The 72089-nt window shown below is 39.2% G+C and overlaps 1 protein-coding gene across 1 annotated transcript; it reads right to left on the reverse strand.

Moving 5' to 3' along the window:
• Positions 1-534: 534 nt before the first annotated feature.
• On the reverse strand, positions 535-57641 carry LOC111148527 (RNA binding motif protein 25). The gene is made up of 20 exons (XM_022505155.1): positions 57443-57641; positions 56994-57182; positions 48032-48152; positions 41683-41732; positions 38676-38843; positions 31693-31750; positions 27386-27546; positions 21203-21388; positions 19150-19203; positions 18838-18921; positions 15069-15355; positions 13571-13793; positions 12965-13054; positions 10309-10382; positions 8913-9063; positions 7163-7487; positions 6513-6787; positions 6055-6153; positions 4954-5001; positions 535-976 (listed from the first exon to the last, which is right to left on the reverse strand). Exons 3-20 carry the CDS (start codon positions 48135-48137, stop codon positions 884-886), a joined length of 2532 nt encoding a protein of 843 aa, XP_022360863.1. The 5' UTR covers positions 48138-48152; positions 56994-57182; positions 57443-57641; the 3' UTR covers positions 535-883.
• Between the last annotated feature and the right edge of the window lie 14448 nt (positions 57642-72089).

Consider the following 72089-nt stretch of genomic DNA (forward strand, 5'->3'; position numbering starts at 1 on the left):
AGTGCAAAAATGCATCTAATAAGGCTCTCCAGAATCTAAGGATCTGCCTCATTTCTGAACAATGAAATTAAGGGGAAAATCATTATAGTTCACATTCCCTTTAAAAAGAGAGCTGAAGCAGCCAGCTATCAACAGGAAAGCCCCATTCCATTCACCACACTATTGCTTGCTGCAAGAGAATACCATGCTCTGGGAGACTAATAACCTAATTATCCCAGACATTTGGGTTGGCACAACACCACGTTTCCTTTACGATTCTACTCTTCAATAAGGAAATGTTTAAGGGAGCCCTCCAAAGAAAACTAGGGAAAAGACATTTATACATACATTCACACGAACACATTCATACAGAGATACAGTGGGAATGGATTGTCTGCTAATCTTAGCATTCTAATTTTAAATTCCATGCCTTCAAGGAGGGCTTGCCATTTTTGATCAAGGGATGGGAAGGGTAATAGGTATGATCGATATTCTTTCAATTAAAATTATTCATATAGGTTCCTATACAGTACAGTTCAACATTAAGTGCAATTCTGCAAAAGAATTGGGGAGTCATTTTAATATTTACAAGAAATAAATCAGCAGAACAAGATTATATCAGATAGGCTGTGTACAGTAGCTGCGGCTTATAAAACATACCAGTAATTTGTACCTGGTGAGTATAAAGAAAACCAAGGCAGGATTCAGATGTCTTTACAACCAAGGGAGTACACAGGGCATCAACAAATTAGAGGACAAAAAAATTCACATTTTCTACATTAAAAAAAAAAAAAAAAATTACAGATCTCACAAATGTCTTTGAAGACAAAGAAAAAGCCAAAGTCCTCTGAAGGGTGGGAAAGAAGAAGAAATCTGAAACGGAACTCTAAATGTAAAAAGAGTTTTACTTCACAAGACCAATTTTCTTGGCTTCTGTTTCATATATCAATAATCTCCACATTTTGACTATAAAAACTTCTGCTTCTTCATCAAGTACCTAGAAAAGAAAAAGAAAAAACTCAAAAAAACCAATAACACATGTAAGATAAGCAACCATCAGCATCTCCCAATAGTGACTGGTATTTTATCACATTCTGTCGTTATTCAAGATTTTATTTATTTGTCAGAGACAGAGACCAAACCCAAGCAAGGGGAGTGGCAGGCAGAGGGAGAAGCAGGATCCCCACTGAACAAGCACTGATGCGGGAGGATCATGACCTGAGCCAAAGGTTACGCTTAACCCATTGCGCCACCTAGACATCTTGTGACTGGTATTTTAAAAGGGTTTATACATTGACAATCATTTACTTTCAATAAAATGACTTGAAAGAAATCGGTCTAGTGTGAAAAATGTTATTTAGTAAATAAAAATTACAAAAAAGGATTGTGGGATGGGGGAGAATGCATTCAGCCAAATTCCATGGCTTACTAAATACTGACACCAAAGTATTTTATACAACTTTCATTCTTTTACTTTTAATTTTACAAATACATATATACATATATTGAAAAACTATTTCCTAAAGAAAGCACATGTTATAAAAAAACACACTAATTTAGGCAGAAGTAATTATACAACTGCATAATTATTTAAGAGTACCTTATCTACCCCCAAAACAGCCTTAAAGTTGTAACACTTATCAAGTCCTTATTACGTACATGACACTGAATTAATATATAAGTGAGAATATATGTAAAGCATTTAACATTGCTTCTGGGATACAGTAAAAACAGTATGTGAATACTATCATCACCAAAAAAGACATAAGGCTACTGAATAAATAAATGGTCTTCTCCCCTTGGGAAATTGGTAAATCATCTTCCTATCTACTTATGAGGTAGGGGAATTGTATCGTCCCCTACTCCCGCCCTCACACGACACGCAGATTTGGGCCTCTATTCCAGGGTTACACTGAGGTAAATGGAACAGCATGTTTCTTTCTACAGGTGCCAGCTACGAATGAGCTCCAGGGTATCGCTGCTGTGATGGAATGTGGCCTAGTGTTGCCAGGTCTCTGGAGCAGCAGATTAAGTTAGCAGGTAAGCAAATGTGGGGGGGGTCGCCTGGGTGGCTCAATCAGTTGGTTAAGCATCTGCCTTGGGCTCAGGTCATGATCCCAGGGTCCTGGGATTGAGCTCTGCATCGGGCTTGCTGTTCAGGGGGAGCCTGATTCTTCCTCTTCCTCTGCCGCAGCCCCCTACTTGTGCTCCCTCTCAAATGAATAAAATCTTAAAAAAAAAAGTTAAGCAAACCAGATCTTTAGGCAGACCACGTGGGTTCAAATGCCACTTCTACCTCTTATTAGACTTGTGTCCTTGGCTGAGTCACTTAGCCACAATGAACCTCAGTTCTCTCACCTGTAGAATGGAGGAAATATTAACTACAGGATACTGTTCTACTGTGGGAATTAAGAGTTAATAGGTACAAAGTGTTTTGGAGAGTGTCTGGTACCTAAGTGATCACTAAGTACCTAAAAGAAGCCAGAAATCTGAGGTGGTTTTGTTTTTTTTTTTTTTTTTTTGAGAAATTTCCCTATATTTCTAAACAATGACAAGTAATTACAGAACTTTTACTCAGAATTCTATGAGCCAGACTTGAGCAGCAATTTGAGAGAACTATGCTGCAACCTTGGAAATAATACAGACCTAGGCACAAAAAACCACCAGTTAATTCATGTAAAATGAGGAAACGTACAGTTTGAAAAATCAGATTTTTTTTTTTAAAAGAAAAAGTCAGATTTTTAACAAGAGCAAAGTACTACTTGAGCTAAATTTATCCAAATAAAGAAATATCTAGAGGGTGAGCTTTTGTCAGAACTGGTTGACAAAACTAGCCAAATGTCTGGTTTCTTCCCACTCTGATCAACAACGAGCCAGAAAATTAAAAGAATATAAGTAATTAACCAGTAAAGAGTCTAATTATACTCCAAATATCAAAATATTTCCACAGATCAAAATGGATTAACAATAATACATGACATCTTCACTGACAGAAATTGCAACTCAGCCAAAGCCAAATACTAAAACACTGAGGGTTTGTTTTTTGTTTTAAATTCCTTAACTCAAGCCCAACTATAAAACACTCTCTTGACCCAGGGATACTTTCCTAAAAAGAGATGAGAAGGCCAGGGAAGTGCAAATTCTACCCCCAAGGACCAGGACCTATTCATGTTTCTCCTTTCATCTGAGGCTCAGCAGTATGAAGAAGTCAACAAACTTTTCACAAATTATCAGAAATTCTAAAAAAAGAGCTGCATCAGCCCGGCTGAGCAGCAGAAAACTAATGTCACCTGGCTTTAGACATCATATAGTGCCTGGACACAAGACAGCTTGACCTTGGAGCTCCCTCTGGTTAGGCCCCTGCACTACGCCCCTCCCTGACAACTCTGCAGTGGGGAATGCAAGCTCTCCCAGGCACTTGTCATCTTATGTCATGCTTGCTGTTTCTTCTGACTCATCTGCCCTCTGCTGCCTTCCCACTCAACCCTCCATTACTCTTTTTTTTTTTTTTTTAAGATTTTATTTATTTATCTGACAGAGATCACAAGTAGGTAGAGAGGCAGGCAGAGAGAGGCCGGTGCGGTGGGGCGGGGGAAGCAGGCTGAGCGGAGAGCCCGATGAGGGGCTCCATCCCAGCACCCTGGGATCATGACCTGAGCAGAAAGCAGAAGCTTTAACCCGCTGAGCCACCCAGGCGCCCCCCTCCATTACTCTTTATACTAACCACCCTCAACTTCTTTAATCATTTTTTCATCTATTTACCTGAAAACTTGCTGTGTCCCTGAAAGACCCTGAGACACTGTAGCCTACTCAGGAAGTTCCATACTTTCAAAATCTTAATCTCACAGGAGAGGGGAAACTGCTGGATCCTTCCTATTTCTCTTTGTGAATCGTATCTTCATTAAGATTCAAGAGATCTCAGGACACTCCCCTTCCACTCCAACAGCAGCTCTCTAGCAAATACCTAGTCTTTCACCCACAATAGATGAGCACTTTGGCTGTTGGTTCCCGTATTTCTCTTCAATCCCTGTCCCAACACACAGAAGTTTCCATTTCTATGTGCACGACCCAGGCAGAAAGTTTATTATAGTCTTAATGACATCAGCTCTATCCCAGAAACTTTCTCCCATGGCCAAAGATGCATCCCACCATCATCGGGACGAATCCACCACTTGTTCTTAAACGTTCTACTCTCTCACTATAACCACTCTTTTCAACACACCTCCCACGGCGTCACTGGAACAACCAGCCCGATTCACGTAACCGCTGGCTATTCCGACCTTACTGCCTTCTTTTCCTAACTCAGAGCTCACAGTACATTCAACCACTCTCACCTCTACAGTCAGTTCTCTTCCTTCTTCCTTTCCTCACAAAATCACATTAGATAAATGCAACCACTGACACAACTCTAATATCAAATTAAATGCAAGTGGGGATTTGATGTTTACTCAATGGATACCTGTCCAAGTGACAAAGTTACACAAGTCTCTTCAAGTCTCAGTTTAGATGGTAATTCCTGTGATGCTTTTCCTAACTGCCCTCCCTACCATCAGATACTCCATCTCCTCTGCCCTCTACATTTTTTTACATATCCCCATGACTGCAAGTATATTACAATACCAGTATTAGAATATCTGCCTCCCTGCTACTTCTTTGAGAGCAGATGTTCCGCCTTTTCATGCTTCTAGAGCACTGTTCAACCCAGAAAGCACTTAATTAATGTTTTCTAAATGTATGAATAGATCCAGGATTTGTATTTATACATACAAACATCAAAGGCAGAATGAGAGTGTTCATGCAGTCTAAGGACATCCTAATGTGAGTGCTTTTAACCTCTTTTAATGCAGATTCATATCTTAATTGGGGCTTCTAAAAAGAAAGATTCTGGAACCAACACAGGTAAAAAATTAACCAAATACAGATTAGTTTGTTTACAGATATTAGAATATTAGTAACAGTAAATTTCTGACTTACCATGGCAACGTCATCTAAAATGCTCTGAGGTGAACTATGAGCCATAACCTAAAAGAAACAAGTAACTGTCATTTCCAAAATAAGTAAAAAATTAGCAATATAGCCAAGAAAGTTTAATGTACCCTCAAACTAATATGGGAACTTCTTGTGGCTGAAGAAACTTTCTGTAAATTTCTTAATCTTCAGAATCCTACTCTCTTCAATGGAAGTTTAGACAACCTGGGATCTTAATCACTATACTATGTGCTCTAATTCAAATAGAGAGTTACAAATTTCAATGCTACAATGATTACAAGTGGAAAGGGCAGACCAAATTTGCCATTCCTAATATTAAAAGAGCAGTAGTGGTGGAAAAATAAGCATTTCCTTAAAATGCAATCAGTTATTCCTTTACAGATATACAGTGCTTCTACTATTCTGTCTTATTAAAGATAAGACTTTGCCTTCAGAAGACAATGGAATGATGAGTTATACCTTAGTGATTAAGAGCACAGACTTAGCTCTTACTTATTACATAACTATGGTCAAGACCTAACCTCCCCCTAGGCCTCAATTTCTACACATGTAAATGGGGATAATAATAGTAACTTACACTTGCTATGGTTGTTGAGAGGTTTAAAGGACATAAGATTCTATAAAATGCTAAACACAGTACCTCTCAAGAACAGAGCCTGGGCCACAGCAAATTAATCAATAAAAATGACTATTATTATGCTGTGAAGCAAACTATTCTGCTCCTCTTCCAAAGGATAGATGACTGACAAATTCATGGGACAGGCTATCAGCTGTCTCCACAAAAACCCCTTCAACTGTATTTCAGCAGCATTCTAACCAGTAAGACACGGGGTGGCAACGCATTCTCAGAGGCAGGGAGAGAGCAAAATTGGCAGCAGGGAACAAATCTGTCCTCCTTGGCCCTCTGAGATGTAAGCATGTGGCATAGGGGTCTTAAAGTGGAGGAGTTAAGTAGCCATGAAATCTCTTAAAAAAGTGAGAGTAAACTACCATAGACTTGGCTTTGCAAGATTTTTTATTTTAGAAAGTGTCTAATATTTTAAAAATATAAAACAATGTTGGAAATGAAGGGAGAAAAAGACTAACCTTAGAACAAACAAAATCAACTAATGTAGCTTCTTCTTCACCTATGTATTCTATAATTTTCTTATTAATCCATGGTCTAATCCGTCGTTCCATCAATATCTGCAAAGTAATGCATGGTTATTTAATTAAGGAATTTTTATTATATTTACTACTTTTATTATATTACTACGTCTATAGCCTCATGATTTTTCTTAAAACTAAAATACAGCATGTTCTCATTCACGAGTTGAACTAACACAGGTATGTATCAAGATACAATCACTTGCTTCTAACTGATGAAGACTTCAAAGTACTTCAAAGTATCAAGAATTTCCTCAATCATCTACCTAAATTCCCTGGCAGGCCAAGACGCCAGCCACATTAGCATCTCTACTTGTCATTAACAGAATCAGCTGACTTTATCTGCTATGTTCAAAACCACTTCCAATAAAAATGATGAAATACAATTTGCTACTCACAGAATCCACAATAGACCAATCCAGGGGATAAGCGAAGAGCTCAGGTTTGGCTGTAGGAATTTTCTCAATGAGACTCTTAATGTGTTTACGCTTTTCTTCAGTGTTTACGGTGCCTTTGGCAGCATTTTTATCATCTTCACCATAATCCAAGGGAACCAGTTTCCTTTTTCGGGGTACATCATCACTGTCTTCGTCCTCAAATTTGTTAAAGACACTATCTACGGGGAGTTTCTTTCTCTTCACAGAATTAGGCTGACCAGGACTATTGGAAGCACCTATAGTAAAAATACCAAATTAGCATGATGACTTAATTTGCAAATGTTAATTACCTTTTACAACCCACCATCCCTCAAGAACAGTGCATAATATACTTCCACAAATCTCAGAGAAAGATCCCAACTGTAAAAAATGACTCACTACTCACAAGTGCTAGAAAATTTAACTTTTCACTTCTTCTCAGAACTTGAGGCAGCTGCAGATATAGGAGCACTAGTAGAACTATGAAAACAATCATGAGCTAGAAAGGCATTTTTGAGTATTTTTCTATCTACCTACCAAGCAGCACATATTTATTTTTTTCCTTAAGGCAAAATTTAAGTATATGTAGGGGATTAAAATAAAGGAAAGAAGGCAGAAAAATGCTAACGTACCCAGTTTAAGACTTAGTCCTATTTTTGGCCTATGTTCCTCAGGCTGTTGTTGATCTGGAGAATTTTCATGAGGAATAATAATACCACATGGAGACTCATCCCCAGGAGTGTTGGGGGTTGCATTGCCACTGGCAGAGGAAACGGATGGGGCAGAACTGATGGGCCTCAGAGTTGGTTTGAGACAGGGCTTTTGCTCTGGCTCTTCTTCCTCTTCCATGGGTTCCTCTCGTTTTTCTTCTTTTTCTTGCTTTTCTTCTTCTTCTTCCTCTGATTCAGGTTCTTGCTTTATTTGTGGCTGTCTGCGCCTTTCAGCCTCTTGTTCCATCTAAAACAGAAAAATAATGTGACTAACAAACCACAACCATACTCCACTCAACTAGCTTTCTGTTTTCCATTATCTTTCATAAAACCTTTATTTTTCATTAGGAATAATGAAATACTGCTTGCTTCTATAATCAGAAAGCTGAGCAGGCCTATAGAGTATCTCAGGTACTCTGCAAAATGTTTTCTTATACTTTTAACATTTACATATAAAATTCATTAAGCTCTTCAGCTATAACAAAGGCAAATATATAATAATAGTAGCTAATTTAAAAGGAAAAGGTATGTTTTTATATTTTTATTGAAGAAATTATATCCCAAAGTTTCAATTTATCTTTAAAGATAGTATTTATTTGAGAGAGAAAGAGGGAGAAAGGGAGTGCGAGCATGAGTGGGGGTAAGGGCAGAGAGAAAGGGAGAAGCAGGTTCCCCATGCCGCTGCAGGGCTCAATCCCAGAACACCGTAATCATGGCCTCAGCTGAAGGCAGATGATTGACTGAGCCACCCCGGAGCCCCCCCGAAATTTTATTTTAGAACAGCATAGACAGGGGCACCTGGGTGGCTCAGTGGGTTAAGCCTCTGCCTTCAGCTCGGGTCATGATCTCAGGGTCCTGGGATCCAGCCCCGTGTTGGGCTCTCTGCTCAGCTGGGAGCCTGCTTCCCCCTCTCTCTCTGCCTGACTCTCTGCCTACTTGTGATCTCTCTCTCTCTGTCAAATAAATAAATAAAATCTTAAAAAAAAAAAAAAAGAAAGAAAGAAAGAAAGAAAACAGATGCTTTTTAATTTCTTCACTATTGTGCTGCATATTGTCTGAATCTTCTATTTACTCATGTAAGTACTTTATCAGAAGGAAAAAGAACACAACTTCATTTTGAAAAATAAAAGGGGCATGTTAAGAAAACATGGCTTCTGTTGAAAAAATCTGTTATATCCTATTTGTCAAGTTGATATAAAGAACTTACAATATTATTAGATTCACGATATATTAAGAACTAAAAACTTTTCTAAAATGACACACTTTTTTTTTTACATACTCTTAAAAAAAGAATGGAGTATGCTATGTCCTATGCCAAAGTCCTTTCCTTTTTTAAAATGGCATGTTGCTAATGAAAACACCTTTATTTAGGAAATAAAAAAATTTAAGGAGGCCCCAAAAGTCATGAAATGTCAGAACACATTATAGGAAGGTTTCCAGGTAAGTTTGATTAGATGACATTCATTTAACATAGGTCGTATTTCACAGAAATAAAGGAATAAGACACAGAAGGATGTTTAGAATAATTAAAGCTATAAATCAAAGAACACTGATGATCTGTATAATAAAATAAAGAAAAACTACTAATATCCTCCCCCAAAACAGCAAGATCCATGGAGCATAAACTGCATTTCCCTTATGAGAACACTGTTATGGACTTGGGGTAACTCACCCTCTGGAGCTCTGCATCTGGATCCGGATGCCCTTCAGCCAGAAGGCGCTGCCTGATTTCCTCTAGCTCTTCCTTCTCTCTCTTCCTATCCCGTTCATCTGCTTCCATTTCCTTTTCCCTATCACGCAACCTTTTCTGAAGAGCGCTTCCTCTGAAAAAGTAAATCATAACAGGCCTTGATACTCAGACAACTATTACAACAGCTAGTATATCCAAAAGTACCTTCTTTCAAAACTGAAAGCTGCACATTGAGGGAATGAAAAATGTCTTACTGTTCTGTATCTGAGAACACCCAAGACAGTGTGCTCTCTACACATACATGTTTAATAAGGAAGCAAGGTCCTGTCATTTACCACCATGCCTCATTCTCAAGTCATTCTGTAAGTATCTAACACAAGGAGAAAACCGTTTTCTAATGAAAGAAAGTTCTCATTCCACAGGGAAAGCCCAACACACACACTGTGTTTTCTTGGATGTCAAGTTGTGAAAAACTACTACAAGAAGTAATAATACCACTAAGAGCAGTTCTCTATCTTCAATTCAAAGCAATTCTTTCCCTTATGGAAAAAATCCTTGAAGGAAGTATATAATCAACAGAAAGCAGAGCTGCTCTCTAGCCAGCAGTATATCTCAGAATGCTGAAATTATGTACTACTACTGATTTTATGATTCAGTAATTTTATTTTTTTTCTTTTTCATTTTCTACAAACTCAAAGCCTTGGTATGCTTTTGAAGTGGCTAATTCCAATGTTTTGATTATGTGGGAGTACAGTGTATTAAAATTATATACTAAATTCCTTCACTACATGCCCTGGTTCATGTCAGATACATAAGGTTAAAAAGAGAAATCAAAATATTGCCCATATCCTTCCAAAAATTATAGTTTGGAATGGAGGAAGCAGAACAGAGCCAACAATTTTACCAGACTGCCAAGGTGCTAGAATAAGAGTAGTTCAGAAATGCCATGGGAACAAAGACATGAGGGAAGGCAGGCTTTACAACTCTCACTTTACAATAATATATCAGTAGGGTAGAAGATGAGATGGCAATGGGTTTGCTTTGCAACATTCTTGAATGCAAAAATTTTTAGACCACCTTGAATAGTTATTAACACTAGTTACAACTTGCTACAAAAATTGGACCTTTATAAAACACATGAAAAAAATTAATTTGTTTTAATATTATTATATGGACCACCACCCCACCAAAGATAGAATTGTTGATCCCTTTCCAACAGTTCTCCCCCACACTCCCAAAACAACATACCAAATATGGAGGTAATTACAAGGTAGAATATTAAGATTTTCTTTCTTACTCCAAACTTGCACCCTTTGGTAGAGAAAATACACCTAGTAAAACACTCAAAGTATGAGCTCATGAAGCAAGGGTTCTTTACCTGTAATATTTGGGATCATCTCTATCATCATCATAATCTTCTAAGAATTCTTTCAGTCTTTTAGCTTCTTTTGCCTTTCAGGAAATAAAAGACAAAGTGTGCAAAATTAACATGAAATTCATATAGATTATCCTCTCCTTCTTGGAAATAGATGTTTCTTATCCATACTACTTGAATTTTATAATTCTCATGTGCATTGCATATTAAATAGCATTAGAGATATTTTATCTTTTACTCATAAAACAAGCCAGATTTAGAACTTATCTCTGGGGGAAAAAAAAAATAAACACATATAGTATTTCCTCTCTGGATATAATCTTCAAAGTACAGTAATGAAAACAGAGCATACCAAGAAACAAAACTGAAAGTTATTTTATTGAATTTATTAACTCAACAAAAATATTTTACATTTGTAGATAGATAATGCTAAAGAAAAGTTTTTACAAAACGCAGGACTGAAAAGTCAAGTCACAATCATGCATCAATCTAACTTTGGGTACACAAAACATGAAAGTATAGGACTCTCTCTTATTTTCGGAATTTCAAATAACTTATATTTAATACCACTTATAGCTAACAATTACATACAAATATGCAATACATAAAAATATTTATTTATACTCTTATATCCTTATCTACTCTACCAACTATTCTAGCTATTATACCTATATACAAAGGAGATAAGTTTCTGAATATAGTAAAAATTTAGACTACAGTAAGATTTTAATATATTGCAAAGTTCAATATTACCTCTCTGTAGAGACTCCCCAAATCTAACATCTCTCCGTCACCAATTCCCATCCCCAGAGCTTCCTCTGCACTCTCAAAATACTGTGAACACACCTTTTCATATCTTAAACACTCATACACTACAGTAACTACCTACCTCTCTGACAATACCATCCACTTGTTTCAAAGTTAGAAGCATTCAGTTACTCCTGTATACCCAGTACCTAGCACAACCACCAAGGCTAGGATATAACTTACACTCAAAATGTGTCAAATGAACGAGCGCAGATTTGTTAAGTAGGAATGACAAAACTTACAAATATTTAAATAAAACACTGGAAAGTCCATGAGATACATACTAAAATATAAACATAAATTACCAGTCTTGAGGAGTAGAAACCTTTACTTTTTACACCATTTACTTCTGTTACTTGAGTATTTTTATAAAATAAGCAAGTTTAACTGCTTTTGTAATGTACTTTTTCAAAACTCTCAAACACAAAATAATAGGAAAATTCAGATTTGCATGTAAAAAGCAGAATCACTTCAAATCTATCCCACGATGTTGTTCACGGCAAACAACTCTTCAAATAATCATTTTCATATTATTCTCTTCCTATTTTCTAACCTAGGGATGAAAAAGAAATTCTACAATGGGGGCACCTGGGTGGCTCAGTTGGTTGGGCGACTGCCTTCAGCTCGGGTCAGGATCCTGGAGTCCTGGGACTGAGTCCCACATCGGGCTCCCTGCTCAGCTGGGAGTCTCCTTCTCCCACTGACCTCTCCCCTCTCACTTTCTCTCAAATAAATGAATAAAATCTTTAAAAAGAAGGAGACAACAATGGGAGCTACAATTCAGGGGAGCTGAAATTACTGTCAATAATTCTGTGGCATTATAGATCTACTATACAGAAAACCCACACTATCTATCCAGCTGCTGCATGCACCCTCTTTTGGCTACTTAAAAAACTCCCTCTACGTCCTAAGTTCAAAAGCTATATGAGAAGATTTCTAACATCAGTGAAGTTTGAGGAAGAATAACCTCCAAACTGGAGATAAAGAAACTTTCATGGAATTCTGGCAAAGAGAGAACACATGGAACATACTACTCAAGCAAACACTATGCTAAAATCTTTCTGTCATTCTTCTTAGTAACAACCTGTGCCAATGGTTTCACTATTACAGTTTATCAAACAGTGTAAACGCAGAAAACAAGGTTCACTTTTATGACCGTAATGTAGTTAACAGGTAGCATAAGGAAAAACTGTAATTCATAAACGTTATATACTGAAGACAGTAACTGTGATTTATGAAAACAGTTCTTTACACTGTATGTTAAGTGGATTTAAATAAAAACATGAAAAACAAAAGAGGTCTTCTCATGACACTATTCCCATCATCCCCATGTGCCACACTAATACAGAACAGAATCTATTAATGCTTCTTCAAATTCAAAATGCTACATACAGACTCTTAACCAAAGAACGTTTTACAAATTCTCATTTTATATATTACTCTATGGCAGACTTACTTCAATGGTACGCCAAGAGATAATTTTGTTTATAGTCAGCAAAAATGTGAAAATTAAGCATAAAAAAAGATTCTGGTGTACTGGAATTGTCTGAAGATTACTTAAAATATATAAAAATTAAATTATGTAGGGTTGCCTGGGTGGCTTAGCCAGCCAGGCGTCCAGACGCTTGATTTCAACTCGAGTGGCAATCTCAGGGTCATGAGATGCAGCCTCACTGGGTGTGGAGCCTGCTTGGGATTCTCTCTCTACCCCTTCCTTTGTCCCTCTGCCAACAAATTAAATTGTCTTGAGAACTTACACATTTTAATGACAGTTACCTCTAATCTAGTTAATGGTCAAGAATTTGACCTGTTATCTAAAAAAAAATCACTGATTTAAAATCTAGAATATTACCATTTCTCTTCTTCTTTCTTCTTCTCTTTCAGCCTCTTTCTCATACTCCCGAGTTTTCTTCCGTTCTCTGATTTCCCAATTCTTAAGGCGCTAAAAAAGAAATTGTCAAATTTAATAATACAAATGTATGCAAAGGGCTCTGAAATTTTTGACTAAGCTGAGTAGCAAGCTTTAATAAAAGCATTTCCTAGGGCATCTGGGTGGCTCACTTGCCCAGCTTAGTTAAGTGCACAGCTCTTGGTTTTGGCTCAGGTCATGATCTCAGAGTTGTGAGATCGAGCCCTGTGTATTGTGCTCCATGACCAGCGGCAGCCTGCTGGACCTGCTGCACCCTCTCCCTCTACGCATACGGCTGCATGCTCTCTCAAATAAATAAAATCTTTAAAAAAAAAAATAGGGGTGCCTGGATAGTTCAGTTGGTTAGGTGACTGCCTCTAGCTCAGGTGATGATCCTGGAGTCCCAGGATCAAATCCCACATCAGGCTCCCTACTCAGCAGGAATTCTGCTTCCGACTCTCCCCTCTCTTCTGCTCTCTCTCTTGCTCTCTCAAAGAAATAAAATCTTTAAAAATAATAATAAAGAATAAAAGCATTTCCTCAATTTACCTCTTGGTAAGCAGCTTCTTTCTCTCGGAGTTTTCTTTCAAGTTTTCTTCGTTCATAAGCATCTTCTTCATCCTCTTCTCGGTCACGCTTCTTGTCTTTCTCTCTCTCTCGTTCCCGTTCTCTTTCTCGTTCTCTCTCTCGCTCTCGTTCTCTTTCTCGTTCCCGTTCTCTCTCTCTTTCTCTTTCTCGCTCCCGTTCCCTTTCACGATCTCTGCTCTTTTCTCTATATAAACAAAAGATTTTAAAAATCTGTCAGTCTTTCAGTTTTCCTTTATAAACCAAGGGAAAGGAGGGCAACATATATTACAAAATAATATGCAGAATAATATACAGAAACTCATAGGCCAGAAATTAGTACCTGATTTCTGCAGAACTGTAAACTTCTCTATATTTATCAGGATGACACAATGTAACTCTAGTCTCAAATTCTGAATTGCATTTTAAATTCAATGTTAATGCTTATCGGTATCTCAGAAAACAAACACACATGGACACAAGAAATACAAAGGGCTGACAAACATGTTAAAAGACAGCCTTCTTCACTAGTGATCAAGGAATAAAGGTGTTGGCAAAGGTGTGGAGAAAAGAGCATTTTGGCATGTTGCATGGATAAATTAGACCTATACTACTGGCAACGAAAAGTTTTCAAATATTTGAGAGTGGTAAAACCAAACTGCAGAATATATGTAGTATGATGCCATGGATATAATTAAACACAATACAGTGTTTATGGATTCACATCCATAGTTAAAAGTATGCATACACTGATTGTATATATGTCAAATTCATGAAAATGGTTACTCAAGAGGGCAATAGCTATTTCAGAAGAGGAAGGAAGGGAAGGATTTTAATGCCCACTAAAGATTAAGGACACTGGATTTCTAGTTCCAGCAACTGATGGGACTGCCTAAAAGTGGACCTCCTTTCAGCTACAATCAGGTGAAAATTTGCAACACGGAAATGCATTATCTGAAAACCAGCCTGGGAGAAAAAGGTGAGCTTTTCTTCTTTCCCCACTCTCTTCCTTTGTTCATTTTTGCTTTACTCCTTCATGAGGAATTTGAGGTGATTCATCAAACAAAGTCAATATAAGAAAGAAAAAAACTTAAAAGCAACATAAAATTACAAGGAGTCCTAAACTGAAAGCTAGGTGAGTCGTGGCCATAGGGGCTACAGGACCAAGGAAAGACAACCGGCTAAAAGCAGGGGTGCTAGTGATGATCTCCCAGAATGCAGGACCGCAATGAAATGATAAACAGAAAAGATGCCCAACAACCCAGGGAGAAAAGAGGGACTCATGTCTGCCCAGAACACTGGGTGACAGTGGCTGTGTTCTGGGTCTGTGTATAAACTAGCTTCAGCTAGAAATTAACCCTGAAGTTGAAAACTATTGCTCGACTGGGCTGAGGAAGTCCTCTCCTCACAAATACAGTGTAGAGACTGACCACCCGCAGTTCTACTAAAGCATCAGTGAACAGTAACTTCCACCAAGCCTTACCTTGATCGACTCCGATCCTTGTTCCGATCCGAGCTCCTTTCCCGATCGCGGTCTCGATCTCTCTCACGGTCCCGGTCCCGGTCTCTCTCTTTTGTCCGGTCACGATCCCTATCTCGTTCTCGTTCCCGCTCCCGTTCCTTCTCTTTTTCTCGTTCACGTTCTCTTTCCCTTTCTCGTTCCCGTTCTCGCCTTTCTCGTTCCCTTTCACGCTCCCTCTCTCTTTCTCTCCGTTCTTTCTCAATTTCCTGTCTTTCTTTCTCCTTTTTGCCTTTCTCTTCTTCCAGTTTCTAGAAACCAATAAAAGTACTTTTAGAGTTAACTCTGTAGCTCCAGTATTCAGATATTTCCCGGCGCAATGCCCAACATAAGGAACAAAAACAACCAAACCACTGGCACTTTAATATTAAGTACTTGTGGTTTTACTGGACAAATTAAGCTGAAGCAATCACACCACTAAATAGATTGCGTGCAAACCCATATACTCTACACAGACCAGGAATCTCCAATCTTGGATGCTGGGAGACTGTGTCAAGTGTGGTTGGCCACTCAATGATTATCTAATAACTAAATGACCATGAGGAATGTGATGATTTGTAATAATTTCTAGAAATATAATCACTTAGCTAAAATGTAATTCCCCTCATTATGAATTTTCTGTAAATCAGTGTGACTACTGATTTACTATTGATACTAAATATAACCCCAGACTTCCCATTACCTACAGGTTACTACTTGAAGATTTCCAAGGGGAGGTGGGGGAGGAAGAGTCAGGTTGCTGTAATACAACTAAATAATCTTCTACCCACTGGTTTGCCCACCCTCCAAAAGATAAGCTGAATTCAGCCAATATTTGCCCTATTATCTAAATGGAAACGTTTACTCCCACCATTACAAGATGGATAGCCCACCAAATACAAAAAGTCTGAAAATCACTCACTTCAAGCAAAAATGTACATAACTGTAATATTCTCATTTCATTTAATTTTAAAAGCAACATATTTATGCCCATTATGCCTATAAGACAATAAAATATATCAACAGTGATAAATCCATCCTTGGAAGGAACGATTGCATATGAACTTACAGATGCTGTGCTAGGACATGGATCGCCAACACTGGATTAACCTTGCCTACAAGCTATGTTTCTGGGAGGAAGAGCAAGTACATGGTTCACAAATAAACCAAATAACAAAGTCAGACCAAGTTTGTACCCTGACAAGATTACCAGTGTACCACACGGTTTCTACACAAACTCAGGAAAAAAAACAAAAACAAACAAAACAAAACAAAACAAAAAAAACCCAAACAGGAAAAACAAAACAAAAACAAAATACATTTATCCCTTTGGTTCCATGTTTAGTGTCACCGAAATGAAATTTAAACTGCAATAATAAAATGTGCATTCTTTTGTCTTTTCTCAGTCATGTAAAGCATTTAAAACAACTTTAAAAAGTAATCTTACCTGTTATACTTTTTCTCTTGTTCATGGCTCAGAGAACTGATAGAGGATTATGAGAGAAAAACTAATGCATGAGAAATCAATATATTCAGCTGCTGTGCCAGTCTATATCAAACGAGAATGTAGGCAAAGCCAATACTGAATACACTGAGGTTACAAAGAGAAGAGAAAAGAAATGACAGAAAGAGGACAGAAACTGAAAGCTATTTAAAGGGGCAAATTCTCATTTCTGAAACAGTTCTAAAGAACTATAAAAATTTGTATTATAAAATGAGGCTAGACTACATAAAACTTACCTCAGTGTCATACACTTATAAAGAAATATTTATTTCTGAGATAATACTTACAGATTTATTTTAGCTGTTCCAATATAATTTGTTTTATAGAATTTAATTTTTACTTTTGCTTATTCACTGTATTACTTATTTCTTAGTAGTGTATACTTCCACTTATGTAAATAATTTGTTTCAGAACTCATTTCAAAAGTTTTGTTCTAAGTAAATGAACAAGTGAGTGAATCTGGCCCACACTGAATGCATTTCTAAAAAAGACTATGTATGCGGTTAAGTAGATGCACACATACGTACATATTTATATTTTAAGACGAAGACTAAAGAAAAAGAAAATAGAGTCTAAAAAGATGTAAGGAAGTAATGAAATAATGAAGAGGAAAGGACAGGAAAAAAAAAATCATAAATCTTACCTTATTCTCTCTTCAGACTCGTCCGTGCTGTAAATGGACGCCCCCTGCCACGCTGATACCCTGACAGTCCGTGGTTATTTAATAAACTCATACCAAAACATGCAAAGGTTCACTGAGCTCATTTTTTGTTACTGGAGTTTCAAATGTTCCCTTTAACCATACCACCCAACAAAAAGAACTGTTTTTTCATTTTCATCTTTTTTTTAAAAGTACATTTTGGGAAAAACATCCCGTCCACCCCCATAGTGAAGTAAGTCTAAGGCAGTCAAATGCCTGACAGCTTCTCAAACTCTGAAGCAATCATCTTTTGAATTATATTCTTAAAAACACAATTTTCTCATATACTTTACCAATGACATGACAGGGTTTAACAAATAACAAGGGGGTAAACCACACACACAACTGTATACCATTTTCAAGCTTACTCAGACCCTGAATTTGAGTACTGGAACCTAACCAAAAGTATTCCTCGAAAATGACTTCCCACAGACTACCTTTTAAACTCAAAATTAGTTTGGGAAAATTTTATTTGTGCTTTTAGACATACTTAATTCCTGAAAAAGCACTGTATATGTGAGCTAGGGCTGGGCATCTGGATAGTAAGTGTTCAGCGGCACTGATTCAATGCCACTGTCAACTTGGGATTTTGAAAGCAGTAAGAAAAAGTTTAAGGTTAAATAAAGAAAAAATGAACACTTAACATTTCACTGAGTTAAAGATCACTCAGTCTTAAGAGTAAAAACCAGTAACATCTTATCTCTAACAACAAAATACATTTCATGCCGTGTTTGCATTTTACCGTTCGTAAGCATCACCTTCAACACCAGCGAACATTCACAGATGCACTGTTATTGAGAGAAGCTTTCAATAGGCAAAACTCGTGAGTGGGATTTACTATGCACAAATACCCATTTCCAAGCCAGTTACCCCTTTGCATATTTTTCTGAGGGGGCATCCATAAATATAATAAAAAACAGAAGCTCATACTTACATCCTATTCCTTGTTACTTTCCAAGCTGAGAGTTTCATCTTGCATTAGTCACCATATGATCTCTATCATAATGGTGGGGGTCAATGAATAGATTAGCTTTATGGGAATTTACAGTTCTTCCATGCATCTAAAATTTGGTAAGTCTGGTAACCACTGACCTACTTTTTAAAATCTCCCCCTCTCAACTTAAATCTACACAAATATATATCTTAAATTTTAATCTCAGCTCTAAAGAAAAGATTTTCCTAAGATTAAGTTAAATAACTGCCCCAGAAATAAACTACAGTGTAGGTCATCCTGCTGCCCCACTGAATCTAATGTAAATCTGACCTTGATGTTTATGTTAAAATCTAAAAATAAAATTAACTTTTACTCATATTAAAGTGAGATGACTGCAGAGTAGTCAGTAACTGAAAAAACTAAGTACAATATGTCCAGGACCACTTTAATATGGTATTGTTCTTCTGTTTCTTTGTCTCTAAATATTAATTAACCTATAAAAAGCACTTAAATTATATTCTAATGTAAGGTTGATTTTTTTTTTCTTTTTGTCTGTTTGCTTTGGGTTCTGTAAAAAGTCTAGATTGGTATCAAGTAAAAAAAACAAGAATACTACCTTGTGTGTGTCTCTGAATTTGCTGATCTCTCTGGATATCAGGTCTCTTTTGTCTTCTTCCATTTCTATAGCATTTATATCCTCCTTAAAAGGACAGAAGGGATAGGAGAGAATACATTAAAGATTAATCCACATCAACACAAAGATACTAAAAGATATTCTGTACCATCTTACAAAAAAGAAGTCAATAATTTATATAGTATAAAAAACTAGTGATCTAAGTTCAACAGTAAGAAATCAGATGAAAAAGAATCAAAAGTCTGGCCATTAGCAATAAACATTTATTGTCAGTGCCTTGTAATGTAAACGAACCTTAGTGATGAGTGGGTAGGGGATCAGTGGGGCCACTGGAAATCTGCGGAAAATCTGCGGAAAAATCCACAAAGATTTAAAAAAGAGCGAGAGTTTTCATTATTCTGCACAACAATTCACTGTATGTTTATAATGTAAGCAAAGTAAGATTTCTGTGACATTTCTTGATTTCAAATTACTTAATAAAGAAGATTTCACTTACTCTCTTTAACACCTCCTGTCACCCACCTCCTCACCCTCCAACTACCTCAGGCAAGGGAATAAGGAAAGTCTCACACTAGCTAGACTTTTTCCTTCATCCTCTGGAAATAATCATACCAACAAAATTTACCCATAATTCCTGCCATTGAGCAGGAGCTCTTTGATCCTCTCCTCCAAACACCTATCAAACAAATACTCTAGCTACTTTCTCCTTTCTTGGTAATGCTGGGGAGGAAGAACGAGCTCGACAAACCTCAATTACCCTATACCTAATGAACTACCAATTCCCATTCCCAATGACTGGCATTTTATTAGACAGGTTTTTATTACCACATGAGGAAAAACAAGCCAAGTAATAAAAATATATTGGGCCACAAAGCAAACTGAAGATAACCTAATAAGGCACTCAAATTCAATAAAATGAACCACAACTACCCAATACTAAAAACCATACTGTATGATTCATGGTACTTTTCATGGCACATAAAATCCATGCACACAACATACTCCCAATATTTTTAAAGAATACTTCCCACAATTTCTCTAAATTTACCCAAAAGAAATGAATGTAAAAAAAAACAACAACAACAACAACAACAAACATTTTTGGGGCATCTGGATAGCAGAGTCAGTTAAGGTTTAACTCTTGGTTTCAGCTTAGGCAAGCTGTGCTTGGGGCTCCAAGCTAGGGGCAGAATCTGCTTGAGATTCTCCCTCTGCCTGTGCCCCTTCCCCTCGAGCTCGCTCACTCTCTCTCTCTCTCTCTCAAAATTTTTTTTTTTTTAAAGATTTTATTTATTTATTTGACAGAGATCACAAGTAGGCAGAGAATCAGGCAGAGAGAGAGAGGAGGAAGCAGGCTCCCTGCAGAGCAGAGAGCCCGATGCGGGGCTCGATCCCAGGACTCTGGGATCATGACCTGAGCCGAAGGCAGAGGCTTTAACCCACTGAGCCACCCAGGCGTCCCTCAAACAAATAAATCTTTAAAAAAATTTTTTTTTCTTTTAACCTTGACTCCCTACTATTCAATTAGCTTAGGCTGGCAAAGAGTAATAAAATATAATACACTGGGGAGGAGTGTTTCATCTTGCCCTACTCTTCAACTGCCCTCCAATTAGAAGTTAAACTGCAGGGGCGCCTGGGTGGCTCAGTGGGTTAAAGCCTCTGCCTTTGACTCAGGTCATGATCCTGGGGTCCTGGGATCGAGCCCCGCATCAGGCTCTCTGCTTCGCGAGGGGCGTGTTTCCTCTTTTCTCTCAGCCTGCCTCCCTGCCTACTTATGATCTCTCTGTCAAATAAATAAAATCTTTAAAAAAAAAAAAAAGAAGAAGAAGAAGAAGTTGTTCAACTGCAGTACTGTCCATAGAGGGAACACGATATGGTTTAGAAGAAAAGATGGCAAGATTTAAAGAATGGGTAAAAATCTTCAGTGAAGGATATCTGGTGTGCTGCTTGAAGCAGAGATAGAACAATATCCAGGAGTAAGGCAAAACAAAGCCAGCCCCTTCACGGCCAAAAAAAAAAAAACCACAAAAACAAAACAAAAACAAAACTTCCTTTGTCCCTTAATAACAGCATCTACTTCGTGAGTCAAGGGCTTTTTCCTTATGTAATTTGAATCCACAGATAAACATAAGCATCCATGCCAGTATATTTCAAACATATAAAACAAACATTTTGGTGAAAAAAGTGAGTTACTTGATAAAACATGGTCAAATTAGGTTTAACGGTGTACTGTGATAAATCTTAAGTCATTTTCTCCCTGAAAGTTGCAATGCAATGAAAGCCCAAGAGTGACACCATAAAATGTAAACCACAGAAAGGACTATTGTCAGAAATCAGTAACACATACGTCCTCCTTCTTCTCCTTCTTCTTCTTCCTGGGGTGAGAGTCAGATTCCTGTGAGGGGGCATTGAGCTCACTGGAGTATTCTCGTATTAAAACTTCAATGGCCCCTTTGATCATCTGATCTCTTCTCTTTGTTTCTTCATCTAAGGCTTCTTCATCATCATTAGTGACAGTTTCTGGCCTAGCAGTCTTAAAAAAAAAAACAACAACAAAAAACAACCAAGGCAAGTTCAGGGGAGTGAAGAGGAAAAAGAAATCCAAAAATTAAGAAAGAAAAAAGAAAATCATTCTAAAATAAGTCAGTACACAAAACAAACATTTTTTCTCTAAAACATCTGTGTAGTCCTATTAAATGTAAACTTGTTTTGTTCTTAACTTCACAAAACTACATTTCATTTACTGATTTTTCTTAGATACTGATACTTCATCATTTTCTTTTCCTTTTTTCCTTTAATAGCTAATATCTAACCTCTGACCAGTTACAGGAAGATCAAACCACAATACAAACACACTACACAACATACCTGCCAAGCTTTCAGTTTTTCAGATTCTTTCTCAAATACTTCCACAAACTAATGGTGGTTACTAAATTAACCAAAACACAGTTGAAAATTTCATTATGTGAAAAAAGCGAAATACAGTTCTATGTATACTGTAACAGTCACCATTTAAAATTTAAAAAATGTATGTGTAGGTTAACAAATGTAAAACACAAGGCAGCTATATACAACAAAACGCCAAGCATCAAAAAAACACAAAAAGGCCAGCATCTGACCTGCCCTGTGGCAGGTCTGACATCTTTTTCCTGCTCTGTGGGAATGTGGTACACCACTTACAAAATCCATATATTTATATACTTAGAAGGAACCAACTCTAAATACTGCCCAAGTATTTCTCCCATGACCCGCACAGGTAACGTTATAAAAAATAACACAAAATTCATGTGGTAATGCTTCTCATAAGTAAGTAACTATTTGTAGGACTTTAGTTTTTTTTTTTTTTTTAAAGACGAACGTAATTGTATTGATGTGAAAAAAAAATTACTGACTTCTGACATACTATACTATTCTTCCTTTTATCTTAGATTTATTTTAAGGCCCCTGGTTAAGGAATTAATTCAGTTCAAACTACACAACTTAGAGAATAACCTCAAAACTCTGGATAATTTCATTACTCTCAACCAGTCTTTTTTTAAAATTGGGAAAGATGGGAAAGTATTACAAGCAACAAGATAAAGACATGTACAAAACTTTTTGTAATTTAAAACTATACACACATACATCTTAAGGTACTTATTAGTTTAGTTGGTAAACATATGCCATGTGCATTTTCAGATACAAATAAGACAATGCTCTTCTGCATAAATACTGGCTCTTGCATGGCACAATGCATGCAACTATTTGAGATAAGTTTCACACCATGTGGCTCCTGAATACAACTTAGCATTGATTTCATATTTCATAATTTCATAAGTCTGAAAGCTATCTCTAACAGATACTAATTCAACAGGTATTTATTTCTTGATTTGCTGAACAAAATTTTTTTATTTAAAAATATTTTCTTGGGGCACCTGGGTGGCTCGGTGGGTTAAAGCCTCTGCCTTCAGCTCAGGTCATGATCCCGGGGTCCCGGGATTGAGCCCCACATCAGGCTCTCTGCTCAGCAGGGACCCTGCTTCCTCCTCTCTCTGCCTGCCTCTCTGCCTACTTGTGATCTCTCTCTCTCTGTCAAATAAATGAATAAAATCTTTAAAAGTATTTTCTTGAGTTGCCCTGGTGGCTCAATCAGTTAAGTGTCTGCCTTCAGTTCAGGTCATAATCTCAGGCTCCTGGGACTAAACCCAGCATCTGGCTTCCTGCTCAGCAGGGAGTCTGTTCTCCCTCTCCCTCCGCCCCTCCGCCCCACTCATGCACTCTCTCTGTCAAGTAAATATGTAAAAGTAATTGCTACACCCAACGTGGGGCTCAAACTTACAACCCTGAGATCAAGAGCTTCATGTTTTACTGAGCCAGCCACACACTCCTGGCTCAACAAATTCTTAGGAGCCTACTGTGTGTGCAAGATACTATGCTAGAAGCCAAAAATAATTCGATATTGGAAAAAGAAATCACCTTGCCCCGAAGCATTTAGCAAATACGATAAGCAGTTACGCTACAGATAACTTCAAGTCAAGTCATAATGTGCAGTATTTTAAAACTACTCTGAGTTCCTTACTCTTCATCTAATCTTTCTTTTTTAAAGTCAGCTCCACACTGGGCATGGAGCCCAAAGCGGTGAACTTATGTCCCTGAAAACAAGAGTCGGACACGGAACCAACTGACCCACCCACGCACCCCTTTATCCAGTCTTCTTCTGCCAACTTACTACTTGGTGTCTTGGATAAAAATGAGCAGCTTCACCCAAGGACTGTAAATATCTGTTAAAATTATTTACCAAAAACATTGTAAACGATAATCGTGGTGATATGTTTTTACTTTAAATCAGTAATATATCCCAAGAAGGTCTTTGTGCAGCTTTTACAAAAATCCCCTCAGTAATACTATGCTTCTCCACAGGTTTTAAATGAAAAAATTAAGCCGACACTAACTTGCCACTGAAACTTAGGTCCTAAGACATACATGGGCCAATTCAACCCAAACCCTCAGCTATTGATACCTAAATTCTTTATTATGAAAATATACTTTATGAGAGAGCATCAAGTCTGTCATCAGCATTTTCCCTACATGCTAAATTCCCTTCCATGAACCCTCAACATCTCCATGCCTCTCTAAGCATAAAGGCAGAAACCGGGTGGGGTGCCTGGGTGGTTCAGTCAGTTAAGTGTCTGCCTTCAGCTCAAGTCATGATTCCAGAGTCCTGGGATGGAGTCCCAGCCTTGCATTCCTGCTCAGCAGGAGTCGGCCTCTCCTTCTGCCCCTCCCCCATCACTTGTGCATGCACATGCTCTCTCAAATAAATAGAACTGTTAAAAACAAATAAAAAAAGATAAAAGAGGGATTATATAAATCTGAAGGCCTAGTCACTTAAAAATACCCATAAGCCCCCAAATTCCCCATCACCACCATCTTAAATCAAATATAAGTATCAGTACAGCTAGTCTTACCTAAATTAGAAATAAAGCAGTTGGAATGAAGGAATTCACATCATCTTCTGAATAACTATTGCCCCTTGATCCATAAGGGAAATGTACATTTTTAGAAGGAGAGCTTATTAGCCAAAGTCTCTTACCCAATTGTTAATGTAAGAAAACCAAAAATAATCAGATATATCACAGAAGGAAAAGTTTGTGTTTCTTTTTTAGTCAAAGAGAACTACACAACTACTTATGTTCTGTGTTCTGACTGACAGGAAAATGCCTGACTCAAGCACCACACAAGCTAGCTCCTCGAGGTCTCTGCTCACATCATCCATCTTAGGTCACTGTTTTCCAGACTTCTCCCAACAGTCAACAATCAAGAAGAAAGAACAATACCCTCTCATATTTTATCTTGAAAAATCATGACAAATCTGTCATCTAGTCCCACAACAGTTATATTTGCTTAAGTTATTTGAAAAAAATTTTTTTATCTGATAGAACAGCTAAACTTTTTCTTTTTACCAATATCGTTAAGTTAAATGGACATACCAGCAGATTACATCATGTCTGCTTGTGGCTTCAAGTATCTCTGGGTACCATGCCATGCACACCCAGAAGTCATGTCTGTTAATGTTTTAAATTTCATCTGTTTTGAAATAGTTGTTCTATTTTTACTGGAGGTAGCTCCAATTCCATTCCCCCCCCCAATTCCATTTTTGAAGATATAAACAGATTTAAATCATGGTTCCTCTCACTAATAGTGATTACAAATTAAAGTTACACAATTGTGCATTTCCTTATTTACATAAATAGTGAAGTCATTTACTTCATGCTCAGAGTACATTATTTGCAATGTTACAAATCAAACCACCTCACCAGTTGATGATTAAACAAAAGGGGGAAGAAAGGACCCTCAGGGAACTACATAAAAACTGTGAAGACATTAATTTCATTTAATTCCATCCTTTATTTTAAATAATTCGGCTACCACTGCAAGGAAAATCTGGAAAGTCTTATTTCAGACGGTTGTTTTTTTTGATGTGACAGGCTACACTGCTCATCTGCGATATAATTTATACTATACAGAAACTACATTTTATTATTTCTTTGTAAAGCTAGGTAAAGACAGAATGATCATCAGGTGAACAATGTAACTGCAACTGATACTCAATGAAGATCATTCCATTCTTGCTATGGGCAAGACACTGTCTGAGGTTCCGTGCAGGTTCAAGAGGAAGACACACAGTCTGTGAACTTACTTGCCCTTTGTATCTTGTAATCAGAGATATGGAAATAAAGCAGGATATAAGGGGTGTGAGAGACAGAGATACCAACAATATTTGTTACAAAGCACTGACCTAACAGCAGTAAAAACCTGGGAACAAAGTGGGAAGAGGAATTAATTCTGCCTGAGAGAAATCGAAGGTAGGACTGACGACGGCTATTTGAATTAAATAACATCGTAATTAGAACTATATGGACAGAATTGCAACAGGGAGCTTGAATGGGCACCAAGGACATGAGATGTCAGCAAAGAACGAAGGACGTTTCTAGGGATACATGACTGACACATGCAGAATGACTAATGAGAAAAACCAGAAAGGGAGACTGAGTAAGCCTTGAATGCCATACTAAGAATATGGCCTTTATACTCTAAGAAATTCAAAATCATTAAGGATGCATGAAAAGCGGGTTGATATAATTAGTTTTAGAAATACAGGCAGTGAGGCGCCTGGGTAGCTTAGTCGTTAAGCATCTGACTTCAGCTCAGATCATGATCCCAGAGTCCTGGGATCGAGCCTCGTATCAGGATTCCTGCTTGGGCTCCCAACTAGGCGGGAAGCCTGCTTCCCTCTCTCCACCTCCCCTCTCTGTGTTCCCTCTCTGTCTCTGTCAAATTAGTAAGTAAAACCTTAAAAAAAAAGAAAGAAAGAAAGAAAGAAAGAAAGAAATGTAAGCAATGCTGTAATAGATGAGAGAAAACAAAATGCAGAGAATCAGTTAAAATATTATTAAAAGTACAAAAAAAGATACAACTAAAAAAAGCTAATTATAGAATACTTAGAACTCAATCCTGTATTTATGAAAGAAAAACAAATTCATATACTCCAATTAAAAACTATATTCATACACAGAAAAATCTCTGGAAAAATATGCAACAAAAATGTCTGCAGTGGTTCCTAATGGTGATGGGATTACAAGTGGTACCTAATTTCTTCTTTATAGTTTGTTTTATGAATTTTTTTACAAAGAATATACAATGTTATTTGTAAAGGAGGGAGGGATAATACCAAGAAAGCTGTTTCTGTTTCCAATGAGAATGAAAACCTGAAAGCAGCAAAAAGGATTTTTTGTTTTTTTGTAGAAACAAGAAAATAACAATAAACCTACTTTAAATCCATTCACGATTGAAGTTCCAAAAGGAAATAGGAAATACACCCAGGTTTTTGTTATTTTTTGTTTTGTTGAAAAGGAGTAATGATATATACAACACAACATGTAAAAATTTCTTTTACTTTATCTTCATTTAATATGGCCACCAATCTGAGGTAAGTAAAAAGACTTATTTTCATTTATTTTAGAACCTGTATACTTTTTTTTCAAGGATATGCTTTTTTTTCAAGACTCCACGTCCAGCACTGAGCCCAACACAGAGCTTGAACTCATGACCCTGAGCTCGAGACCTAACCTGAGATCAAGAGTCGGATGCGTTAACCTGTGTACTTCTAAAAGAGAAGGCAACTAATTAAAATTAATGTGTAGGTTGAAACATATTTTGTTGTACTTACTTACAAAGCCACCTTAATGAATTAGCTCTGTTTGGAATAGTCTGTACCAGTGTTTTCTCTGGAAAGTTAACCTTGTCCAGCCTCCCTTACTACCCTCATACCAACCTGGACCAAGCAAACACCAACAGTCACCCGCCCATTATGGGCAGATACAAGATTGAAAGTAACTATAAGCTACAAAAATACCCTCCTGCATTTAGCCACAAGGACATATTATGATGAGGATGATCTTGTGAAGCCCCATAGCAGATTCACGTATAAGAAGTATTTACACTGGAAGAACACAGTTGGCCTAGAAAAGATAACACTGTAGAAACATACCCCATTAGAAGCTTTCTTCTTTGCTTTCCATTCATCTAGTTGTGCCTTTGTCTTTGCATCAACTTTAACAAGGAGCTTCTTTTCTCCAATCTGCAGGTCATGCAATAACCTGAGTGCACGGAGGGTAGACTCAGGTTCCTTATACTCACAGAAGCCAAAGGCTAAAAACGGATGTAAAGAATTAGTGAAATATCAATACAGTTGTGAAAACAAAATATTTATGGAAAATTAAAATCATCAGAGACCAAATGTTCTAATAGAATGACTCATGTTGTCACTCCTCCCTTTCCTTCAATTACCCTTGATAATTTTACCTTTAGCACCCTCAAACCATGACAAGAAAAAAAGAAAACAAAACCAGGGGAAAGAAAGAAAAATTCTAATCAAGCAAACTGCTACCTATTAGAAGTGCTAATATTTACCAGAAGCAGCAAATTTCATAACTGAGTCTTTTATTTCCTGAATCCATTCCATCAGACCTCCTGAGCTAGTGACAACAGCCTCCTTAAACCTATCATAAGTACTTCCTTTTTTTTTTTTAATAGGATACCTCTCCTGTTTTTTAAGATTTATCTATTTATTTTAGAGACAGTGTGGGAGAGTGGTGCATGCCTGTGAGCACAGGAGGAGGGGAAGAGGAAAAGAGGAGAGAATCTCAGGCAAACCACCCCCACCCACTCAATGAGGAGGCGGACACAGATGGAGGCCTTACCAACTGAGCCACCAAGGCACCCCACAAGCACTTTTCAATTCTGAGAATTTAAACTACAAATGTACTGACCTTTCACCCTAATAAGTTTAATTTTTCTCTTTAATTTTAATAACTAGTCTCACCATTATTACCATGCCCTTAAACCAGAGATATTAGACAAACACTTTAAAGAAATAACCTAGGGGCACCTGGATGGCTCAGTGGGTTGGGCCTCTGCCTTCAGATCAGGTCACAATCTCAGGGTCCTGGGATTGAGCCCTGCATCGGGCTCTCTGCTCAGCGGGAAGCCTGCTTTCCCCTCTCTCTCTGCCTGCCTCTCTGCCTACTTGTGATCTCTCGCTCTCTGTTAAATAAATTAAAAAAAATTTTTTTTAAATCTTAAAAAAAAAAAAAGTAACCTAAAAATTGAAAATAAAACAAATGAATCCAAATATGTACAGTTAAGGACGTAAACACACAGAGATGAACTATTCAGAGTGATTTTATTTTATTTTATTTTTTTAAAAGATTTTATTTATTTGACAGAGATCACAAGTAGGCAGAGAAGCAGGCATAGAGAGAGGCTTAATCCCCTGAGCCACCTAGGTGCTCCAGCAATGACATTTTTTAAGAAACATTTGAACTTAAGGATTGAAGCATATTCAGTTTCTTATATTTAATAAGAATTGTCATTCTCGCTAGTGAAGCTTAAATTGTTTTAAGTTAGCTCTATAAAGTCATCTAGAAGTTTTTTTTTTTTTTCTGTTTTCTTTTTATTAAAGATTTTATTTATTTATTTATTTATTTGACAGAGAGACAGCTAGAGAGGGAACAAAAGTAGGGGGAGTGGGAGAGGGAGAAGCAGGCCTCCTACAGGGCAGGGAGCCTGATTCGGGGCTTGATCCCAGAAGACTGGAATCATGACCGGAGCTGAAGGTAGAACCATAAGGAGTGAGCCACCCAGGCACCCATAGAAGTTTTTTTGTCCCATGCTTAGGATCAGCCATTTCTTTAAGGAACTCTGGTTCTTTTTAGTGGGAAATGCTTTAAAAAAACCACAGTCTGGGAATTAGGTATACTCATTATAAGACTTGCTTAGTCTTGGCGGGCCAGGCTGGCTCAGTAGGAGCGTGCAGCTCTTGATCTTGGGCCGTGAAACTCTCAATCTCAGGGCTATGAGTTCGAGCCCCAGGGTGGGTTTAGCAATTACTTAAATAAATATTAAAAAAAAAACAAAAACAAAAAACACTTGTTTAGTCTTTGCCTTTATGTTTTTCCAGTGCACATTAGTTTACATTCAGGACTTAAAGGTTTTCATTTAACTTTTTCTGTAATGTATCTATTTTTCCCCCTTCCCATACTGAGAATCCTTAGTTTCAAGGACATTGGGATGATAGACTATTAAATTAATTACTGGCTTGCTTCATCTCATATTTCATGTGCAAAGGTTTAAGACTATTAATCATCAACAATATGATTATAGAAATTTTCTTTTTAATTGACAAGTCTTTTGTCTTAAGATACATCACTCAAAAAACCTGTGGTCAAATTTGTTGTTTTAAAATCACTCTGAAGGGCGCCTGGGTGGCTCAGTGGTTTAAAGCCTCTGCCTTTGGTTCAGGTCATGATCCCAGGGTCCTGGGATCGAGTTCTGAATCAGGCACTCTGCTCAGTGGGGACCCTGCTTCCCCCTCTCTCTCCACCTGCTGCTCTGCCTACTTGTGATCGCTCTCTCTATATCCAATAAATATAATCTTTAAAAAAAAAAAAGTCACTGCTGAGGCACCTGGGTGGCACAGTCGGTGGAACATCCGACTCTTGATCTCAGCTCAGTCCTGATTTCAGGGTCACAAATTCAAGCCCTGCACTGGGTTCCACACTGGGCGTGGAGCCTACTTTAAAAAAATAAGTCACTGCTTGGGGTGCCTGGGTGGCTCAGTGGGTTAAAGCCTCTGCCTTTGGCTCAGGTCATGATCCCAGGGTCCTGGGATCGAGCCTCGCATCGCGCTCTCTGCTCAGCAGGGAGCCCGTGCCCCCTCCCCCCGCCGCCTGCCTCTCTGCCTACTTGTGATCTCTGTCAAATAAATAAAATCTTAAAAAAAAAAAAGTCACAGCTAAATGATGCTAAGGACATTAATTCATTCTTTTGAAAAATGAAAGAACCGCAGCATTTACCCTGTTTTCCTTATATAAATTAATTCTGATAAGGAAGATTTGTACTTCAAAGGAAGTATTCTTCAAAATAGACTAGCGCATTTCGCAGCCCTCCAATGAATGAACCAATCCAGGAATAGACAACAGCTGCTACAACAAAAATTTTAAAAAATTTAAAAAAGTGTCTCATGATGAAGAACACTGCCTTTAAAATATTCTTACAAATGAAAAACAAAAATAACACATGCAAACTCAAATCTGATTGAGTCTCAAGATACAAGCAGTTTACATAAAATACAGAGGACAGAAAAGCACTGGCACATTATTCTATTAGACCTGCAATCAGCAAATCCACACTCCAGAAATGCTACTGAGCAAATGAACCACTTTCTTCCACAATGATTTCCAAACGAAGAGAGAACTTAAAATAATAAAAGAGACTCAAAAATATGCCAATCAATTGCAATGTGTGGACTATATTTGGATCCTCTATCAACTATTAAAAGACTTGACATTTGCAACAACTGGACATCAGAAAACTGACTTATGATATTAAGAAAAAAAGTTAATTTTTGAAAGTCTTATGATAGCATTTTCAGTATGTTTTTAAAAAACTCTTATGTCTTAGGCACACATGCCAAGATACTTATAGGCATAATGATGGATGCTTGGGATTTCTTAAAAAGAATATAAGGAGGAAATGGACAGAGTACAGATTAAGCACAATTGGGCATCAGTTGATAAATGTTAAAGCCAGGTGATAAGTATATAGAAGTTTATTGTGTTTTAATTTTACATATGAATTTTCCCATAAAAAATACTGTTTAAAGAATGACTGTTTAAAGAATACCGAGCACCTGGGGCGCCTGGGTGGCTCAGTGGGTTAAAGCCTCTGCCTTCCGCCTAGGTCATGATCCTGGGGTACTGGGATCGAGCCCCGCATCAGGCTCTCTGCTCAGCAGGGAGCCTGCTTCCCCCTCTCTTTCTCTGCCTGCCTCTCTGCCTACTTGTGATCTCGCTCTCTGTGTCAAATAAATAAATAAAATCTTTAAAAAAAAACAAAAAAAGAATGCACATCAAACAGGTGCTTTTATGAACAAGTATGAAAAGAACAATTTGCTTCTAAGACTAACAGGTCATCTCACCACCTGTTCTGCTTTCTTCCTAAGTCCTAATTGTTGAATGTTGATCATATACTCCTGCTGAGAAAAAAAAGACTTTTCAAAATAACACTGTAAAAAAACAGTCTGAGTAATTTTTCCTCTCCTACCTCTTTCCTGTTAATACTTTTCCATTTTCTAATCTCAACTCAGCTAAATCTTCCCAAATCCTATTCCAGTAAGGAGGAAGACAAGAAGTGCTGACGGAATACTCCCATGGTTAAGGGCAATGAGAGCAAAACATGCAACAAGTGACTTAAGCACACAAGTTAAAATGATCTCAGTAAGAAAAAATTACCTACCTTGAAGTTTTCCAGATGCACCTTGTACTCTCTTCCAGCTCAAAACCAAGCCACATTTCTTAAAGAGAAAAATAAAACAAAAAATGATCATCACCATCTGACAAATCAACTAATCAGTAATGAATGTAAGAACACAGCTGGTATTTCCATCAGGAGAAAAATACAAGCAAAAAGTTGAAAAAATCGTAACATCTATTAATTTTTTAAAAATTCCCTCAATTCCCACATATCTATTATATGAAAGAAATATATAATACATCATTTAAAAGAAAAATATGAATTCTTACAAATTCTTATTTGCAAAAAATTGACTACCTTTTAGATTTTATTTATTTTGGGGGTGGGGAGAGAGTGAAAAAGAATGGGAAGAAGAGCAGAGAGGAAGGGGTAGGGAGAGAATCCCAAGCAGACCCCGAGATGGGTGAGGAGTCCAACTCGGGGCTTCATCTCACTGAGATTACAACTTAAGCAGAAAACAAGAGTCAGAAACTCAACCAACTGAACTATCCAGGCACCCCTTGACTACATTTTAATAAATTAGAAATTTTACAGCATTATTTATCCTACCCAAAATGTATACATAAAAAAACAAAATTACCAGTATTATAATATTTACTAAAAAACTACAGTAAATTCAAGTAAATATTGAATCCATAAAGATTATGTTTCAAAACATACATCTGTATTATAAAGAACTTTTTAAAAATATTTTTTTCTTTTTTGGGGCGCCTGGGTGGCTCAGTGGGTTAAGCCTCTGCTTTCGTTCGGCTCAGGTCATGATCTCAGAATCCTGAGATCGAGCCCTCAGGCTCTCTGCTCAGCAGGGGGTCTGCATCCCTTCCCTCCCCCACGTCTCTGCTTACTTATGATCTCTGTCAAATAAATAAATAAAATCTTTTTTAAAAACAGTTTTTTAAGATTTTATTTATTTGACAGAGTGAGAGAGAGAGACAGAGCAAGCATGAGCAAGGGGAATAGCAGGAAGGGGAGAAGCAGGCTCCACATTGGGCAAGGAGCCCGATGTGAGGCTTGATCCCAGGACCCTGGCATCAAAACCCAAGCCGAAGGCAGCCGCTTAACCGACTAAGCCACCCAGGTACCCCTAAAGATCTTTTTTTTTTTTAAGATTTCATTTATTTATTTGACAGAGAGAGAAAGATCACAAGTAGGCGGGGGGGGGGGGGGCTGCCGGGCCAGGGGTGGCTCCCTGTTGAGCATAGAGCTGGATCCGGGCCCAGTCCCAGGACCCTGAGATCACCACCCGAGCCAGAGGCTTAACCCACTGAGCCACGTAGGTGTCCCACCCCTAAAGATTTTTTTTCCCCTAAAGATTTTTTTTTAAAGTAATCTCTATACCCAACGTGGGGCTCAGACTCACAACTCTGAGATCAAGAGTCGCATGCTCTACTGACTGAGCCAGCCAGGCGCCCCTTTTAACATGGAAAAATGCTTGACATGGGATGCAAAAATAACATGGGACACAAAATTCCAGATAATATAGTAAGACCTTATGTAAAGAAAAAAATTTCCATAAATCAGAAATATTAATAGGGCAGGTTGTCTGAAGAGTAAAACATTACATTTTGTTTACTTTCAAAGTTTTTAAACAATATTTCTTTGTTTTACTAAAGATATATTTATTTGAGAGAGAATGCACAAGCAGGGAGGGGGGCAGAGCAAGAGGGAGAGAATCTCAGGCAGACTCCTCTGAACAGGGAGACCAACACAGGGCTCGATCCTAGGACCCTGAGATCATGACCTGGGCTGAAACCAAGAGTTGGACACTCGGAACCGACTACACCACCGAGGCGCCCCAAACATTATTTCTAATTATTAAAGTAAAAACTAGAAGGTTAGGGAAAAAAGTTATTTGTGGGAAATGGTATCTGAAGATTGCCTGTCAAAGCTTAGAGAATGCATGAATTTTTCACATTTCCCTTCAGAGAAACCAATAAAATGATGATTATCTAGGAATATAAAAGATAAAAATCCATGAGGTCAAACATAATATGGGTAAACCACAGCAGCAGTCAACAAAATTTTGAAAAGAAAAAACACAAATGCAAGGATGGGAACTTATTCAGTAGAGCAAAGAAGGCCATAACTCCCAAGTACCTACAGATGAAGGTACTCGTAAGAATTAGGCTAACTGATTCCACAACCCCAAAACATCTGGACTGGAGGTAAAATGTACACACAGCAGAGAATGGGGCTGAAGCACGAGGCTGAATAAAAACAGGTGCTTGTGGGGTGCCTGGGAGGCTCAGTCAGTTCAGTGTCTGCCCTTGGCTCAGGTCATGGTTTCAGGGTCTGGGGATCAAGCCACAGGGCAGGTTTCCTGCCCAGTAGGGAGTCTGCTTTTCCCTCTACCCCCATCCCTCGTGCTCTCTTTCCCAAATAAAATCTTAAAAACAAACAAAACCAGGTGATTGCCTGACAATATGAATATAGAATAATCAAAGCCTCGAGTTCTTTTCAAGCCAACGACTTTACTCCTCATCCCTTACTCCTCACCCCTCGAGAAGACAGCCTGCAGGCTTTACAGGCAACTATACTTAATCTCCACCCTCAGGGAAGACAGAATGAAGCTGTCTGAAGAAAGTGAAAAGAACAGGCTTCGGATACAGAGCAGCAGACAGCTATGAAAGATCAGGATGGGACACAGAACGGGTAACAAAGGAGGAAAGTAAAAGTAGACGATACACTTCAATGCAGTTCTTCCCCCCCAACCCCATATAGGCAGCCAATCATATACTCACTAGGCAGGAAAGTGGAAGTTTTCTAGAGAAACCAATCAGCCCTCGGGAGAAGAACTCTGTATACTAACATTCAAAACCTCTAGCTGCTGGCTAAATTACCCTACAATGATGCTCACTATTTTATTTATTTATTTATTTATTTTAAAGATTTTATGTATTTATTTGACAGACAGAGATCACAAGTTGGCAGAGAGACAGGCAGAGAGAGAGAGACAGAAGCAGCAGGCTCCCCGCCGAGCAGAGAGCCCGATGTGGGGCTCGATCCCAGGACCCTGGGATCATGACCTGAGCCGAAGGCAGAGGCTTTAACCCGCTGAGCCACCCAGGCAACCCGATGCTCACTATTTTAAAAACCCACCTTATGCACACAAAACCTTTTTTTAAAATTTTTAATAAATCTCTACACCCAAAATGGGTCTCAAACTCAACCCCAAATCAAAGAGACATGCGCTCCACTCACTAAGCCAGCCAGGTACCCCCAAAAAACTTCAATTCCTAACTCAAATCTGAAGACAATCCTTGATGAGACATTCCAGGAATGCCTTAAATGAGAAATGAAGGGAAGCGATAAATTTAGGAATGAAGCTTAAAAACAAAACACTGTGCTGCAGATAGGTCAGGAACAGGTTTAAAAAGCAGCTCTGCAGCACCTGGCTGGCTCAGCTGGTTAAGTGTCTGGCTCTTGATTTCAGCTCAGGTCTTTATCACAAGGTCGTGTGTTCGGGCCCAGCTGGGCATGGACCCTACTTAAAAGAAACAAAAAAATGAAAACAACAAAAAAAAAGGGGGGGAGGAGGGAAAGAGAGAGGTTTCAACTAGGAAATATAAATGTATATATATCTCCTCCACACACCTGCACACAAATATTCGTGATACCCAAGAAGTGGAAACAACTCAATTGTCCATCAACTGATGAATGGATAAATAAAATGTGGTATATCCATTAGAGAGAATATTTGGTCATAAAAAAAGAATGAGAGGGGCGCCTGGGTGGCTCAGCGGGTTGAGCCGCTGCCTTCGGCCCAGGTCATGATCTCAGGGTTCTGGGATCGAGCCCCGCATCGGGCTCTCTGCTTGGCAGGGAGCCTGCTTCCTCCTCTCTCTGCCTGCCTCTCTGCCTGCTTGTGATCTCTGTCTGTCAAATAAATAAGTAAGTAAAAAAAAAAAAAAAAAAAAAAAAAGAATGAGATACTGATATATGCTACGATATAGATGAAGCCTGAAAACAATATATTAAATGAAAAAAGACAAAACACGAAAAGCCATATATATTCTATGATTTTGTTTATACAAGATGCCCAGAATAGGCAAATCTACACCGACAAGAGTGGTTGCCATATGCAACAGGAAATGACTTATAGAATACATGGTTTCTACTTGGGGTGATGAAAATGTTCCGGAATTTATTACAGGGTGAAGTTTGTACAAGTTTCTGAATATACTAAAACCCACTGAATTATACATTATAAGAGGATGAATTTTAAGGTCTATGAATTATATCACAATAAAGATAGGCTTTTTTAAAATATTTTATTTATTTCTTCATGAGAGACAGCGAGAGAGGGGCAAAGAGAGAAGCATGCTCCCCGCTGAGCAGGGAGCCTGATGCAGGGCTCAATCCCAGGACCCTGGGATCATGACCTGAGTTGAAAGCAGGTGCTTAACTATCTGAGCTACCCAGGTGCCCCACAATAAAGATGGTTTTTAAAAAATGTCCTCCCAATGTTCCACTTCAGGAAAAAACTGGCATAATCTTGTGAAACTGAAGAAAACATGTCCTAAGACTCAAATTCCACTTCGAAAAGAATACATGATAGAATTTTTTTCATGTGACTGAGGAAGACATATCACCAATAATAACACAACAAAACATAGTATCAAGAAATAGAAACAGTCCATTTAAGCATCATTGGAAAACTGACAATTAATGGTACATTTCTACAATGCAACATTATACAGCAGTAATAAATAACTAGAGCTATATATATGTTAGGTGAAAAAAGCAATTATGGAGTACAGAATAAAAACCTGTGAATTGTGGATTTTTATGAATAAATATGTAATTAAAGTAAAAAACAGGGCCACCCGGGTGTAAGCATCTGCCTTCAGCTCAGGTATTGATCCCAGGGTCCTAGGACCAAGCCCCGTGTCAGGCTCCCTGCTCTGTGGAGAGCTTGTTTCTCCCTCTGCCTCTGCTGCTCCCCCTGCTGGTGCTCTCTCCCCCTCTCTCTCTCTCAATCTCAAGTAAATAAAATCTTTAAAAAAATAAAAATAAAAGTAAAAAATACACAAAGGAATGATAAACACCAAATTTAGGATAGTGGATGACCCTGATGATTACCTCTGTGGAAGAAAGAAGTGGGCATGAGGGCCAACTGTAATGTTTTATTTCTTTGGGAAAAACATCTGAAGCTAGTATCACAGTACTGAATGCGACAAAGCTAGGTTTTGTGGTGTTTATTTTCTAAACATTTTTTTTTTAAAGATTTTATTTACTTGAGAGAGAGAGAATGAGAGAGAGAGAATGAGAAGGGGGAGGGTTCGAGGGAGAAGGAGATTCCCTGCCGAGCAGGGGGCCCAAGGCGGAACTCAATTCTGGGACTCCAGGATCGTGACCTGAGCTGAAGGTAGATGCTTAACCAACTGGGCCACCCAGGTGCCCCTCTAAACATGTTTTTGGTTTTTTTAAAAGGTTTTATTGATCTGACACAGAGAGAGAGAGTGCACGCACAAGTAGGCAGAGCGGCAGGCAGAGGGAGAGGGAGAAGCAGACTCTCCGCTGAGCAGGGAGCTGGATACAGGGCTCGATCCCAGCCGAAGGCAGCCGCTTAACTGACTGAGCCACCCAGGCGCCCCTAAACATGTTTTAACATAAGGATCATACAACTTACAAAACAGAAATAGCAAGAAAATCAAGAAGGAAAAGATTTAAAAATAACTTCTCTAAAAAACAGTGGAGATTATGGAGAGAGGAAGTACCAGTACTCTTGTTTTTCATTATAAAATCATTCAGTGTTATTTCAGTTAATGCTCATTTGTCACCAAGGTAACAATTTTTCAATGAAGACAAAAAGGAAAACCACTGACTTCATGAACTCAAAAGAACTTATTGTTTATCCTCAGAATAAAAACCTTAAAAGTAATTAATTCCCCACTAAATGCTAAAATCATTGTTTAAAAGCTGCCAGGGAGAGGTGTTCAACAGGACACAACTCAAATGGTCTCAAAACATTAACCCAGAGGTTACTTATTAATGACAAAAGGAAACAAGGTAACCTCACAACAGAGAGATGGGACCACCATGTATCTAACTGAGCATTACCAAACACAGGACCAAGAGACACCATGTACCTCTAATTATGCTGCACTGAGGACATCACCCATGAACCATTCGAACAAAAAATGCTTACTCTGCATCTATGAGCAAATAGTCAAATTCAAATTGGGACATGCTGCAAAAGATCGGGACTCTTCAAAAAATGTTAATGTCATGAAAGTCATAAACAAAACAAGCAAAAAAAAAAAAAAAAAAAAAAGACAGGCAGCACTTGGCTGGCTAAGTCATTAAGCCTCTGCCTTCAGCTCAGGTCATGATCCTGGGGTCCTGGGCTTGAGCCCCACATCGGGCTCCCTATTCTGCTGGAAGTCTGCTTCTCCCTCTCCCACTCACCCTGCTTGTGTTCCCTCTCTAGCTGTTTCTCTGTCAAATAAATAAATAAAACATTAAAAAAAAAGAAAAAGAAAGGTATTCTGAATTACAGAAGTTGTCTAAAGAGGTATGACAATTCAACGCAATGTAGAATCCTTGAATGAATCATAGAAAATAGGTATATTTAGTTAACAATACTGTACTGGGGGAAAAAAAGCAATACTGTATCAGCCTTAAATTTAAATGTGATGATGGTTTTATGATCATATAGGAGAATGTCCTTGGTCTTAAGAGACACGAGAAGTACTCAGAGATGGAAATGTCATGTCACAACTTACTCTCCAATTACTGAGGAAAAAAAGCTTGTGTGTGTGTGTGTGTGTGTGTGTGTGTGTGTGTACAGAAAGCATGTGGCAAAAATGTGTTATAAGAATGTTCATTTTACTATTCATTCAACTTTTTTGCAGAACTGAAATTTTTCAAAATAATAAAATAATCAGAATCCTCTTCCTGCTTTTTCATATATTTAAAATACGTAACAATAAAATTTAAAAGTGAGAAACCGTTTAACTTACCGCAAGGAGCTGTCTTATAAGCATGTCTGAGGCTTTCTCAGAAATGTTGCCGACAAAAACTGTAGTAGTGGGACCACAATTTTCATCATTTTCTTTAGCCTTTAAGCCTGGGTGATCCTTTCTTGCTCCCAAATGCTTTCCGACCATGGACACAGTAGGTACTAAAACCTAGAATGAAAAAAAGCAATAAAATTGGAACAGGCAATTAAATTTCCTATCATGTTTAAAGTAACATGTTTTTAGTCTAAAAACAATTTTAAAGTACTAACTATATAGCACATTATTAAAGGTTCTATATATTTAATCTAAAGCTTCTATCATTTTTCATTAATGCAAATTTATTCATGACAATTATTAGATTACCTTTTATTCTTTTTTTTTCCCAACAAGATTTGAGAGCACACACACACACGAGGGGGGAGTGACAGACAGAGAGGGAGAGAGAATCTCAAGCAGACTCCCTCTAGAGCCCCGATGTGGGGCTAGCGACCCGAGATCCAACAACCTTGAGATCATGATCTGAGCCAAAATCAAGTCAGACGTTTAACCAACTGAGCTATCCAGGCACCCCAAATTACCTTTTGAAAACATCTTTGAAAAGAAAATAAAAATAACTTGGATGAAGATTTTTTAATATTTAAGACCTAATTCTAAAATGTCTAAGACATCATAAATCATTTAAAATTATCAAATATATCCAGGAGCTTCTTCACAACTTTACTCTGTACTAATATAAAAGCAAATTTCCAGGGCACCAGGCTGGCTCAGTCAGTTAGGTGTCTGACTCTTGATTTCAGCTCAGGTCATGACTTCAGGGTCCTGGGATACAGCCCGCATCAGGCTCCCGGCTCAGCAGTCATTCCACTTCTCCCCGCCCCCATCTCCTTCTGCCCCTCCCCCACTTGTGCTTGCTCTAAAATAAATAAGCCTCCCCAAATTTTTTTAAGTAAGCACAAATTTTAATTATCCCCCCAATCCTCTGATAGAGCATTTGAACACTCATAGCACTCTCCAACACTTAAATTTTACTTTTATCCGTTAATTACTATTTTCCCTTTATAACTTTCAACTTCCCAGAGGAAGGAATAATCCTACTCATTTTTTTTTATATTTTATTTATTTATTTGACAGACAGAGATCACAAGTAGAGAGAGAGGCAGAAGATCACAGAGAGAGAGGCAGAAGCAGGCTCCCCGCCGAGCAGAGAGCCCAATGCAGGGCTGGATACCAGGACCCTTGAGATCATGACCTGAGCCGAAGGCAGAGGCTTAACCCACGGAGCCACCCAGGTGCCCCAATCCTACTCATTTTTGTATCTGGAACTAAATTTAGCAAAACATGAACAGTAGGCACTGAATAAATAACGGTTAACTCAGGGAGCTCTTCCCAACCCCGAGTCCCACCTTTTCCTATACTGAAATGCAAGAGAGTAAGAGTACCTGCCATGTAGAGGTTTCCCAAAACAGCCAAACAGTGGGTATCCAATGCAAGAAAAACTGGACTCCCCCTTGGTCTGCAGAACCATATTTTCTCAGTGGTCTGCCTCACAGCAGATTCCTGTTTGCCCACAGAGTTACCATCTCCTTTTTAAAATGAGTAACATTCCCTTTCCTCCCTTTTCAAAACCCATGGATAGAAAAACAATTAAAGTAATGAAATCTACGCCCCCCGACAGTGGACTTCCAGAGGAAGTTTGATACTCTACCACTTAACTCAAAGAAAAATCCTGGTTAAACAATAGTTAAAAGGGTTATTATTCATTCATGTGTTACAGCTTAAAGTATATAAAAGCTTTGATGAATGTAAAGAATTAAGACTTAAGAAGACTGAATTAATAGGGACGCCTGGGTGGCTCAGTCAATTAGGAAGCTGCCTTCAGCTCATGTCATGATCCCAGGGTCCTGGGACCGAGTCCCACATCAGGCTCCTTGCTCATCACAGAGTCTGCTTCTCCCTCTGCCTGCTTTTCCCCCTGCTTGTGTACTCTCTCTCTCTAATAAATAAAATCTTAAAAAAACAAAAAAACAAACAAACAAAAAAACGGGGCACCTGGGTGGCTCAGTGGGTTGAGCCTCTGCTTTCAGCTCAGGTCATGATCTCAGGATATTGGGATCGAGCCCCGCACTGGGCTCTCTGCTCAGCAGGGAGCCTGCTTCCTCCTCTCTCTCTGCCTGCCTCTCTGCCTACTTGTGATCTCTGTCAAATAAATAAAATCTTAACAAAAAAAAAAAAGACTGAATAATAAAACACTTTAGCAGAGTAAAGACTTCAAGAAAACTTTACAAAGCTTGAAGATATCATACCAGAGGACAGAAAAAAATAGTTTGGAAGGGGCTAAAAATTTAGGTATATGAGAGAAAAGAATGGAATACATTCAACACAAATTTCACTTCAAAATTTAAGTTTCTATAAGGATCATTTCTAGTCTTTTTTTCTTTTTTTCATTTATGAGATTAAACGTGCCTTGATCATTCTATCTCCCAGGACCAAGATAAGAATAGGGAATGATGAAAGACCCAATGACCTAAATCTAATATAACAAGTATAAGAGTCTAGAGAATATAAGGTAAATCATAAACTGTTTAGGGACCCTATTTTAAAGGCAATTGCATATTATGCATAGCTGAGTGAAAATGATACTCAAGTAGTATGATATACATGCTCTCCCTATTATTCTTCTAAATACTAAAAATAATTTATTAGGTTTTTTGTTTGTTTGTTTGTTTTAGCTTTAAATGCACTAACACATGTGGCACATGGGTGTCTTAGTCCTTAAGCATCTGCCTTCAGCTCAGGTCATGATCCCAGGGTCCTGGGACTGGATCCCACATCAGGTTCCTTGCTTGGCGGGAAGCCCGCTTCTCTCTCTCCCACTCCCCCTGCTTCTGTTCCCTCTCTTGCTGTGTTCTCTGTCAAATAAATAAATAAAACCTTTAAATAAATAAATAAATAAATAAATGTAGTAACACTACTGTATCTCCTTCTTCCTCCTTAAAATTATACTTACAGTTGGAGCAGGAGCCATAATGCTCATTGGTACAGGAATCATTGGGGTCCCTAAGAAAGAAGCACATTAAATCTTATGAATACAAGTAAATATGACTATATTCTATATTATATGGCACATAAATAGGTATCCTCACTCACAGTTTATTTATGTAGAAACATATGACTAATGAAAATTAGATTATTAATGAATGCCTTATTTTCAAAAGCAATGTGGTACAGGCTGGTCTATATAAACTTATACAACTAAAAGCAAGAAGACTACCACTACAGCATACTTCTGTCTCAGGAGTTTAAAAATCTGGACAGGGGCGCCTGGGTGGCTCAGTGGGTTAAGCCTCTGCCTTCGGCTCAGGTCATGATCCCAGGGTCCTGGGATCGAGCCCTCCATCGGGCTCCCTGCTCAGCGGGAAGCCTGCTTCCTCCTCTCTCTCTCTGCCTGCCTCTTTGCCTACTGTGATCTCTCTCTGTCTGTCAAATAAATAAATAAAAATAAAATCTTTAAAAAAAAAAAAAAATCTGGACAGATACTGATTCATGTTCATCCGATTCAGTACATCATGAAAGCCAGTAATTTATGCAAATACAGATTCACTAATGAGTAAACACAGTATTAATGAATCCTTTAAAAGTTAAAAAAAAAAGTATCCAATGAGAAATTAATCTAGAAACCTTGAAAGAATCTTGTTATTGCTGTTTCTTTAATAAAAACAAAAATCAGGGTGCCTGGGTGACTCAGTTGGTTAAGCAACTGCCTTCAGCTCAAGTTATGATCCTGGACTCCTGGGATCAAGTCCCTCATCAGGGTCCCTGCTCAGCAGGGAATCTGCTTCTCCCTCTGACACTCTTCCTTCTCATGCTCTCGCTCTCAAATAAATAAAATCTTTTTTTAAAATTTTTAAAATTCAAAAAAATTTTTTAAAAATGCAAAAAATATGACCAGTAATCTCAGTGTCAAAGAAAATCTCTAAGACAATCGTCTGTTGGATGTACTGAGGGTTTAAGATGGGTCAATGGGGGACACCTGGGTGGCTCAATCGGTTAAACGGCTGCCTTCGGCTCAGGTCATGATCCTAGGGTCCTCGGATCCAGCCCCACATCGGGCTCCTTGCTCATTGAGGATCCTGCTTCTCTCTGCCTCTGCCTGCCACTCTACCTGCTTCTGCTCTCTCTCTCTGACAAAGAAATAAATATTTAAAATAAAAAAAAAAAAAAAAGAGGGGTCAATGGGCTAGTAATATCCACATTTTTGTTTTCAACTACACTGTTTACCAACCAGTGACTACTGTACTGAGTGTTCTTGTGTATATAACTAATGAAAACATCTTGCCAACTGAGCACTAAGAAGAATGCAATGAGGGCAAAAATCAGTGAACGATTTGTCTACTTTTCTAATATAAATTTTAAAATGCTTTTTTAAAAGTATATCTCTGGAAGTTCTGAAATTTCTCTTCAGTTCAAATTTAACTTCAATTTAAGAGAATTCTCCAGCTAAGACTGGTAATAAATTCTTAAATATTTAACATTATCCATTTATTTTCCAATAAAACTTTAATTAACTTGGGCGCTTGGGTGGCTCAGTGGGTTAAAGCCTCTGCCTTCCGTTCGGGTCGTGGTCTCAGGGTCCTGAGATTGAGCCCCGGGCTCTCTGCTTGGCAGGGAGCCTACTTCCTCTTCTCTTTCTCTCTCTCTCTGCCTGCCTCTCTGCCTACTTGTGATCTCTGTCTGTCAAATAAATAAATAAAATCTTAAAAAAATAAAATAAAAAATAAAAAATAAAACTTTAACTTTTAAATGAGAAAAATAAGGATTCTTAAACAATGTAGTCAATAGAATATTGCACAAAATTGAAAAAAACACAGAGGTACCTCGCTGGCTCAGTCAGAGAAGCCTGTGACTCTCCATCTCAGGGTCATGAGTTCGAGCCCCGTGTCAGGTGTAAAGATTATTTAAATCTTTACAGGTGTAAAAATTATTTAAATCTTATCAGGTGTAAAATTATTTAAATATGTACATAAACTTTTAAAAAAGAAAAGAAAAAAGACTTCAGAATCAAACCTGGGTACAACTTGGTTCTATCACATCTAACTATGCAATCTTAGGCAAGCTCTTTAAGCTGCAGTTTCCTCAATTTTCCCCGAGGTAATTTCTTTAGAGCACCTATGAGACTGACTAAGATTACTTATGTTTAGCACTTCAATACAATGGATGCTCAGAACTGTAATTCATCAATCCATGTATCTTAATTTTTCACTTTTAACTTTGCAAAACAAAAAAAAGTCCCCCACCCCCTTTATCAACTGTAATCTAGATGGCACCTTTTCCACAGGTAAAATTTCTACTAAAGAAAAATTCAGGGCACCTGGGTGGCTCAGTCAGTTAAGCAAATGCCTTTGGCTCAGGTCATGATCCCAGGATCCTGGGATGGAGTCCCACATCAGGCTCCCTGCTCAGAAGAAGTCTGTTTCTCCCTTTCCCTCTCCCTCTGCTGGTACACACATGTGCACTTTCTCTTTCTCTATCCCACTCTTAAATAAATAAATAAAACCTTCAAAAAAAAAATAAAAATAAAGAAAAATTCAGAAAAAGACAGTGGGGAAAAATTTTTTTTCTTTAAGCAAGCTCTACACCCAACACGGGGCTCGAACTTACAACACTGAGATCAAGAGTTGCATGTTGTACAGACTGAGCCAGCCAGGCACACCACTGCTTTGTCCTTTTTAATACTAAAACGTATTTTTTTTTTAATATTTTATTTGTTTGTCAGAGAGAGCGAGTGAGCACAAGCAGGGGGAGAAGCAGGCAGAGGGAGCCTGATGTGGAACTCGATCCCAGGACCTTGGGATCATGACCTGAGCCAAAGGCAAATGCTTCACCGACTGAGCCACCCAGGGGTCCTGACAGTTACTTAAAGTTTTACAGTTATGTTTCCTACCTCAATTTACTAATACCATACAATAGAGAATTCACAGTGGAAAATGTATTAGTACTCATTACAAAGATCTACACATGCTGAAGTGAAAAGAAGCAAAAGTACGCGGAGTGAACAGTGTAGTACTGGTTGAATTATTAAAAAAAGAGAAATGGGGAAAGGGTAAACATAAGCAAACACACCAGGATATGTACAATGTGTCTCTGGACAGTTACACACTAGAAGCTGATAAGAAAGGTTATGTTTGGAGAAGGAAATTCTTAGGAACTGTATGGAAAAAAAACTTCCTTTTTCTATAAACATGTATTACATTTTAGAGAAAATTTATAGTTCTTTTTCAAAGCAATTTTCTAATTTAACATAGAACGTGACCATCACACTTAGAATTGCACTAACAGGCAAAACAAGAAAATTATACATGAATATGGGTATTATGGTCTTGAATTACTATCCTAGTTTACCATATTATTTCATTATTTACCTTTTAAAGTATTACTGCTACACACAGAATGCAGAATGAACTGCAACTAAGATCTGCTTTATCATCTAAATATACTTCCCTAAACAGAAATGATAGTGTATGCTGCTGTAAACAGATTCAGAATTAACAGGTTACCACGCTGAATAAATGCCCACATTAATAAGGCACTGAGCAACCAAGAAGAGAAACTGACAATCTGCTTTCGGGGTCTGCTGTCCCATCTTAAAAAAACTATGCAGCCAACAGTCTTAAGAAAAACAGGTTTCATTCTTTTACTTCCATTTAACAATTTGATATAATGTTCATCAGAAAATGTTAAATTTAGTGTTTGCTCTTTAAAAATTCAAACGACTTTAGGGGCGCCTGGGTGGCTCAGTGGGTTAAAGCCTCTGCCTTCCGCTCAGGTCATTATCTCAGAGTCCTGGGATCAAGCCCCGCATTGGCTCTCTGCTCAGCAGGGAGCCTGCTTCCCTTCCTCTCTCTCTCTCTGCCTGCCATACACTTGACCTAGGAGTAGGAGGGCCCCAAAGCTGAGCCTCTAGAATATATGTGTTATGAATTAACAATCCATCTTAAGAGTCAACTTCAATGTACTGTTGATTTCTCAAGAATCAAACTCTTTAGAAAAACACTATAATTTCAAATAGATCATCCAATGGTTAAAAACAGGTCTCTGATGTAAAGCTTTCCTCAAACAAAATATTTCTGGATAATTTACAGGAGCATTAACTGATTTCAGCCTGAATTACACAGGTTCTACGTGGGGGAAGGGCTTAACATACAAATTAAGAGCTCTTAGATGTGGTCTTTTGGAAGGGAAATTGATTTTGTATAAAATGTTTTCAGTCCCACTAAAATATAAAAATATCTAACTACCACCCATAAACCTAAGGAAAAACCCTTGTTCTCCTAGGCCAAGCAATGTTAATTATGTACCTTAAGATAATGGTTCTCAAATGTGTGTCCTCTGAGCTATGCTTAAATAGATGTTTAGGAATCCCCTGTTAAAAACTGTTAACTTCTAAAAATAAAAATTCCTGGGACGCCTGGGTGGCTCAATCAGTTAAGCTAATGCCTTCGGCTCAGGTCATGATCTCAGCGTCCTGGGATTGAGCCCCGACTCAGGCTCCTTGCTCAGCAGGAAGTCTGCTTCTCTCTCCGCTCTGCCTGCTTGTGCAAATTCTCTCTCTCACACACAAATAAATAAAATCTTAAAAAAAAAAAAAAATTCCTGGACTCCAATATCTGAGGATCTGAATCTGTGGATTGGAGTGGAACCTAAATTTTTTTTTTTCCTGAGAGTTCTGGAGAGAGGAAGTTTTTATATGGTAATTTGGAAAGCTCTCCAAGATATATTGTCAAGCATAAAAAAGCAAGAGGCAGGGCACCTGGATGGCTCAGTCAGTTAAGTGTCTAGCTTCAGCTTTGGTCATGATCCCAGGGTCCTGGGATCGAGCCCCACATAGGGCTCCCTGCTCAGTGGGAAGTCTGCTTCTCTCTCTACCCCTCCCCACTGCTCATGATCTCTCTCCACATAAATTAAATAAAATCTTAAAAAAAAAAAGCAAGAGGCAAAATAGTGTGTATGTATACATAGATAGATAGATGGATAGATATATACACACAGATAGATGCTGCTATACATCTTCATGAAAAGAAAAATGGGGGTTCCTGGGTGGCACAGTCCTTAAGCATCTGCCTTCAGCTCAGGTCATGATCCCCGAGTCCTGGACTTGAGCCCCACATTGGGCTCCCTAACTCTGCCAGAAGTCTGCTTCTCCCTCTCCACTCCCCCTTTCTCACTGTGTCGTCGAATAAATAAAATCTTTTTTTTTATATATTTTCTTTATTTATTTGACAGAGAGAGATCACAAGTAGGCAGAGAGGCAGGGAGAGAGGGAGGAAGGGAAGCAGGCTCCCCGCTGAGCAGAGAGCCCGATGAGGGGCTCAATCCCAGGACCCTGGGATCATGACCTAAGCCGAAGGTAGAGGCTTTAACCTACTGAGCCACCCAGGTGCCCCTAAATAAATAAAATCTTAAAAAAAAAAAAGGAAAGAAAAAACTAAAACAGTGGATAAAAGTATACTTAGGGGCAACCTGGGTGGCTCAGTAAGTTAAGCATCCAACTCTTAATTTAAGCTCAGGTTGTGATCTGAGGGTCATATAATCAAGCGCTGTGTGAGATTCTGCACTGGGTGTGGAACCTGCTTGGGATTCTCTCTCCCTCTGTCCCTCCCTCCTGGCTCACCTGCTCACATGCGTGCACGCTCTCCCTCTTTCTTTATGAGGGGGAAAAAAAAAAACAAACACATACTTACAGCAGCTTGTAATGTACATTAAAAACTATCTGAAAGGATAAAGAAACCAATGAGCCTGTTTTGTTTCCCTCTTTTGCTAAGGGAATAATAACAATGCTTATGTGGAAATATGAGCAAAATCTTTCACTGTATACCTTTTTAACTACTGAATCGTACAAATTAGTATGTATTTATTGGAATACGCATTTCCTTTTTAAATAAAGGTGTTTTTGAAAAATCTTCACAGATAAATTTGATACTCAGCCAGATATGAAAAGTACTGTCACAGGAAAATAAGGTACCACATTTACAGAAGTGTGCTAACATCTTCACTCTAAAACACAGTCACGTATGTACCATTTTCCTAAAGTTAACAGTATAATGACAAAAGTACAGTTAAAAATAACAACAGTAGGGGCACCTGGGTCGCTCAGTGGGTTAAAGCCTCTGCCTTCAGCTCAGGTCATGATACCAGTGTCCTGGGATCAAGCCCCACATTGGGCTCTCTGCTCAGCGGGGAGCCTACTTCCTCCTCTCCCTCTGCCTGCCTCTCTGCCTACTTGTGATCTCTCTCTGTCAAATAAATTAAAACAAACAAACAAACAAACAAACAAAAAACAACAGTATCCACAAACTTACCTGGAGGTACAGGTGGAGGAAAACCAGGAAACTGTGGGGGTGGGATCCCTGGTGGAAGTGCTGGGATTCCCATAGGAGGGCGATTCAAATGTGGGGGAAAAGACATTCTTACTGCAGCGGTCTAAAGAAAAAAATCATGACAAATCATTTTATTTGAAAACTTTGCAATTTGATATGCCTGGTTTGTTGGCCTTCATTTTTAGAGTATCTGCAAAATTCTAAAGTTTTCTTACCCAAAGGAGTTGGCAAAGACCCTCTTTTCTCTGTCTGTCCATTGAGAATTTTTAAAACTTAGATCTTTTCTAAAATAAGTTCCCAAAATGTACACGATCTAAATTCAGGATAGACTCCTACAATCATATGGGAATACATATAAAGGAAGAAAAAAATTTTGAGGTTCAGTTAATATCCAAAAACTAAATACCAAACATCAATGAATTTTTTTTTTTAAACCAAACTCAGAATCCAGGAAGATTATCTAACAGTTTTTTGCTTTAAATGTTCTGAGGCATTCATTTTTTTACATACATCAGCACCTTGAAAACTAAATGCACAAAGTTACACAGTATCTGTTGATTCAGTGTTGGCCAGTTCCTCAAGGACAAATGAATGTCTCAGTGAACTATAAACCTGAGAGAGAAGAAACCTCCTGACAGAAGGTCACATACTAACCTGTACTAACCACTCAGATACAGAGAGAACATACAAATTGTGACAGTAAGAAAAATGTCCTAGTTTGTGGTAAACTTAAAAGCAAACCTCTTAACCATTCTTGAATGATATTCAATAAATGAATGAAATTCAAGAATCAGAAGCTAACTTTCTTTTTTAGAAGCTAATTTTTTTAATACAAGAATGCAGTGAACTGTTTCATTTGGTTTGTGATATTACTACTTAAAATAAATTTAATTTTGTCCTTTAAACAAATATAAATATTTAAGACTCCCCTACCACCAAATTTTATAGTTTCATCAACATACTTGAGTGTCCAAAACTATTAGAAAAAGTAAAAAAACTACATTAGGATGTCCTGGGAAGATTCCATGCACCAATTTTAAAAAGCGGCCAAAATAAGTGATTTCATACCAGTAATGGCATTAAATAGCAGTGATTTGATCAACAGGAGATATCTCTGTCAGACACTAGGAAAAACTCCCCCCACACTCTTTGTAACTGAAGGAGTCTAGAGTTGTTTGAAGCTTTTAAAGAACATCTGTCTCTACTATTTGTGTTTCATACATTCATTTACTCACCCTTCAGAAGAGAGAAGATAAAAAGTGCATGTCTTCCACTTCCTCGCCCCCTAATCCCAACAGTTTGGTATATATCGTTGTATTCTTCTAAATACCTTTCTATACACAAACTAATATATAATTATTTGTGTTTTTCTGCAAACAATATAATCATACTATATTGTTAGGTGCATTTCTCCCTCAATTATCATTAACATCTCTTCATATCAGTTCATTAACTTCTACTACTATAATACAGGCATACAATAATTATTTATTCAATATGGATGGTTGATTCAACATTTTGCCTCTTATAATGCTAAACATTCTTGGACATATAAATCTATGCACTGTGCAAGAAATTCTATTGTATAGATTAGTACTACATGTATCTACACTTTACCTCCAAGTCATCCTTCAAAGCTAGTGTACCAATCTGTATCCCCACCACCAATGTATGAGAATGCCCTTTGCTCAGATCCTCACCATTGCTAGAATAAATCAGTGTTTAAATTATAACAACCTAACAGGTAAAAAAAAAAAAAATGCTCTCACTTCGATGAACATTTCCTTAACCACTAAGGAGGTTGAGTATCTTTTTACCTGTTTATTAGACATTTCTTTAAAATGGTCTTAGAGGGGCGCCCGGGTGGCTCAGTGGTTAAAGCCTCTGCCTTTGGCTCAGGTCATGATCCCAGGATCCTGGGATCGAGCCTCACATCGGGCTCTCTGCTCAGCGGGGAGCCTGCCTCCTCCTCCTCTCTCTCTCTGCCTGCCTCTCTGCCTACTTGTGATCTGTCTGTCAAATAAATAAAAATCTTAAAAAAAAAAAAAATGTTTAAAAAAAATAAAATAAAATAAATAAATAAATAAATAAAATGGTCTTAGAAAAGCATGTCCTTCAGACTCAGAGCTGTTCTTCCTCAGTGTTCTTTTGACTTAATTAGTTAGGATAATACAATATTCTATAAAATCTAAACTTCAATTTCAGAAAACACAGTTCACTTAAAATACTTAGAAAGCTTTACAAATAAAATAAATTCCTAGGATTTCATACACTTAGAAAATAAGCTACTGCAAATACTTTAAAATATTAAGTATCAGCATAAATTAAAAAGGAAAAATGCAACTAATTAATGACTGTAGAATTGTTGAATTTTTAAATAATCTTTTTATAAAACTTTTTGCCCAAAAACAAAAACAAATATTCTATATAAAAGGGGCAGGAGTGTATCTCCTTTTAACAGAGGGCTACTGTCCTACTTACAGAAACTCTTCTATTATCATTATAATACTCTATCTCAGCACTTTCTTAGGAGGGCAGTTGATATTAATACCTGTTGAATAAATAAATCAATGAATGAATCAGTAAACCAATTTATTAAGAAGCTCCCATGTGCCAATACTATGCTAGCAATGACCCAGTGCCTAGCCTCAAAATATTTACAAAGATTGGAGCCTGAATTCATCTCCAGAATCATTTATTGTCAAATATTAGCTATAAGTATTATTTTTTAAGACCTATATTCTTGGTGTTTAAATTCTATTTCATGACTTTTAAATGTATAATTCATTCTGTACAAATTAACCAGATTATGTCTTAGTTTATGCCAATATATCCATTCCACTCACTTCTAATTTTTGTGTTCTATGGCCCTTTCATTTAGCACCGTTCACAACTTGCTTATTCACAGGCGAGCTTCATAAAGTGAAGGTATTCTTAGTAAGATAATGGTCCCTCCTGTGGCCAGAAAACTACAATTCTGGTGATCACTGATAAATATTAATTTTCATTTTAAACATCCTAAAATAAGAGTATCAATACTTTTTACAAAATGTACTTCTGTTTTCACATGTGAAAATGAGAATAAACTTTTATAACCAAAAGCAAAGTTTATCAGTTTTTACCTACAGTTGATAAACGGTAATACTGTCACTACAAATTATACAGAGATTCAAAGTTGGTTAAGTACTTTGCAGAATAAAGTAGGGGAAAGACTAGGAACTACTAAAATATGGTGGTCAGGCCTCACCAAGAAGGTAGGCAAATTGAACAAAAGACTCCAAAGGGGCCTAGGCAGAAGCCTTGTATCTGAAGGTAATGGCCTTCCAAGCAAAGTAAACAGCAAATACAAAGAGCCTGAGGTGGGCATGGAGTGTTTATGGGAGGAAAGCAAGGCCAAGAGCTGGAACAGAGTAGTTTTGTTTTGTTTTGTTTTGTTTTAAGATTTATTTATTTATTTATTTGACAGAGAGAGAGATCACAAGCAGGCAGAGAGGCAGGCAGAGAGAGAGGGGGAAGAAGGCTCCCCGCTGAGCAGAGAGCCCGATGCGGGGCTCGATCCCAGGACCCTGAGACCACGACCCGAGCCGAAGGCAGCGGCTTAACCCACTGAGCCACCCAGGCGCCCCTGGAACAGAGTAGTTCTGAGGGAAGTCAAAGATAAATGCCAACCAAGTATTACTTGGGGGAGGGGATTCAGAAAATGTAGTACTTTGTAGGCCACTGTAAAGGTTTTGATTTTTACTATGAATGAGATGGAAAACATTTGAAAGACTTTTGACGTGACTTATATTTTAACAGTGTCACTGGCCACTGTGTTAAGACTGGAGAACAAAGGTAGAAGCAGGAGACTACTGACAATAACACAGTCCAGAGAGGGTGGCCTGAAATAGGTGAAAGTGGTTAAAGTGTTAGATCCCGGATGCAGTACTTTGAAGGTAGCCAACTGCTGCTGAGGGGTCATGTGTGAGATTTAAGAAAAGAAATGCAAAGGTTATTCTATTAGCACTGAAATGACTTAAATAACATTTAAATATACTTGTATTTTTTCACTTTTTTCACTTTCACTTTGGAGTTGATTTCACTTTTAGAAGGCTCAAAGCATTTTTACCCAGTAGGTATGAAACCTTAAGGCCCAAAGTAACAAAAATAAGCACCTATGATGCAAGTGTTCCTTATCTCTAGCGTGGCAGTGGTCATACAGGTTTATTATGCATTTGTCAAAATTAACTGAAATTAAAATGGTTAAAATGGGTGCATTATATTGCATGCAAATTTTATCTCAATAAATCTAGTCTCCTCCATCAAAAAAAAACTTAAAAAAAAAAAAAAACCCTTGCAAATAAGATTTATCTTTACGACTCAAAATATGCAGGCATTCTGCATTTCTTTTTTTTTTTCCTCTTTACATTTTTAAATCACTCTTTTTTTCCTACACTACTTACTGCTTACAACCATTCCTCCATTGCACATTTATCCCAACAGAAAACAAATTACTTCACCAGGAATAGATACAGTGGCTAACCCCATCACGACACTGTGCCAAATTTCAAATGGTAAGAGGTAAATGAACCAACAGATTCTCCTTAGTAAATGAGTATACAACTCTTTCATTCATTCAACAAATATCTATCTCCAATTTTATGTCAGGTTCTAAGTATTGGTTTTATTAGCTCTGAAAGAGCAAATTTAGGATATTATATAGTTACACAGCCAGCCCAGTGGCTCTACACTGAATATAAATGATCCTGACTATAGAATGCATTGTTCACTTGTTTCCAGCCTGCAGGGTACAATGGCCTGACATACCTGCCCCAGCCTAAGCAAAGCAAACCCTTCAAAACATCATTTCTCAAACTGAATTTCTACAGAAGTCAAGTCTTCAGGAAGTATTCCTAAGAAAAAGTGTTCCATGTCTCAAGAATGGGAAATGCTTAACAAAAAATTTCTTCTGCAGGAAAACTTTTCAGAGATATGAAAATACTCAAGTCTCCAAAAAGGGAACTGATCTTTTTCTGAGATTTGCACTTAGCTGTTTTACCAACTTCATTGATTAAAAAGCAATACTACCTACAGAGAAAAATTAGTGGTAGACTGGAGCTGAGGTGGGAACAAGGAGTGGTGTGCAAAAAGGAAGAGAGGAATCCTTTTTGGGGTAACAGATGCACAACTCTAAACATTTATCAAAAAATCATCAAATTAGGGGCGCCTGGGTGGCTCAGTGGGTTAAAGCCTCTGCCTTCAGCTCAGGTCCTGATCCCAGGGTCCTGGGATCCAGCCCCGCATCCCCGGCTCTCTGCTCCGCAGGGAGCCTGTTTCCTCCTCTCTCTCTCTGCCTGTCTCTCTGCCTAGTTGTGATTTCTGTCAAATAAATAAAATATTTTTTTTTTTAAATCATCAAATTACATGTTACAAAGAGTGTATTTTGTGTGTTAACTACTCCTTAATAAAGTTGCTTTAAAAGGGGGGGGGGCGCCTGGGTGGCTCAGTGGGTTAAGGCCTCTGCCTTTGGCTCGGGTCATGGTCCCAAGGTTCTAGGATCGAGCCCTGCATCGGGTTCTCTGCTCGGCAGGGAGCCTGCTTCCCTTCCTCTCTCTCTGCCTGCTTGTGATCTCTGTCTGTCAAATAAATAAATAAAATCTTAAAAAAAAAAAAAAAAAGCAAGGGGCACCTGGGTGGCTCAGTGGGTTAAGCCTCTGCCTTCAGCTCAGGTCATGATCTCAGGGTCCTGGCATCACTCTCTGCTCAGCAGGGAGCCTGCTTCCCTACCCCACCTCTCTCTGCCTGCCTCTCCGGCCTACTTGTAATCTCTGTCAAACAAATAAGTAAAATCATTTAAAAAAAAAAGAAAAGAAAAGAAAAGCAATACCAACTCAGGGCAATTTCAGGCTAAATCCAATTAAGACCTGTAGATCAGACAATATTGAATCAGTATTAATTTCCTGATTTTGTTCACTCTACTATTGTTAAATATGAAAATGTCTTTATTCTAGGAAATACACCTGAAGTGTTTAAGGACTAAGGGACACCTCATCTGCAGCTTACTAGTAAAACACTTCAGAAGAAAACTATGAAGAAAAAGGAGAGGATAAAGCAAATCTGTGAAATGTTATCATTTGGAGAATCTGGGTAAAAGGTATTTGAGAATTCTTTCCACTATTCTTGAAACTTTTTTGAAGTTTGAAATCGTACTAGGTTTTAAAAAGTAGTATATCAACAATTCTGGTGGTGTAAATACCATGTTCTTTTCCAAAGTTTCAAAACTCAAAAAAAGGGTCAGAAAAAAGCTATTCAAAAACTTTAAGGGGGAACCAATCGAAACTCTTTTAGGAATGGCAGTGGTAGCTGTCAGAAAAGACTATCAAAATTAAAATACACAGAATGTTTTTGTAAGATACTGAATGACTCAATGACTACTTTTGCTTCCAAAGCTACAAAATAGTCAATATAATTTTTCTTTAAACCATATGTAAATGAGAGAATTATACAGCTAACCTGTGACCCAAAAATTTACTTGAAAATCCCAAACTCGTAGTAGGTCTGAAACAGTTACCAATGTTAGAATGAACTCATCCTATTTTAAAAACATATTAAAGGGGCACCTGGGTGGCTCAGTGGGTATTTGGCTCAGGTCATGATCCCAGGATCCTGGGATCAAGCTCCACATCGGGCTTTCTGCTCAGCAGGGAGCCTGCTTCCCTTCCTCCCTCTCTGCCTGCCTCTCTGCCTACTTGTGATCTGTCAAATAAATAAATAAAATCTTTAAAATATATATATGTGTATGTATATATATATATATATATATATTTAAAGCCTTACCACAGTGAAATAAAAAGATAACAAACCACAAAATAAAAACACTTAACCCAAACTATTATTAATATATGGTGCCTTTTTTTTAACATTGGAAAAATAAAAACACTTTCTTCCTAGAAGTAGTTTGGAACCATACCTAAATAAATAAATAAATAAGGGGAAAACTACTCTGGGAATCCCAAATGGAAATTTGATAACCCCAAGGAGATGAATTTTTTTTTTTTTTTAAAGTAGGCGCCACACCAAGGGTGGAAAACGGGTTGAACTCACAACCCTGAGATCAAGACCTGAGCTGAGATCAAGAGCTGGATGGCTCAGGGAACCTGAGTGGCTCAGTCAGATAAGCATCTGGCTTTTGATTTCGGCTCAGGTCCTGATCTCAAGTCTTGAGACTCAGCCCTGAGGCGGGTTCCCTGATCAGCAGAAGTCTCCGCAAGGAGTCTGCTTGAGAGTTTCTCTGTCTCTCTCATAAATAAATAAATCTAAAAAAAAAAAAAAGAGTTGGGACACAACTGACTGAGCCACCCAGGTGCCCCAAAAAGAGCAATTATTTAATGAAAATATTAACTAACATTTTAATTTATTTGTTTACAAAAGTCTTTGACATACATTATCTCACTGAATCTCCAAAATTACTTGGCACAGATACGTTATTCATTTACAGATGAAGATGATACCCTGTCCAAGGGAAAACAGTAAGTGGGCAGGGACTCCAAAGTCCCCACTATCCTGAAATTACCAATCCAAAGGCTGTTTTCAACTGTATCACAATGCCTCTTTCCAGTAACAACATACCAAGAAGAAACTTATTAAGGGTTAACTTTGATTTATAAAAACTTATTCAGAATACAGGAGAAGAAATGTTAAGAGTCCCCGCTCAGGCTCTTAAATAACAGTATCAGTTATCTCGGACTAAACACTATGTTACTTAGCCATTGCTCTAAGGATTTTAGGTATGTTTTCTCAGTCCCCAAACACAATAACCTACGAAGCAGATACTGCTCTAATCCTCAATTTACAGATGAAGAAAACCAAGACTTCAAGAAACGTTAAATTAATTAGAACTGCATACTATCTGCTTGAATCATGAGGAAGCAATGACCAACTGGATGCCTTTCAAGGCCGCTGAAGGTTTTTGGATATCCTCGAAAAATTAAAGTCCCCAAAACAACATAAAAATCGTCTACTGCCAACTACCTAATTCAGGATACTTCATACTACAGCAGTCCGGTACAAGAGAAGTCCTATCTCTACCCTCCTTTTGGTCCGCTCCACTCTGCCCAGTACCAAAATGGCTTTTCCAAGGCCATACAAATCCACATTATATAACTTCAAAATAATCTTCATATTCCGAGATCTACTTCGAAAAACGTATTTAAAAAGTACTGAAGACCAAAGAAGAGTAAGAAACAAGGAACACATTTTAATGTGGCACTTGGTCATAGCCTAGAATGAATGGGGATATAGTTTACTGCAACCTCCAGAGGAGGAAGGGGGCAGAACCACAATCCTCATGACAATCTCGAGAGAGCCAGGGGGGTGCTAAAAAAGGTGGGCATTAGCTGAATTCGGGTTGGGGGAGTGAGGGAGTCCACTCGGTGGCGGGCTCTGGATGACGAAAGAGGAAAGGAAAGGAATCCGTTGGTGACCCGGCACCTCGCTAAAAAGGGTGGGTGCTCGATGGATCGTAAGCAGAGCCTGGGGCAAGAGTGTCCTAGGCCCGGAAAATCTACAGTAGAGCTCCGCAAGCTCGGGTTAGAAAGGGGCCTCAGAGAAGGGCTCCGAAGGGGCCGACGGATCATTTTGTGGCAAACGTGGAGCCCAGAATGGGCCAAGGCGATTCACTCTGTGGCGGACCGCAGAGGGGAAAAGGAAAGTGGGCGACAATGCAAGGAGGAAAGCTCTGGCAGTAGGTCCGGCCTCCACCGGCTCCAGATGGGCCCACTGGTTTTCCAGGCCTTAGAGAAGTGAAGAAACCCAAGCCTCGTGCCCGTCCCCTCCCCCACCCCAACCCCCCCTTTACCCCCCAATCCCACCCCGGCCCTTTCGCAGCCTCCCTGGCTTCCCCTCCTCCCGCAACCGAGGTACCCGGTTTCCCGGTTCCCACACGCGTCCAGAGGCGTGAACTCACCCGCCGCTGAGGAAACGGTGCGGTCTTCGCGGTGTTCCGGGCTCCAGGTTACCAGCGGGCTCCACCGGTTCGAGGTCTCTGCGCGCCGCTCGCCGGGAGTCTGGTTCCGAAGCGCCTACTCGCACAGGCCGCAAACACAGCCGCGCTGCGCGGGGAGCTTCTGGAGGTCTTCCTCTTGCCCGGCGTGCACTGCGGCTGGGGAGAGTGAAGAGGAGAATCATAGAGAAGAACGCGTATAGATAGTCCTCTCTTTTGGCTCCGAATCACCACGCTGCGGCGCATAACCATAGAGAAGGAGCGCCTCGTGGGGACTAGAAAGGCGCGAGCTGTATATTACGACCCACTCTGCCATTTTTGATTGGAGCTGATTAAATCTTATGACTACGAGACGCCATCTTGAGGTCAAGGTTCTGCTGCGCACGGCGCAAAGGCTGTTAGAAATGTCTTACCTTTTGTAGTGTGGGTCTCGGGGTTTACAGCCTTCCTCTGTGGCTCGTTGAGGTTCGGCGTACTGCAGACCCGGTTTCACCTAACACCGCAGCGGAAACGGCGAGTGCTGACCTTTCCCTGGAAAACAGCTACCCTTGATACCAAGAACTAACTGGCAAAGGGCGTGGTAGTTTCCAGTGCACGCGCACACCCCTTGTGCGCGCTGGTAGGGCCGGAGAGGTGACTGAAGATACTTGAAATACCTAAAACGGCCTTTAAAAACGTCTCACATAACTTTCATTCTGTAATATAAAGGTGCCGAAAAGATCATTTACTAGATGAACGGAAATAAAACGAGATTAATGGAAATAAACTAATCACAAATGGTTCTTCAATTTATGAACATTTAGGGGCGGTATCTTTTCCCAGGCCTTTGTTTCCCAACTCTTGCTTCTCGAAAGGCTTATCACTTTTTCAATATAAATATTGTTTCCGGGTGCCTGGGTGGCTCAGTGGGTTGAAGCCTCTGCCTTAGGCTCAGGTCACAATCTCAAGGTCCTGGAATCGAGCCCCACATCCGGCTCTCTGCTCAGCCGGGAGCCTGCTTCCCTTCCCCTTTGCCTGCCTCTCTGCCTACTTGTGATCTCTGTCAAATAAAGTATTTAAAAAATAAATAAAAATAAAATAAATATTGTTTCCCTGAGTGCCTGGTGCTGAGCTAAGTGCTTGGAGTATGAAGGTAAATGCAAGTGAGATTTTACCCTTGTTTGGGAAGAGCTGCAAACAATGCAGAACAGATGACAAACACACCATCGTGTATAAAATTGAAACATACACCCTTTCCTTATCTGCTTTTCCTACCGGATTTCACTCTATAGCACTTATCACTACTTACTGTACTATGTATTTTTTTTAAGATTTTTATTTATTTATTTGACAGAGATCACAAGTAGGCAGAGAGGCAGGCAGAGAGGAAGAGAAGCAGCCTCCCTGCTGAGCAAAAAAGCCCTATGCGGGACTCGATCTTAGGACCCTGAGATCATGACCTGAGCAGAAGGCAGAGGCTTTAACCACTGAGCCACCCAGGCACCCCCTATGTTTTTTTCTTATTCTATGGTTTGTCTTTCCCTACTCCACTAGAATGTAAATTTTTAGGGATTGTCGTTCTTGTTCACTGCTGTATCGTAGTGCCTAGGACAAGGCCTGGTATGAAGCAAATGCTCAATAAATAATTGTTGAATTAAAGAAATCATTATTATGTGAGTGCCAACAGAACATAAAATGCTGTGGGAGAATAATGGGGAAGGCTCTAACATTACTATCATTTGTAAAATTTACATCCACCTGTATTTCTTATTAGGTTTCCTTACCATTAAATAGGGCTAATAATAGCTATTTCCCAGAGCTATTGCAAGAATTAAATTAACTGGGCGCCTGGGTGGCTCAGTTGGTTAAGCGACTGCCTTCAGCTCAGGTCATGATCCCAGAGTCCTGGGATCGAGTTCCGCATCGGGCTCCCTGCTGCCTGGGGAGTCTGCTCCCTCTGACCTTCTCTCCTCTCATGCTCTCTCTTACTGTCCCTCTCTCAAATAAATAAATAAATAAAAATCTTAAAGAAAAAAAAAGATGTGAAATATTAAAAAATGAATTAAATTAACTAATGCATGTGAAAATACTTTGTTCAGTAAAGTGCTAGTCAAATGCTAATTACATTTTTCAAATAACAGATTATGAGGGCATCTGGGTGGCTCAGTTGGTTATGCAGCTGCCTTCTGTTCAGGTCGTGATCCCAGGGTCCTAGGGTTGAGCCCCCACATTGGGCTCCCTGCTCAGTGGGGAGCCTGGTTCTCCCTCTGCCTCTGCCACCCCCTGCTTGTGTTCTCTCTCTTGCTCTCTGTCAAATAAATAAATAAAATCTTTAGGAAAAAAACAGATTATGCCTATTTTTTACAACTACCAGCATGAACACAGAAATCCTTTCAAATTACTCTGTATCCCTTTCCTTTTTAGAAACGTTGTATAGAAATTCGTGTATTACTTTTATAAAAAACAACTACAAAAAAAAGAGTTGTCTTAAGTTTGCTAGCTTTTTTGTAGTAGACATTTGTTGCTTACGTTGACCCTGCGTCCGTTCCCCTGCCTTTGGTAATGGCACTCCAAATTTCCTAAATGATCCTTCCACTACTCTAGATCTTTGTAGTTTGGGTGTAAACTCCTAACCCTAGCCAGACCCCTTAGAACACAGGGATAAAATTATAACTTAATCAGAGCCTGGTAATTGAGTATTTATGTTGTACCAGGTACTATTTTAATTATCTTACAAATATCAGCAACTTTAAACCTCACAGCAACCCACCAAAGTAGGAACAGTTGTGGTATAGAAACTAAGGCTTAGAAAGGTTAAATAAGGGACACTTGGGTGGCTTAGTTGGTTAAGCATCTGCTCTCCTGCATCTGGGCTTACTGCTCAGCAGGGAGTTCCCTCTGCCATTCCCCCTGCTTGTGCTCTCTCCCTGTGTCCAACAAATAAATAAAAATCTTAAATTAAAAAAAAAAAGAAGAAGAAGAAGGTTGGATAAGTTGCCCAAAGTTATAAGAACAGTAAGTGTTGGAGCCAATCTGGTTCCTGATTCCATGGTCTCAACCATTACACTCTGCTGCTTCATCTAGCAAGAATAATGCTAAAAGAGGTTGAGGGAGGGGACTCTTGCTCACTTAACTTAAAAATGGAAGGATTTAAACTTAGTAGTAGGGATAAGAATCAAACAATCACGGAAGAAAGCTGAGCTAAGAGAAGGTGAGAGATTTTTGACAATATCATTTGAGAACCCAGATTCAGCCATTCCTATTTATTTATTTATTTATTTATTTTAAAGATTTACAGGGGTGTCTGGGTGGCTCAGATGGTTAGGCATCAGCTTTCGGCTCAGGTCCTGATTCCAGGACCCCGGGATGGAGCCCCTCATCGAGGGGCTCCCTGCTTGGCAGGAAGCCTACTTCTCCCTCTTGCTCTACACTGTTTCCCCTGCTTATACTCGCTCTCTGTCACATAAATAAATAACATCTTTTAAAAAGAAATAAATAAAAATAAAATGAAATAATAAAAAATAATAAATTTAAAAAAGATTTACAGAGAGAGCGCGAGCGCCTGCCGGATGATCAGTGGGGGAGGGGCTGAGGGACAGAATCTCCCAGTAGATGACCCCCTGCTGAGTGCATAGCCCAATCCACCCCCGGGACACTATCTCTTGATCCAGAAGATCGTGACCTAAGCCAAAACCAAGAGTTGGAGGCATAACCAACTAAGCCACCCAGGCACCCTAAGATTTGGCCATTCTTTTTTTTTTTTCTTAAGATTTTATTTATTTATTTGACAGACACAGCGAGAGAGGGAACACAAGCAGAGGAAGTGAGAAAGGGAGCTTCCTGCCGAGCTGGGAGCCGGATGCATGGCTCAATTCCAGGACCCTGGGACCACACCCTGAGCCAAAGGCAGACACCCAATGACTGAGTCACCCAGGCGCCCCAATTTGCCATTCTTGAAGCCATCATGTTTCTAGACTTCTCAGTATGTAAGCAAATATATTCTTTTTCCTAAATCAGTATGAATCGAGTTTTCTGTCCCTTCAACAGAAAGAGTTCTGAACAATACACCTGTATGTTACTTGTAGAAATAGGTTAAGCCATTCCCCTGCAGTAACAGGCATCCCCCTTCTTAGGAGTTTTTCCTCACAGGCCCTTACTGAGGAAAGCAACTGTTGATAATGAATTTTGACACTGGTGACCACATTATGTGGATTCTGACCCTATTCCTATGGCCAAATCTGGTCAGCAACATAGCATGTGACCTGTATGAAAAACATTGTTCAGTTGACCCATGCAGATCCTGTCAAGAACTTAAACGAGAAATGTAGAGGATTCAGTTAATAGACAGCAAAAGAGAAACGCAGTGATGGGGGATAATGTGGGTGAGTCATCTGAAAAACAGAAGGTCGCTAGAATAGGCACCTTTGTTCCCTAGATCGGGAGGAGGAAATTGTTGGAATTCTTATCAAGCACCTGAGCTGTCATCAGAACTGCTGGATTTAAGGCAAAATCCTGATGAATATCTGGTCTACCTGAGACCCGGCCATGTAGCCTCAGTTCCTGCTTCATCATTCCAGGACATATGCCACTGTATGATAGTCTTTTTCTCACATAGTCTCCCTACTAGACACTGAGTTCTTTCAAGAAAGGGAGCACGTGTTTATTCACCTTTATTTTTATTTCTTTAATTCATCTTTATTTATTTATTTATTTATTTATTTATTTATTTATTTTGACAGAGAAAGAGCACAAGCAAGAGGAGTAGCAGAAGGAGAGGGAGAAGCAGGCTCCCCACTGGGCAGGGACCCAGATGCGGGGCTTGATGCCAAGACCTTGGGATCATGACCTGAGCCGAAGGCAGACACTTAACCTATTGAGTCACCCAGGTACCCTTTAATTCACCTTTAAATGCGCCAGTTTGTGAACACATAGTGTTCACAAAATTAATGTTTGGTTGTGTTTTTTTTTTTAAATCACAGCATATCTTTAAAATGTAGCAAAATAATTTTTAACAGCCAGATATGAATCAGCTTTTCTCTACGTCACTGCCTAGAGCTCTAATGTAGGCTACTTTGTTTTTTTGTTTGTTTGTTTGTTTTGTTTTGTTTTTAAAGATTTTATTTACTTATTAGACAGAGATTACAAGTAGACAGAGAGGCAGGCAGAGAGAGAGAAGGGGAAGCAGGCTCCCTGCTGAGCAGAGAGCCTGATGTGGGGCTCGATCCCAGGACCCTGGGATCATGACCTGAGCTGAAGGCAGAGGCTTTAACCCAGTGAGCCACCCAGGTGCCCCTGTAGGCTACTTTGTTATGAAGATTCATACTTTATGTGAATTAAAATGGCTGCCACTTGGCATTATTAAAATATTTGTGTAGGGACGTCCGATGGTTCATTCAGTTGAGCATCCAATTCTTGGTTTCGACTCAGGTCAATTCTCAGGGTCGTGAGATGGAGCCTTGCATCGGGCTCCGTGCTCAATGGGGAGCCTGCTTGAGAGTCTCTCCCTCCGCCCCTCACCCTGCTCATGCTGTCACTCTCTCTCTCTAAATTAAATAAATAAAATATTTTTACAAAGCGTTTGTGTAGTTACAGAAGACAGATACATTGTGTAACTTCTAAAGTTACCAGAAAACAAGTAATAATATCAGGTCAAAGAAGAGATGGGTGTAAAGGGCAATTTTCCATGGACTATGCTTTGGCCTGTAAAGAAGAGATACTCATATATCCTTGAAAAATGAGGGCTTGTTAAAATGTTATGATAGGGGCACTGGGGTGACTCAGTAGTTTGAAGCCTCTGCCTTCGGCTCAGGTTATGATCCCAGGGTCGTGGGATCGAACCCCGCATCGGGCTCTCTGCTCAGCAGGGAGCCTGCTTCCCCGTTTCTCTCTGCCTGCTTCTCTGCCTACTTGTAATCTCTGTCTGTCAAATAAATAAATAAAATCTTTATTAAAAAAAAGTTTAAAAAATAAAAAATAATCATAAAAAATAAAATGTTATGATAGGAATATGCAAAGTATCAGTGGCAGCACTTCCTGTAGCCAGCAGATCAAAAATCAGGAGAGAGTATTATTCTTAGCCATGTTTTAACCAGTCCTGTAAAGGGAGGACAAATGATGAATAAGATATGAAAAATTCTCCCCTTTATTAGTAATCACAGAAATGCTAATACCATAGTGAGATAATCACTTTAAAGTCCTTTCATCTGGGGGCACCTGGGAGGCTCAGCTGGTTAGGCAACTGCCCCCGGCTGGGGTATAATCCTGGGGTCCCAAGGAGTGAGTTCCAAATCAGGCTCCCTGCTCAGCGGGGAGTTTGCTTCTCCCTCTGACCCTCTCCCATCTTGTGCTCTCTCACTCTCTCTCTGTCAAATAAATAAATAAAATCTTCAAAAAATAAAATAAAATTTAAGAAGTCTGGTAATGCAAGGATGTAGAATAAGAGGAACACATAGGAATTTCTGGTAGAAGTGTGTATTGGCACAACTACTTTGGCATAACCTAGAAAAATAAAGCATGTGTTTTCCCTATGACCCAGCAGCCCACTCCTACTATTGTTGGAGAAACCCTTCCATGCCTGCACCAGGACTATCCTCAAGAATGTTTATAAGGGGCACTTGGGCAGCTCAGTGGGTTAAGGCTCTGCCTTCGGCTCGGGTCACGATCTCGGGGTCCTGGGATCAAGCCTCGTGTCCAGCTCTCTGCTCAGCGGGGAGCCTTCTCTCCCCCCCACCCCCACCTTGCTACCTGCCTCTCTGTCTCCTTGTGATCTCTGTCTGTCAAATAAATAAATAAATTCTTTTTTTTTAAAGAGCATTTTTTTAAAAGATTTATTTATTTATTTGACAGACAGAGACCACAAGGAGGCAGAGAGGCAGGCAGAGAGGGAGGAGGAAGCAGGTTCCCCGCTGAGCAGAGAGACTGATGCGGGGCTCGATCCCAGGACCCCGGGATCATGACCTGAACTGAAGGCAGAGGCTTTAACCCACTGAGCCACCCAGGTGCCCCAATAAATAAACTCTTAAAAAATAAAAAAGAATGTTTATAACACCATGGTTCATAAAAGAAGAAAAAATTGGAAATTACTCAAAAGTCTGGCAAGATGATAAACATATTTTCAATGAGTCACATAATGAGCATTATATAAAAATAGAATGAATAATTCAATTTTACAATTACACACATGACATACTGAACAACAGCAAAAAGAAACAGGCCAGAAGTCTATATTGTATGGCATCATTGTTGTAAAGATTAAAAATTGGCATAAACTAAAAAAAAAAAAACTGGCATAAGTGATAATCTATTGTATAAAGAAACAAATGCGTGGTAAAGCCATATTTTTTTTAAAGTTTTTTTTTTTTAGATTATTTATTTATTTATTTGACAGGCAGAGATCACAAGTAGGCAGAGAGTCAGGCAGAGAGAGAGAGGAGGAAGCAGGCTCCCCACCAAGCAGAGAGCCCGATGCGGGGCTCGATCCCAGGAACCCGGGATCATGACCGGAGCCGAAGGCAGAGGCCTTAACCCACTGAGCCACCCAGGCGCCCCAAAGCCATATTTTTTTTAAAAACCAAAGGAATTGGGGTGCCTGGGTGGCTCAGTGGCTTAAAGCCCCTGCCTTTGGCTCAGGTCATGATCCCAGGGTCGGAGGATAGAGACCCGCATCGGGCTCTCTGCTCAGCAGGGAGCCTGCTTCTCTCTCTCTGCCTCTCTGCCACTTGTGATCTCTGTCTGTCAAATAAATAAATTAAATCTTTTAAAAAAAGAAAAAGAGGAATTGAGGAGCCTGGTGGCTCAGTCAGTTAAGCATCTGCCTCTTGTTTTCCATGCAGGTCATGATCTCAGGATCCTGGGATCAACCCTCACATCAGGTTCCCTGCTCAGCAGTGAGTTGGCTTGTGGATCTCTCCTTCTCCCTCTACTCCTCCCCCACTCCCATGCCAGCACTCTCTCTGTCTCTTCCTAAAAAATAAATTAATTAATTTAAAAAAACAAAGGAATTATTAATTGAAAATTCAGGGTAGCAGTTACGCCCGAGAGTTATCATTCCTCTTTGGTGGGAGGAATGGTGATGAGAAACAGAACATACATGTAGCCTCAGTCATTTTGGTAGTGTTCTGGTACACAAACACAGTGGCGGGTTTACTAGTTTTCATTTTATTGTGTTTCACAATTTTTTTTAAAGATTTTATTTATTCATTTGAGAAAGAGAGCATAAGCGGGGGAGAGGAAGAGGGAGAGAGAGAAGCAGATTCTTTGCTGATTTGGGAGCCATGGGGCTAGATCCCAGGACCAGGAGGTCATGACCTGAGCAGAAGGCAGATGCCCAACCATCTGAGCCACCCAGGCACCCCTGTGCTTCATAATTTACATATGCATTACATATATTTTCAATGCAGTAAATATTACAAAATTTTAAATTAAAAATAAATTATGCAATGACATCTGTATATACTTATAGAAACATTTTAATTTGCTTTTTAGAACTTTACATAAATGGAATCATAGTTATTCAATTTTCTTTTTCTTTTTTAAGATTTTTTTTTTAGAACATGATTCCTTTTTTTTAAGATTTTTTGAAATTTATTTATTTGTCAGAGAGAGAGAAGAGCACAAGCAGGCCAAGCGACAGACAGAGAGGGAGGGAGAAGCAGGCTCCCCACTGAGAGGGAGCCTGATGTGGGACTTGATCTCAGGACCCCAGTATCATGACCTGAGCTAAAGGCAGACTCTCAACAGACTGAGCCACCCAGGCATCCCATCTTTTTTTTTTTTTTTTTTTTTAAGATTTTTCTTTATATATTTGACAGAGAGATCACAAGTAGGCAGAGGCAGGCAGAGAGGGAGGGAGAAGCAGGCTTCCCGCCGAGCAGAGAGCCCGATGCGGGGCTCGATCCCAGGACCCTGAGACCATGATCCGAAATGAAGGCAGAGGCTTAACCCACTGAGCCACCCAGGTGCCCCGCATCCCATCTTTTAAAGATTTATTTTTTTATTTGGGGGAGGAAGCATGAAGGAGAAGGAGAGGGAGAGAGAGAATCTCCAGCAGACTCCAGGCTGAGCAAGGAGCCTGACAGGGCTTGATCCCACGATTTGGAGACTATGACCTGAGCCAAAATCAAGAGTTGACATTTAACTGACTGATTCACTCAAATGCCCCTAGAGTTATTCAATTTTCTTTACTTTTTTTTTTTTAAGATTTTATTTATTATTTGACAGAGATCACAAGCAGGCAGAGAGAGAGGAAGGGAAGCAGGCTCCCTGCCGAGCAGAGAGCCCGATGCAGGGCTCGATCCCAGGACCCCGGGATCATGACCTGAGCTGAAGGCAGAGGCTTTAACCCACTGAGCCACCCAGGCGCCCCTTCTTTACTTTTTTTTAAAGATTTCATTTCTTGGGCTCCTGGGTGGCTCAGTGGGTTAAGCGACTGCCTTCGGCTCAGGTCATGATCCCCGAGTCCTGGGATCGAGTCCCGCATTGGGCTCCAGGCTCCATGGGGAGTCTGCTTCTCCCTCTGACCTTCTCCCCTCTCATGCTCTCTCTTTCTCTCTCTCAAATAAATAAATAAAATATATTTTTAAAAATCCTTAAAAAAAGAAGATTTTATTTCTTTATTTGAAAGAGAGCACAAGCCGGGGGAGGGTCAGAGGGAGAGGGAGGAGCAGACTCCCCACTGAGCGGGGACCCTGATACAGCGCTTGACCCCAGGATCCCGAGATCATGATCTGAACCCAAAGCAGATGCTTAACCGACTCAGCCACCCAGGCGCCCCAGAGTTATTCAATTTTCACTCATGAATAAGGCGAGGGTGTTTTGTTTTTATTTTTGTACATTAGAGAAGTATGTAGAAGTGTACTTAATTTTAAAGACTGAGCTACCTCATTTTTTTTAAGTTTATTTATTTTTTTTCAGTCATCTCTACACCCAACAAGGGGCTCAAACTCACAACCAGGAGACGAAGAGCCCACCAAGCCAGCCAGGTGTCCCCGAGCTACCTCATTTTTAAAATTGCTACATTGTATTTCATAATATGGTTGTGTCATAAGTGTATGGGACCAGAAAGTTTTCAGAAGCAGGTAACAGAGCACCCAACTCAAACTGGCTTAAACACTAAGGAAATGTTTTGGGAGAATAGATAGGATGCTCTTCAGGGTTGGGTGATCTAGAAGCTCGGTAATTTTATCAAGAACAAGGTTCCTCCTGAGGCACCTGGATGGCTCAGTGCTTGAGTGTGGGACTTCGACTCAGTGTCCTGGGATCAGCCCCACATCAGGGCCTGCACTCAGGCAGGAGTTGGTCTATGCTTCTCCCTCTCCCTCTGACCCTCCCCCTGCTCATACGCGTTCTCCCTCTCTCTCTCTGTCACACACACATAAATAAATAAAATCCTAAAAAAAGAAGAAAAAGAAGAAGAAGAAGAAGTGGTGGGTTGGGGGGGGCTAGGTGGCTCATTCAGTTAAGCATCTGCCTTTGGCTTGAGTCATGATCTTAGGGTCCTGGGATCCAGCCCAGCATCCGGCTCCCTGCTTAGCAGGAGGCCCGCTTCTCCCTCTCCCTCTGCCTGCTACTCTCTCTGCTTGTGCTCTTGTCCTCTCTGTCAAATACAATACAATACAATACAATAAAATAAAGTAAAATAAATGAGAAGAAAAGAACAAGGTTCTTCCTTCCTTGCTTTTTCCCTATCTCTTTGCTCTACCATCTACAATATGGGCCTTCTTTTTTTTTTTTTAAGATTTTATTTATTTATTTGACAGACAGAGATCACAAGTAGGCAAGGGAGGCAGGCAGAGAGAGAGAGGAAGGGAAGCAGGCTCCCTGATGAGCAGAGAGCCCGATGCGAGGCTCGATCCCAGGACCCCGGGATCATGACCTGAGCCGAAGGCAGAGGCTTTAACCCACTGAACCACCAGGCACCCCAAAATAAAATCTTTTTTTAAAAAAGATGTATTTACTCATTTGAGAGAGAGATAGCATGAGTGAGGGTGGAGGGGAGGAGCAGAGGAAGAGGGAGAGAAGTGGACTCCCCACTGAGCCCAGAGCCCTGACATGGGCCTTGATCTTATGACCCTGAGATTATGACCTGAGCCAAAACCAAGAGTGGGCTGCTCAACTGACTGAGCACAAGGACCCCCACTACATCTACTGTTTTGCTAAGTCCACTGGACATTTCTTAGCCTTTATTTTATTTTAGTCTTCTAGCATTTAATGCTTCTGAGCTCTGCACTTCGACAAATCTTTCCCTGGCTTGTGTGTCCCACAGTCTTCCTCCTACTACTCTGCTTCCTCTTGTTTAATCTCCTTAGGAGGGTCCTTTTCTTACACTCATGTCTTAAAATGTTGGTTTTCCACAGACCTTCTTCTCCTTACTCTAAGTGATTCCATAGCTGGCTCATCTACTCTTAGGGCTTCAACAATCATCTATTCCCAGATCTACATCTGTAGCCTAGACCACCTTAGTTCTCTTCCATTATTGGCCAGTTTCCTAAAAAGTACCTGCACTGGGATATTCCCTTGGCACTTCTTCTTCTTCTTTTTTTAAAAAGATTTTATTTATTTATTTGACAGAGAGAGAGACAGTGAGAGAAGGAACACAAGCAGGGGGAGCGGGAAAGGGAGAAGCAGGCTCCCCATCGAGCCAGGCACCCGATTTGGAACTCGATCCCAGGACCCGGGGATCATGACCTGAATTGAAGGCAGATGCTTAACGACTGAGCCACCCACGTGCCCCTCCCTGGGCACTTCAAATCCAACATGGACAAAACTACACTTATTATTATCAGCCATTTTTTATTTGTTTAAGTATAAGTCACATAGAAGTCACCATTTTAAACATTTTTAAAGTGTACAGTTTGGTGGCTCTCGGTATATGAACAGTATTGTGCAACAATCGCCACTATCCAGGACATTTTCACCATCCTAGGTGGAAATTTCATACACATTGGGCGATCACCCTTATGACCCACTGGCAACCACAAAATAGCTTTCTGTCTCGATAGATTTGCTTCTTCAGGGCACTTCTTATACATGGAATCACAGAATATGTTGTCTTTGGTGTCTGGTTCTTTTGTTTAGCATATTTTTTTAAAGATTTTATTTATTTATTTGACGGACAGAGATCACAAGTAGGCAGAGAAGCAGGCAGAGAGATAGGAGGAAGCAGACTCCCTGCTGAGCAGAGAGCCGGATGCAGGGCTCGATCCCAGGACCCTGGGATCATGACCTGAGCAGAAGGCAGAGGCTTTTACCCACTGAGCCCCTGTTTAGCATGTTTTCAAGATTCATCCATTTGATATCAACATGACAGTACTTCATTCCTTTTTAAGCTGAATAAAATGCTGTTGTATGAATATGCTACATTTTCTTGATCCATTCATCAATGGATGGACATTTGGGTTGTGTCCACCATGAATAGTGGTACTACATACATGTGTATATAAGATTTTCTTTTTTTTTTAAGATTTTATTTATTTATTTGACAGACAGAGATCACAAGTAGGCAGAGAGGCAGGCAGAGAGAGGAAGGGACGCAGGCTCCCTGCTGAGCAGAGAGCCCGATGTGGGGCTCGATCCCAGGACCCTGGGATCACGACCCAAGCCAAAGGCAGAGGCTTTAACCCACTGAGCCACCCAGGTGCCATTGTATAAGGTTTTCTTTTAAATTTTATTTATTTATTTGAGAGAGAGAGAGAGAGAATGCTTGAGAGAGACCATGAGCCAGGGGAGGGGAGAGGACCAGAGGGAGAGGGAGAAGCAGGCGCCCTGGGGTCATGACCTGAGCTGAAGGCAGACGCTTAGCTGTCTGAGCCACCCAGGCGCCCCCATGTACAAGTTTTTGTTCGAACGTGTTCTCAATTCTCTTGTCTATATCACTAGAAATAGAACTGTGGGATCATATGGTAGTTCTATGTTTAACTTTTTAAGGAAATGCCAAACTGTTTTCCATAGCAGCTGCACCATTTTACATTCCCACCAGCAAAGTCTGAGGATTCTACTTGTGTATATCATTGCCAACACTTGTTATTCTTTGGGGTTTTTTGCTAATTATACCTTTCTGAGTGGGTGTGCAGTGATATCTCATTAGGGTTTTGATTAATATTTCTCTAATGACTAATGATTTTGAGCATCTTTTCATGTGTTTGCTGGCCACTTGTAAATCCCCTTTGGAGAAATATCTACTCAAATTCCTGTTTTTAATTGGATTATTTGGTTTTCATTATTGTGCTTTAAGAATATTTTATATATTCTGAATATTACCTCTGATCAGATATATGTTTTATAATTTTTTTCCATCCTGTGGGTTGCTTTTTCCCTCTTTTTATAGTGTCTTGATTCACAGAAGTTCTTAATTTTGATGAAGTCCAATCTACCTACTTTTTTTATTTGCTTGTGATTTTGATGTCATATTTAAGAAACTGTAAAAAAACAAACAAACAACTGTTGCCTAATTTAAGGTATCTTTGTCTGTTCAAACAGTATGGAGTTTCTCCCTAAAATTAAAAATAGAACTACTGGCGGGCCTGGGTGTCTCAGTCAGTTAAATGTCTGACTATTGATTTTGGGTCAGGTCATGATCTCAGAGTCATGAGATCCAGCCCCGTGTAGGGCTCCATGCTCAGCACAGAGTCGGCTTGAAATTCCCTCTGCCTGTCCCTCTGCCTGTCCCCTGGCTCATGCTCTTTCTCTAAATAAATAAGTAAAGAAATGAATGAATGAATCAATAAATAAATCATAGCATAGAACTCTCATACAATCCAAAATTCTACTTCTGGATATTTATCTGAAGAAAATGAAAAAAACTAACTTGAAAAGATATATGTACCCCTAAGTTCACTGTAACATTATTTATAATAGCCAAGATATGGAAATAACCTACATACCATTAATGGATGAATGGATAAAGAAAGGGTGGCATATACTCACAATGAAGTATTATTCACCCATTAAACAGAATGAAATCTTCCCATTACCACAACGTGGATGGACCTTGAGGGCATTATGCTTAGTGAAATAAAAAATACTGTGTATTCTCATTTCTATGTGGAACCAAAAAAACCCCTGCAAAACTGATATAGAGAAGAGATTGGTGGTTGCCTGAAGTGAAAGGGGGGGCCATGTAAAATGGGTGAAGGAAGGAAAATAGTACAAATTTCCAGTTATAAATTGATACTTATTTATCTTTATATTTATCAAGAGGATGTAATGTACTACGTAATGACTATAGTTAATAATACTGTATTAAACATTTGAAAATTTCTAAGAGAGTAAATCTTAGAACTTCTCATCATAAGAAAGAAAGTTTTATAACTATGTATGGTGATGAATGGATGTTAATTAGACATACTGTAGTGATCATTTCACGATGTATATGGATACCTGACATAAATATAATGCCACATGCCAATTATGCCTCAATAAAATAAGGTAAGTTGGAAAGTGTTCCTTCCTCTTCTGTTTCTGGCAGAGTTTGTGTAGAATTGTATTACTTTTTTTTTTCAATAAATGTTTAATAGAATTCACCACCAAAGTCATCTGGACTTGGAATTGTCTTTCTAGGAAGGTTTTATTATTTTTTTTAATTTTCTTTTCTAGGAATGTTTTAGTTTATTTTAATTTATTTTTAAAGACTTTATCTATTTGAGAGAGAGAGAGAGAGAGAACGAGCAGGGAAAGGGGCAGAAGGAGAGGGAGAAGCGCACTCCCCACTGGGCAGGGAGCCCGATGTGGGATTCGATCCCAGGACCCCCCGGGATCATGACCTGAGCTGAAGGCAGATGCTTAACCAACAGAGCCACCCAAGCGCCCCAATACATGTATATTTGTGTCATTTATTCAACATCTGAGTATTCTGCTTACATAAGCCTTTTTTAGAATAACAAGTTGGGGGTGCCTGGGTGGCTCAGTGGGTTAAAGCCTCTGCCTTCAGCTCAGGTCATGATCCCGGGGTCCTGGGGTCCTGGGATCCAGCCCCATATACGGCTCTCTGCTCAGCAGGGAGCCTGCTTCCCTCTCTCTCTCTCTCTCTGCCTGCCTAAATGCCTACTTGTGATCTCTGTCAAATAAACAAATAAAATCTTTAAA

The sequence above is a fragment of the Enhydra lutris genome, unplaced genomic scaffold (genome assembly GCF_002288905.1).
Source record: "Enhydra lutris kenyoni isolate GAN:26980312 unplaced genomic scaffold, ASM228890v2 scaffoldscaffold20, whole genome shotgun sequence".
In the NCBI taxonomy this organism is placed as follows: domain Eukaryota; kingdom Metazoa; phylum Chordata; class Mammalia; order Carnivora; family Mustelidae; genus Enhydra; species Enhydra lutris.

Excerpts from the sequence above, each read along its gene's own strand:
- LOC111148527 (XM_022505155.1), bottom strand. The coding sequence starts at position 48,137 with ATGTCTTTTCCCCCACATTTGAATCGCCCTCCTATGGGAATCCCAGCA. Across the intron at positions 19,204-21,202 it reads AGAAGGAGAAGAAGGAGGAC|ATTTTCCGCAGATTTCCAGT; the intron begins GTATGTGTTACT and ends ATTTTTCCGCAG. Across the intron at positions 6,154-6,512 it reads ATTGGTCTATTGTGGATTCT|ATATTGATGGAACGACGGAT; the intron begins GTGAGTAGCAAA and ends ATTACTTTGCAG.